This window comes from Vicia villosa, linkage group LG6 (assembly GCF_029867415.1).
Source record: "Vicia villosa cultivar HV-30 ecotype Madison, WI linkage group LG6, Vvil1.0, whole genome shotgun sequence".
In the NCBI taxonomy this organism is placed as follows: Eukaryota; Viridiplantae; Streptophyta; class Magnoliopsida; order Fabales; family Fabaceae; genus Vicia; species Vicia villosa.
Genome location: NC_081185.1, coordinates 53191639 through 53263727, shown reverse-complemented (window position 1 = coordinate 53263727; position 72089 = coordinate 53191639). Strand labels below are relative to the sequence as shown.

The following is a 72089-nucleotide window of genomic DNA, read 5'->3' as shown; positions in this document are numbered from 1 at the left end:
AAACTATTAAAATTTTGTTAGATTTTTAGGTAATAGTGGACATATAAAAAAAAATGCAATAAAAAATATATTAGCTTCTTAATTAGGTTTTAGGCTAGTTTAATTTTGACCTTTGATTGTTTTCCTTCATTAAAAAAGCTCATAAAAATAGTAGATCTTTTAGGTTAATTTTGACATTTGAGTTCTTTCATAAAAACCCATAAAAGTAATAGTATTTCTTAGTTTAATTTTGCACTAACGTTTGAATTGCTTTTGTATCATTTTACATGTTGATTTCTATATAATTTTTGGTGTGACTTTGTTGCTTGACTTTGGCCTTATTTTAGGCCTATTTCGTTAGTATCATTTTAGATTCCTTTTGTACATAAATAAGAATTAGAACAACTATTAGGCTAGTATTATAGGATAGTTCCCTATTGCATTCTTTTCAACTCTCTTAAAATGCTTAATAAAAGGAAGATGCGAATCACATTAAGAAAGTGATAGAGAAATGAATGGGATTCATTCCCTAATCTGTTTCTCAATCACTTAGTGGCATAGAAACGAGTGGGATTCATTCCCTAATCTGTTTCTCAGTCACTACTTAATGAGAGAGAAACGAGTGGGATTCATTCCCTAATCTGTTTCTCAAACATTAATTAATGGGAGAGAAATGAGTGAGATTCATTCTCTAATCTGCTTCTCGATCATTATACATTTTATGTGATTCGAATCGTGAAGTAAATTCCCCTAAAAAATACACAACCAAAAACACTTTAAAACAACTAACAATGGTTCAGACTAAAGCAAAGTAGAGAAAGTGGTGAGTGGCCCGGTATTGGGAACTGTTCATCACTCATCTATCCTAAAAGACACAAACCAATCATTTCTTTTTCTTTTGCCTCGTTGGCACCTAAGGGCAATGTCATTTCCGTTCGTACGCATCGTAGGTCGTCCCTTATGCAAGAACGTGAACGTTGACTCCGCCCAATTAAAAAACACAAAACAAACAGAAAATCGTGAGCCGAGCTACGGTAACTCTGATTCCTGAAAAGGATACGTAGGCAGCGGGGTAGGGCCCGTGCGAGTACAATTCTTTATTTTCCCTACATTCTGCATTCATTTCGCATTTAGACATAGACATAGTTATACACCCTTTAGATAGAAACAAACATAGGTGGATACCATCGAGTACGATGGGCGTGAGGGGTGCTAGCACCTTCCCCTTGCGTAACCGACTCCCGTACCTTGATTCTCTGGTCGCGAGACCCTGTTCCTTCCTTTGTTAGGTTTCCTGGTATTCCTTTCCCTTATGGGATAAATATATTGGTGGCGACTCTGTTCATTTTTCGCGAGCGTGCGACACCTTGCTCTGGCTAAAACTTTTTCACATTCTTTCTCATAAACCTTCAAAATGGCTACGCTCATTTACGAGCTAAAGTCCGTATTCACTTCTTCTACATTTCTAAAATCAAAGAGCAAAGCAATTAAGAGCCCATGGATATCCATGGATGCAAAGGGTGCCTTACACCTTCCCTTTGCATAAATTACCCCCCGAACCCGTTTTCTTTTAAAAAGGTTTTTTCCTGTTCTTTTAGCCTTTCTATTTAATTTGGATAAAATAAAAGTCGGTGGCGACTCATGCTTAACCGCGACATTTTCGATTATAAAAGTCAATTCACCGTATTACAAAACTGGCGACTCTGCTGGGGAATTAAATATTCGATAAAAGAGGGGTTACCTTAAAGTTTAGGATTCACCTTAAATGTTTTCTATTGTTTGCTTTGTTTGCTTTATTTTTGCAGGGCTGTTTTAGGTATTTTGTTGTGTGAAAGATCCTAACTCGGATCTGAGTACCTTAGGTAAATGGCATGAGATCAATGAGACTGCACAGCGTATATTGATGTGGTTGATCTGATGGCCATCGTTAGTGTGACACATTGGTTTGTCCTGGTGTTCCTTGGGATCCGACCTGAGGAAATGCTTAGCTGCCGCATGGTGTCATTAAGCACTAATTTGCCCTTAGAACCTTAGTCGAACTTGACTTTGGCCTATTAGAAAGTAGCGAGATGGCTGGCTTTGGTTTCGACCGAAGTTGGTTGATACTCGAAGCTGCACTCATATGGACTGGACTTTCAGGACCTTTTCGGTTGGCGATTCGATTGCCGAACTGAGATAAGCGCCTTCGAGAAAGGTCAATGATATGAGCTCCCTAGAACCCGATCTTTATATAGGACAAGTTTAAACTCACTAAACTTCAGGGGGAGGGTATGCACCTTTGGACCACATGCAAGCCTAACCTTAAGGAAAAACTGCGTGACTTGTTTGTGTTTGTTATCTACTTGGCATCATGACATCATAAGCATCATAACATCATGACTAACCGTTTGAGGACCAAAGAATTCATTTTTGTTCTATTTTGCAGGTCATGTAGACTAGAAACACTATTCGAGTTAACTTTGTGAAGATACCTTCCGAACTGAAAGAGTTGGTATTAGAGATTCCTGGAGGTTCCCGATTCACTGAAAGACATGGTCTCTTGCCCAGTTTAGTTACTTCAGGTTTTGACGAAGAGATGATGAGTGTATTGTTTCAATTCTTCGATCCTGAGCATCATTGTTTCACTTTCCCATATTATTAGTTGGTACCTACCATGGAGGAGTTCTCCGACATACTTGGACTCTCTATCCGAGATCAGATTCCATTCACTGGTTTGGAGGAAATTCCAAAATTGGAAGTTATCGCTTCTGCTTTACATCTTAGGAAGTCTGATATTGAAGGTCATTGGGAGACTAGAAGTGGAGTCAAAGCTCGCATGTTATTGAAGTCCATGAGTTATCAAGCCTTCGAAGACATATTAGCTTTACACATTTATGGTTTAGTGCTATTTCCTAATCCCGATCAGTTTGTAGATGTACATGCTATAAAGATATTTCTGACACGCAATTTGGTGCCTACTTTGCTTGGAGACATCCTACACTCTCTTTACACTCGTACTATGAAGAAAAGAGGAACTCTCATGTGTTGTTGCATGCCTTTGATGTCTAAGTGGTTTATTTCGCACATCCCTCACTCAGTAATGTGGAATGACCAAGGGCTGAAATGGCATAAGAGGATAATGTCACTTTCTCACTCTGATATCTGTTGGCTTTCCTTATCCAAAGAGGATGTTACTATCATCGACCGTTGTGGACAATATCCTAATGTGCCTTTACTTGGCATACGAGGGAGTATTACTTATAATCCTTGCTTAGATTTACGTCAGTTTGGATATGCTCGAAGAGATGGTCCTCATCAGATGCTTATACAAGGGGTTGTGTTCGATTATGAAGATGATGTTCAGAATCACCGCCGGAAATTTATACGAGCATGGGATATGGTAAAGAGAACTGATAGCAAGAGCTTGGGGCAAAATAACTCCATTCCTTTAGGACCTTACCTCAAATGGGTCCGCACTCGTGCTCAAAGACTCCTCATGCCTTATCCGTATGTCCGACCTGTGATTGTGGAACCCGATTGTGAAGAAAAGGTCCCTCAATTTATTGCGCATCCAGACATGTCGACCGACATCGAAGAATTAAAGAGATCCTGGATTCAACTTAAGGAAGAAAGAGATACCTTTGAAGCTCAATTTCGCGCTAAAGAGAAGAAAGTATTGGAGCTCACAAAACTACTTCATGCGGAGCAAGGCATCAACAACTTCATTGGTTCAAAGAGGAAGCGTCCATGGGAGACTTGAAGACTTTTTATCTTTATTATTTTATTTTTTTCCTAGTTTTATGACTTTATTTTATTTCAGATTTTATGTTTTATTGTAAAAAAGAATAATAAAACAATTTACCATTTTTTTCTTAAAGCGTTACTAATAAAGTTTCTTTTGTTTGATTTTAAACAAATTTGAATTCCAAGGTCCTCGAAAATATTGCATATGCATAATCATATCATTCATAAACATCACATCATAAGTTTCATGAAAACAAATGCCTCATCTTTCCGCAGTTTATTTCAGTAAGAAAGATGGATCTTGAACAATCTGTCAAGAATCTCCAAGCTCAGAACGCTGAATTTCAAGCCTTGATCCTGAACTTGTCCAAGGGGCAAGATGAACTGAAAGCTCTCCTGACTAAGAAGACAAAGGCTAAGAAACCCAAAGGAGTGATCAACATGGGAAGAAGGTCCAAAGGTTGTCCTAAGAAGGTTGAAGAAGCTGAAATTCCTAAGGATGAGGAAGAAGAAGAACATGATGGCGACGCTGGAAGTAATGTGGGCTCTGATGGTCAAGGTGAAGAAGAAGAAGAAGAGTATCTTTAAGACGAGGATGAATCTGATGAGAAGTATAGGCTGCTGGAAGAGCGTCTGAGAAGCGTGGAAATTCAGAAGGTACCTGGGCTGGATTTTGAGGAGCTGGGACTCATTCTTGGGGCCGTTATTCCTCCAAAATTCAAAACTCCCGCCTTTGCTAAGTATGATGGAGTCTCCTGTCCCAAGATGCACTTGAGGTCTTATGTAAGGAAGATTCAGCCTCACACTACTGATAAGAAGCTATGGATCCACTTTTTCCAAGAGAGTTTATCTGGAACTCAACTCGAATGGTACTATCAACTGGAAAGTACTAACATCCGTACCTGGGAAGATTTGGTTGTTTCCTTTTACCAACAATATCAATACAATTCCGATCTTGCACCAACTCGCATGCAACTACAAAACCTGTCTATGGGACCTAAGGAAAGTTTCAAGGAATATGCGCAAAAGTGGAGAGATCTAGCTGGAAGAGTCCAACCTTCTTTGACTAATAGAGAATTGGTGGACATGTTCATGGGCACGCTAACTGGGCCGTTCTATAGTCACTTGCTGGGTAGTTCCTCGTCTGGTTTCACTGATCTTATACTGACTGGAGAACGTGTTGAGAATGGTATTTGAAGTGGGAAGACTCAAGTGGGTGCATCTTCTGGTACTGTAAAGAAGCCCTACCATAGAAGAAATGAGTCTAATGCTGTTCATAGTCAGAGGGTCCGTGGTAAGAATGATCAGAATCAGTTTGTTGGCGCCGTCCTCATCTCTACTCTAACATCTCAACAAGCTCCTAGACAAGGGTATCAGCGTAGGCCAGACACACCTAAAAGGCAATTCACCAAGATCAACATGCCTTTATCTCAAGCCCTGCAATATCTATTGAAGGCCAATCTGATCACCATAAGAGACCCTCTTAAGAATGTCACCACCACTTCTCCAAACTATGATCCTAATGCTAAATGTGTGTATCACTCTAATAGCCCTAGACACACTGCTGATAATTGCTGGGCATTGAAAAATAAGATCCAAGACATGATAGATGCTGGGGAAATCAAATTCGACGCTCCAGAGACTCCTAATGTCATTACTGCTCCCATGCCAAAACATGACAAGATTGTTAACGCTATCATGGACACTGTCTATATCCGTGATGTGAGAGATCTGTCGACTCCGCTCCTTGAAGTCAAAAGAAAGCTAATACAAGCTGGTTTATTTCCAGGTTGTGATCCTGATTATCATTATTGCGCACGCCTACCCAATGGTTGTGAAAACCTGAAGAGAGGAATTCAAAAATGGATGGATCGTCGTACCATTATGTTTGAGAGGATCCCTTCTATAGACAATTTGTGTGAGGGTTTCTCAAATGGGATGAAAATGGAGGACGTCTCAGTGATTTCTGAAGTACCATTGAAAATCCCTACCAAGGCTCCTTTCAGGATTTCTGCTGATAAAGTTATCCCTTGGAACTATGGTACCGAGGTCTATGTTCAAGGAGTTAAGCAAGAGTTCAAATCTGATAAAGTTTCTGAAGATGCCAATCCTGATGTGGGTAATATTGCTGGAACTAGTAAAGTAACAAGAAGTGGAAGGGTGTTTTCTCCAGAGATCTCTCTGAGCACTACTTCACCTGCCGTTATTATTACTCCAAATGCTGATGCTCGTGGTAAGAGGTCGTTGCATGAACCTGAGACTGTCACTGAAAGTCCACCATCTGAAGAAACGGATGAGTTCTTGAAGATCATCCGCAAGAGTGATTATGACATTGTTGAACAAATGGGGCATACTCCTTCTAAGATCTCTATGTTGTCACTCCTGAGTTGTTCTAAGACTCACGCCAAAGCTATGATGAAGTTTCTAGAGGCCGCACATGTGCCACAAGAGATTTCTGTCACACAACTCGAGAATTGCATTGCAAACCTGACGACAGAGAATTACCTTGGGTTTTCTGATGCTGATCTGAGTCCTAGTGGAAAGAACCATAACAAAGCGCTACACATCTCCATTGAATGTGGGGGCACCACTCTGGCCCATGTACTGGTGGACAATGGTTTGTCTTTGAATGTACTACCCAAGCTGGTATTAGACAAACTCCGACCAGAAGGAGCTACGTTGAAATCTAGTGATGTGATTGTAAAAGCTTTTGATGGATCAATGAGTACTATACATGGTGAAATCGAGCTCCCGATCAGAGTAGGTTCCCAAACTTTCAACATTTTGTTCTATGTGATAGACATTCATCCTGCTTATTCCTGTCTACTTGGGCGTCCTTGGATACATGGGGAAAATGTTGTGACATCAACTCTCCATCAGAAATTGAAATATCCAGCAAAAGGCAAGATTGTTACTGTTCATGGTGAGGAAGAGTATGTGGTAAGCTTCGTAGATGAAACCAAGTATGTTGAGCTCACTATAGAAGGTGTTGAGACTCCCCGTCAAGCATTCGAGTTGGTCCCTCAAGTAATTTTGAGACTAAGCCTGCCAAGACTAATCCTAAGGTTACTAGAATTCCTCCGACAGTGGCTTCTCTAAAAGACGCTAGGGCTGTGGTAGAAGAAGGTGGCTGCACTATCTAGGGGCAACTTCCTGATATTCCTTACAAGTCCAACAAATGGGGTCTAGGCTGCACTGCTAAGGATCAGAGTGGAGAAAAACATCCTCGTCCTGAAGGTTTGAAGTATCATTTCATCAACAAAGGAGTCAACGCCATTAGTGAAGATGAATACAACTACAACCTGGACAAATGGGTCTTCTGTAACACCCTTCTAAACCCCCGCGGAAATATAATATAATCAGAGTAATAAAACAGCAAGGATGCTACAATTATTAAAATAAATAAAAATACCAAGTCGATTGTCATGCTTTATTAGAATTTAACCAATATCAAAACATGTGTTTAGCACAGCAGAACTTAATTTAACAATATTAGGAAACATATCCAAACAAATAATCAATACATAATCCATAACCAAAATGACAACAATGTATATCAAGTAACGCTAAGACTATTGATCCTAGTGTTACATTCAGAGCATGACTCGACACGAACTACGGGCTAGCCTACAAGCTATCTTCACCCAATCAAGATGCCGCTACATCCTTAATCTGAAATCATCAAAGTAAGGGTGAGTTTCATTCGAATTACTAAGCATTATGCAGTCATAAGCAATAAAATTTCATAGCAATTATCATTCACTCAATCATATGTAATCGGAAATTATTACAACAAGCAAGCATATGTACATAAGCATCGTATAGCACACCACATAAACATTCAATTATATCAGGCTATAGTGCAATGAATGGACTGACACTAATGCATGTGGTACCAAAATTCGTGAATCACATTCACAGGACTTGTCTCTTCGATACTGCCCTCTAGTCGCTCACACCCCACATGGGCACACGACTATTGCCTCATCTCTCACACCCCACATGGGCACACGATGACTGCCTGTTAATCTCCGCACAATGGGAATTAGCCTTCCAATGCAAATGATTTATGAATGAATGCACACATGTCACATACTTATATCATCATATGTCTTCATCAATCCGATGCTTAACATCGCTTATCACATCTTACCAATATCGTCATGACAAGTATGTACATGTATAAGCATCATTCAATCATTTATATACGTACACCACATCAACACAATAACATATACATCATGTTAATGTTAATCGCTACCATAATCCAATTCATCAATAATTTAATCGAATAAATAAAATAAAGTCGGCCACAGCCTGTATTATTACTTTATCAGATAAAGCATCTCATTAGCTTCGCAACGCCCAAAACGGCACGTAAATCGGATACTCGGATCAAAAGTTATGGGTTTTTAAAAATAAAACATTTTTAGAAAATATGCTGCAGAACCCGGTTCGTCACACATGGGAACCGGTTCCTGACTGCTTCCAAAAACACGCCTCAGGTTTTTACTATGGGGAACCGGGTTGTCCCTACCTAGGAACCGGTTCCCAGCAACCCAGAATCCATACGCCTCTGTTTTTATAAGGTGGAACCGGTTCGTCCCACATGGGAACCGGTTCCTACGTACCTGCACAGCCAAATTCACAATTTTGACAGCATTTACCCTATCCCATTTCCCCAATTTCAGGTACATACGAACATAGCACACAAATACCAACAATTTTCACATCATCACATATTTCAAACAAGTTTTATACAAGTATTAACAGCATATATCATGAGTATTAACAGAATCATGTAATTCATACAGATTCATCAAAACCTAACAATATTCCCAAACCCGACACTTACGATTGAACTAAACAACAATCCTAATCAATCCCCCGCTAAAAGAGTTTTTGTCCTCGAAAACATACCTCAAACGGAGAGTTCGGGATAGGAGTCCTTCATCTGACTCTCCAGTTCCATCTTAACATTTCCACCTGCAGCTCCTCCCCAAGCTACTCGGACTAAAGCTATCTCTTTACCACGTAGTTGCTTTAACTTCCGATCTTCAATTCTCATAGGCAACGCCTCAACTGTCATATTATCCCTCACTTGCACATCATCCACTTGGATTACATGAGACGGATCCGCAATATATTTCCTCAATTGAGATACATGGAATACGTCATGTAGGTTTGCAAGTGTTGTTGGTAAAGCAATACGATAAGCCACCTCTCCTACTCTTTCTGTAATTCTGAAACGGACCAATAAAACGCGGCGTCAACTTCTTTGACTTTAGTGCTCGACCAACACCCGTCGTAGGAGTTACTCTAAGAAACACATGATCTCCCTCTTGAAATTCAAGTGTTCTCCGCCTCTTATCATGATAGCTCTTCTGACGACTTTGAGAAGCCTTCATCTTCTCCTGAATCACCTTAATCTTTTCCGTCGTCTCTTGAACAATTTCTGGTCCAATCACTGCACTTTCACCAGATTCATACCAACACAGTGGTGTCCTACACCTCCTACCATACAAAGCTTCAAATGGAGCCATACCAATACTCGAATGGTAGCTATTGTTGTAAGTAAATTCAATCAACGACAAGTAACTATCCCATGTACCACCTTTCTCCAATACACAAGCACGCAATAGATCTTCCAATGACTGAATCGTCCTTTCAGTCTGACCATCAGTCTGCGGATGATAAGCAGAACTCAACCTCAATTTAGTACCCAAAGCCTTCTGCAACCCTTCCCAAAATCTGGATGTAAATCTTGGATCTCTATCTGACACTATGCTCGAAGGAATACCATGTAAACTTACTATTTTCTCGATGTACAACTGTGCCAACCTTTCCATAGAATAATCCATTCTCATCGGTATGAAGTGAGAAAATTTCGTCAATCTATCCACAATAACCCAAATGGCTTCATAGTTCTTAGCTGTCCTTGGTAACCCAGATACAAAGTCCATGGATATGCTATCCCACTTCCATTCAGGAATAAATAAAGGCTGCATAGTTCCATACGGCTTATGATGTTCAACCTTTGACTTCTGGCAAGTCAAACAAGAATAAACAAATTCAGCTATTTCCTTTTTCATTCCAGGCCACCAGAATAACTTCTTCAAATCATGGTACATCTTAGTAGCACCAGGGTGAATACTCAATCCACTACGATGTCCATTTTCCAAGATACTCTTCTTCAGTTTAGTAACGTCAGGAACACAAACACAGTCGCCAAATCTCATTATGCCATTCTCATCAATTCTGAACTCGCCTCCTTTTCCTTGGTTAATCAAAGTCAATCTGTCAACTAGTCTCACATCATCCTTCTGCCTTTCTCTGATTTCATCAAGAATTCCACTTGTCAGCTTTAGCATACCTAACTTGATGCTATCCTAAGTGCCTTCACATACCAAACTTAAATCCCAGAATTGCTCAATCAAATCTAGTTCTCGTACCATCAACATAGACATATGCAAGGACTTCCTACACAAAGTGTCAGCAACGACATTCGCCTTACCCGGATGGTAATTCAGCTCAAAATCATAATCTTTAAGGAACTCTAACCACCTCCTCTGTCTCATATTAAGCTCCTTATGGTCGAGTAGGTACTTCAGACTCTTATGATCACTAAACACCTCGAACCGTGAACCATAAAGGTAATGTCTCCATAATTTCAACACAAACACCACTGCTGCCAACTCTAAGTCGTGAGTCGGGTAATTCTTCTCATGCACTTTAAGTTGTCTCGACGCATAAGCGACTACCGGTTGGTTCTGCATTAGTACACCTCCAAGTCCCATCAATGAAGCGTTACAATACACAATAAAATATTCTGCCGGATTCGGCAAAATTAAAATAGGAGCACTAGTCAGCCTCTTCTTTAATTCTTGGAATCCTTCTTCGCATTTCGAGTCCTACACAAACGCTTGACCCTTCCTAGTCAACTTCGTTAATGGTAGAGCTAACTTTGAAAATCTTTCTATAAACTTCCGATAGTAACCTGCAAGACCCAGAAAGCTACGAATTTCAGTAACGGACTTCGGAGCTTCCCACTGAGACCCGGCTTCTACCTTTGTCCGATCTACGACAATACCGTTCTTGGAAATTACATGGCCAAGGAAACTCACTTCACTTAACCAGAAATCACATTTCGCCAGTTTGGCATAAAGCTTATTCTCTTTAAACACTCCCAGCACAATTCTGAGATGTTCTGCATGTTCTTCTTCACTTTTGGAATATATCAGAATGTCGTCAATGAACACCACAACGAACTTATCAAGATAAGGATGAAAAATTCTATTCATATATTCCATGAAAACGCCAGGTGCGTTAGTAACTCCAAACGGCATCACAGTGTATTCATAATGACCATACCTCGTTCTGAACGCAGTCTTTTGAATATCGTCCGTCTTCACACGAATCTGATGATACCCAGACCTTAAATCAATTTTACTGAATATACTAGCTCCGACCAACTGATCCATCAAATCATCAATCCTAGGCAATGGATACCGATTCTTGATAGTAACTTTATTCAGTTGTCTGTAGTCTACACACAACCTCATAGATCCTTCCTTCTTCTTTACCAATAACACTGGTGCACCCCACGGTGATACACTTGGACGGATGAACTCTTTATCCAACAATTCTTCTAATTGACTCTTCAATTCAGTCAATTCAGATGCCGACATTCTATAAGGTGCCATCGATACAGGACTGGTTCCAGGAACTAACTCAATGGTAAACTCTACTTCCCTTTCAGGTGGTAGTTCTCTAACATCTTCTGAAAAAACTTTTTGAAATTCTCGTACCACTGGTAATTCATTACTCACTACTCTTCTTTCATTTCCATCGACGCAATTAGCATAAACACGGTTGCCCCGTCTTGAATTGCTTCACCCACTTGTCTTGCAGTCATCGCTAACTCCTCGACACTAACCTCTTCAGGAAAGATGACCGTCTTCGTAAAACAATTGATATGAACTCGGTTAAATTGCAACCAGTTCATCCCCAAAATAATGTCAAGTTGTTTAAGTGGAAGGCACACTAAGTCCATTCCAAACTTCCTACCAAATATATCAACAGGACAGTTCAAACATGCAGATGAAGTGGTCACTGAACCCGACGCAGGAGTGTCAATAACCATACTTCCACTAATCTTTGATATCTCTAAATTTAGCCTCTTAACACAATCCAATGAAATAAACGAGTGAGTCGCACCAGTATCAATAATCGCAATTAAAGGTGTGTTATGTATGAAACACGTACCTTTAATCAGTCTATCCTCCGGAGTAGTTTCTGATCCGTACAAAGCAAAGAATTTCCCTCCAGCCTGGTCCTTCTTTGGCTTGGTGCACTATGGACTGATATGACCCTCTTCGCCACAGTTATAGCAAGTTACGATTCTCATTTTGCAGTCAGCAGTAATATGACCCATTCTGTTACACTTGAAGCATTTCCTATCCTCACGCTTGCATTCGTGCCTCTTATGCCCTGTTTCACCACAGCCATAACACCTAACGGGAGCGCTAGAATCTCCCCCACTAGGCCTTTTCTAATCACCAGCTCTTGGGTTTCCTCTGCCATATGGTTTACCTCTGTCCATAGGCTTCTTGCCCTTCTTATCAACTAACTCGCGAGAGTGAGATGATTTCAGCTTAAGACTGTCTTCCTCAAAGATTCTGCTACAGTCCACTAAATCAGCAAATTGGCGAATTCTTTGATACCTGATACCCTGTTTGATCTCATCACGAAGACCATTCTCAAACTTGATACACTTAGAGAATTCTCCAGCTGCATCGTTGGTGTAGTGTATGTAGTACTTAGCCAATTCCACAAATTTGGAAGCATATTCCGGCACTGTCATACTACCCTGTTTCAGCTCCAAGAACTCAATTTCCTTCCTTCCCCGCACATCTTCAGGAAAGTAGTTCTTCAGAAATTATCTCTTGAATATGGCCCAAGTGATTGCGATTCCATCTGAATCCAACTCAGTCCTAGTAGTAACCCACCAATCATCAGCTTCTTCTGATAGCATGTGAGTACCGTACCTCACCTTCAGATTTTCTGCACAATCATCAGCCTCTTCTGATAGCATGGGTTCCTTTGAACAGTTTAGGGTTGTTCCTCTGAAAGCTATTCAGCTGCCTGTCAGCACCAATCTCAGCTCCATTAGCATTCCCTCCCAGTACACCAGCAATCATGCCTAGAGCCTCTGCAATAGCGTCATCGTTCCTTCCACCTCTTCCAGCCATTGTTCTGCTAAACCACAAAACAATGTCATCAGAATAAAAGTATCGACAGTGTTTACCTTACACTAGTCGCATACAAGGGAACACTGACACTAAGACTCTGAATCTAACGACCGACTATGCTCTGATACCACTATTGTAACACCCTTCTAAACCCCGGCGGAAATATAATATAATCAGAGTAATAAAACAGCAAGGATGCTACAATTATTAAAATAAATAAAAATACCAAGTCGATTGTCATGCTTTATTAGAATTTAACCAATATCCAAACATGTGTTTAGCACAGCGGAACTTAATTTAACAATATTAGGAAACATATCCAAACAAATAATCAATACATAATCCATAACCAAAATGACAACAATGTATATCAAGTAACGCTAAGACTATCGATCCCAGTGTTACAATCAGAGCATGACTCGACACGAACTACGGGCTAGCCTACAAGCTATCTTCACCCAATCAAGATGCCGCTACATCCTTAATTTGAAATCATCAAAGTAAGGGTGAGTTTCATTCAAATTACTAAGCATTATGCAGTCATAAGCAATAAAATCTCATAGAAATTATCATTCACTCAATCATACATGTAATCGAAAATTATTACAACAAGCAAGCATATGTACATAAGCATCGTATAGCACACCACACAAACATTCAATTATATCAGGCTATAGTGCAATGAATGTACTGACACTAATGCATGTGGTACCAAAATTCGTGAATCACATTCACAAGACTTCTCTCTTTGATACTGCCCTCTAGTCGCTCACAACCCACATGGGCACACGACTATTGCCTCATCGCTCACACCCCACATGGGCACACGATGACTGCCTGCTAATCTCCGCACAATGGGAATTAGCCTTCCAATGCAAATGATTTAAGAATGAATGCACACATGTCACATACTAATATCATCATATGTCATCATCAATCCGATGCTTAACATCGCTTATCACATCTTACCAATAACGTCACGACAAGTATGTACATGTATAAGCATCATTCAATCACTTATATACGTACACCACATCAACACAATAACATATACATCATGTTAATGTTAATCGCTACCATAATCCAATTCATCAATAATTTAATCGAATAAATAAAATAAAGTCGGCCACTGCTCGTATTATTACTTTATCAGATAAAGCATCTCATTAGGTTCGCAACGCCCAAAACGGCATATAATTCGGATACTCGGATCAAAAGTTATGGATTTTTAAAAATAAAACATTTTTAGAAAATATGCTGCAAAACCGGTTCGTCCCACATGGGAACCGGTTCCTGACTGCTTCCAAAAACACGCCTCAGGTTTTTACTATGGTGAACCGGGTTGTCCCTACCTGGGAACCGGTTCCCAGCAACCCAGAGTCCATACGCCTCTGTTTTTAGAAGGGGGAACCGGTTCGTCCCACATGGGAACCGGTTCCTACGTACCTGCACAGCCAAATTCACCATTTTGACAGCATTTACCCTATCCCATTTCCCCAATTTCAGGTACATACAAACATAGCACTTAAATACCAACAATTTTCACATCATCACATATTTCAGACAAGTTTTATACAAGTATTAACAGCATATATCATGAGTATTAACAGAATCATGTAATTCATACAAATTCATCAAAACCTAACAAAATTCCCAAACCCGACACTTACGATTGAACTAAACAACAATCCTAATCAATCCTACTAACCCGAAGAATCCCCCCTTACCTCAGAGTCGAATCTTCGAAGGTCTTCTCCTCCTTTGCCTCTTCTCTCTTTCACGTGTTCTTCAGTTCTCAGACTCTGTCTCTTTTGCTTCTACCTCCTCTTTTCCCAATTCCCTTTATTTTATGAAAAATAAAATAAAATATTATAATGGGCTTGCTTAGTTAACACCCCCCTTCTGCTAACCACCACTCAAAGCCCAATGCCAATATTTCATCATTTTCCAAATAATTCCCAAAAATTATTAATTCTAATAATTTAATTAAAAAATAATTAAATTAATAAACAAGAATTAACGGGGTGTTACATCTTCCCTACATCAAACAAAGGGCTGGACAACTGGAAGACTGAAGACATTGTTTCTATCTCCTATATGTCGCGGGGAAAAATCGTATCTTTTTCGGGATGAGACACCTGATGCCTTCTTTGGGCTCGAGTGCTCATAAAAATGATTTTTCTTTTGTTCCGACCAAACTTTTTATTGTTTCCAAAGTAGGAAAAGGAAAAAAGTTGCAATAACCTAAAAAGTGGGGGAGAGATCTTGGGTAAGAGGGTTGGTTATACGAAGGGAAGGTATTAGCACCCAACGTATCTATAGTACTCTATAGGCTTCTTTGCTATGTTTTTCATTCTGTCTTATGGTGGAGGTTCTTTTGTGAGATAGGTGGGACCTAAGGTGTTTGTTTGATTATGCTCGCAAAGATCATCGCGATCCTCTGCATACATATCCCTTAGAAGGAATCAGAGCATCTGTAGCTCGGGGTCTACGGGTGCTAAGGTTTGAGTGGTTTGAGGGAGAAGTTTTGCTCGCCAAGGATACGACCTTGTGCCTACGTATTCTCAAAGGGATGTTGAGAAAGTCAGAGCAATCGTAGTTCCCACTTATGCTAGTGGAAGCAAAGGATAAGAGACAAATGTAATCTTAATGTTCGATGTATCTAATCTATATCATCACATACATCTGTTTGATTTTTGTTTGAAATCTTTTCATTATAAGCCCTGGGCTGTGCCACTTATGGTGCTTAGAATGATAAAGATGTTTTTGTTTAGCCAGCCTTGTGGCAAAAACTTTCAATGAAGTCAGCCTTGTGACAAAAAGTTTTGATTAATCATCCAGCCTTGTGGCAAAAGTTTCAATGAAGTCAGCCTTGTGACAAAAACTTTGATTAATCAGCCAGCCTGGTGGCAAAACGGTTTGATTGATTAGCCAGCCTTGTGGCAAAAAGAAGTTTGATTGATTAGCCAGCCTTGTGGCAAAAAAGTTTGATTGATTAATTGTTTATGATGATATAGAAGAGATACTCCTATCATAGAGATGATAAATGTCTAATCTCCTAGGGTATTTGATTTTGGATATTGGGGATGCTTATAAGAAGCCCGTGGGTCCTTGTACGAAGCCCAAGAGGAGGCTATCCGAGGGTCCTTGCATTGTAAGCCCAAGAGGAGGCTATGGGAGGGACAATCGAGGGTCCTTGCATTGTAAGCCCAAGAGGAGGCTATGGGAGGGACAAGTCGTTTGTACAAAGCCCAAGAGGAGGCATGGTATAGTTGGTTTGAGCTCTTAGAGCGATTTCACCGGGAAACCATACTCTATGTCCTAACCTAAACTAGGGAGATTCTTTGCACGAAGCCCAATAGGAGGCTATGGGGAACCTAGTGTTGTACTAAGTTGAACAAGTATATATAACACAAACACAAATACATGAACAAGTATGAACAAACATGGACAAACATGAACAAATATGAACAATTACATATATATGTCAAAGTGTGTGTATATAATGGAGTTTATGAAGGAAATATACCTGTAAGCATGATCCATTTGTATACACGGGGGCTCGGGACTTATACTCGGGGAGAGGCCCACTTGAGTTTATTCAAAAGCTATGTAAACAAGTATTTACAAAAGAGGTTGGGACTTATACCTACATGGAGGCCCATGGTATTTTTGGGAAAATTTAAAAAAAACCTTCATTTTTGATTTGTTATTCGAGGTTAAAAATCAAATTGATCGAGGTATGTACAAAAAAGGGTGTATGATGAAATACCTAATTTCATGTACGGGAATGGGACTTATACCTATGTGGAGGCCCATGTTTTATTTTATAAAACATGGTTGATTGTTTTATTATAAAAAACGCGAGGTTTCGTCGTTTGAAAATAGTTTGACAGTTTTGTTTTGAAAGAAATTTTTTTTTGTTTAAAGAAAAACTGTACAAAGAAAAAGGAAAGGGACTTACACTCTCTAATATTCGAGAGGCCCATGATTTTGAAAATCAATTGATCAATCCAAAAAGATTTAATCAATAGTTTCTTTTGAAAAGAAAACCAAAAAGAAATGGTTTATCGTTTTGAAAAACCGTGATCGTTTGTTTTAAAACGGTTTGAATTTTGACAAAAGTCAACTTAATTAAGATAAAAAAAACAAATTTCTGGCTTAATTAAGACCTAAGTAATTAGGGTTTGATCACAAAATATTTACAAGTGATTAAGTTTGAAAATCAAATGAAAAAAACAATATTTAAAGTATTAAAAAAACATTTAAAACATGTCATTTTAAACTTAATAAAAATACATCAAATAAATATTTTTTTGTGATTTTTTTGAATATTCATAAAATATATGTGTTACATAAAAAGTGTGCAAAAAATGAAGCAAAAATGAATTGATTTGGTTAGTTAATTAATTAGTTAAAGTTGTTAAGAAAATTGAAGAAAATAAGTGTTAAAAAAAATAAGGTTTGGTCCTGCCAGGGTTTGAACCCACGCCCTCACTCTCACCAGCCAAAACACTTACCAACTGAGCCACGCTTGTGGCTTGTAATACACACGTGTTCCATTGATTATATTTAAAAAAAAAACCTTTGAATTTTCTAAATCAAAAAAATGGCGCCAAGAACACACCTTCAACTGAAATTCGAAAATCTTCAAAACTGTGTTGTTTTGATCAAGTAAAGGGTCTATCTCACTCGGTTTTGCACGAGGAACATGATGGTGTCCTCATAATTCATTTATTTTTGCTCTAAGGTGATCAATTTTGTGATGAACACGAAGAACCCTAATTCTGAATTTGAACATGAAATCGTGTATGATTGATGAATTGTGAAATTGATTGAGGGCTATTGATCAGTGATAGTGCAGAAACAAGATGGCAACTAAATTTTTCATTTATGATGCATGTATGTATGAGTTTGAAGTTCATGAGGCTTACCTTAAAAAACGGCCAAACTGGAGATTGAATTTTGAGTTGGAGGTGTTGCAGATGCTTTGTAATGATCTGGATAGCTTCAATGATGATTATAGAACATGTCTGGATGCTTGGAGTGGACTGAATTCATCTGAGCATAGCCATGGGACCCGATCTGCAGTTGCTTGGAGTGAGGATAGAATTTGATGATGGAGGTGTTTCAGATCATGAATGATGGTTGGGATAGTTCACATATGATATATGGAATGTGTTTGGATGATTAGCTTGGACAGAATTGGCCTGGAATTGATTTTGGCATGATAAGGCTAGTGTTATGCATATTTGGAGGTTGAAGAGTGATTCTGAGATTTGAGGTGTTTTGGGGTGTGTGAGTGGATCAAACACATCCCATATGATGTTTATGAGATGTTAGAACCATCACTTTGGCCATAACTCAAGGATTTGGAGGTTGAGTTTTCTACCTTTTTGAAACTCATGAAACTTGCAACTTAAGAAAGAAGAGAGAAAACCTATGATTGTGAGGTTTTGGTGTGTTTTGAAGAGTGATTTGAACCTCTATTTATAGGCCAAGGATTCTGAACGCAGAGCTTTGCAAGTTGATCAAAGAATGGTGATTTGGCATTTGGAGATAAAATGGAATATTTACATTAAATGCAAATGGTTAAAAGTGACTTAACCATGGTTAATCTTCCAAGCTTCTTATCCTCTTCCATTCTGATCTTCAAATCATAAAATATCTCTCAATTATTGCATTGATGCATCATTACTTGCATTATAGGTCATATAGTATTGAAACTTAGTGAAAATGGTTTGAAATTTCAAGTGAAAATGATCACTAAATGCATAATTCAAAGCCATAGCTATGCTCCATATTTTTTCATGCTCTTGGACATTTTGGAAAGCTTATGTTACACACTTCAAAACCCTAGTTGAAAGTTTCTTCAAGACCTTTAAGGAATTGGGTGAAAAAGATCCATGAACTTTGAAGAAAATGAGATTTTAAGTGAAATTTTCAAAAGATACCAACTTTGAAGCTCCATATCTCTAAAATGGTTGATCTTTTGGAAAATCATTTTATGTGACAAAGTGGTTCATTGGATCAAAATCTACAACTTTCATGCTGGAAGTTTTTTTCAGTTTGTAGGTGAAATTTTGAGTTATTCCCTTCCAAAGTTTGGAGGACATTGAGCCATAGTTTAAGTTGTGGCATCATGTTCTGATTAAAAAGTCAGTTGTTCAAGTGAATTAGGTCAAAAACCCTAATTATCGACCTGATGAAATTGATGGCTGTGGGTCTTGAATTGAGATGTAATTTCCATTGGATATTGTCATAGGGATCATTTGAAGATGATTGAAACCTTTGAGTGATCCCCTGGAGCTTTTTAGGGTTTCCCAAATGTGATCCCTGATTTCAGTCCCTGATAGTTCAAAAACCCTAATTTGATGATTTGAAGTTTCACTATTGATCAATCCTTGTGTAGGGGATGTCTTGAACCAATAGATTAGGTCAAAATGATATACTTGGGGTCTTGGGGTCATGTCCCAAGTCATTAGGTCAAACCCTGAGCAAAAGTCAAGGGTATGCTATCTTCAGTCAAAACCCTGATCTGGTTAATTCAAAGTCTCTGAGCTTGTTGAAATGAATCTTTGAGGACCAAATGTTGACTGTTGATGAAGATGGTTCTTTTGAGATGAAGGGAGAACAAAACCCTAGTTGTTACTTGTAATGATGAGTGATTTCTTGTTTAAACCCTGCTGAGTCACAAGTAGCAAACACAAACTATGCAATTTGTTAGAGATGCGAATGATGCATATGCAATTGATATGAGGTGGTATCTTATGTCAAAAATTGGGGTATGACAGATGCCCCTATTTAAGTTTCTTCAACCTGAGACATGAAGATTGAAAATCTTCGTTTTTATAGGGTGGAAGAGACTTAAATATCAGAAGACGCGAATTTTGGACCTAAGATACCAAAATTGCGAATGATGCAAGGATATCTTTACCGAGGGATATCAAAACTGACTCCACTGGGAACAAGAGATCGGGAAGGATGTCTCAATCCGTTTTAGGAAAAGAATCCGTTTTTTTCTTTTCGGGAAAGCAAGTGTATGCTTCACCGGGGAATGATAGCTTTGTAAGAAAAGCTTACCTATCGACATTACCGACTATCAGCACAGGGATAGACTTGTTAATAATGCGAAGGTGAAAGGTATGAAACCGTGTTACCGACTATCAGCAAGGTGATAGACTTGACATGGTAAAAGAGTTTCAAAGGTTCGGTTAATATTACCGACTATCAGCATGGTGATAGACATGTTAAATAATATAACCAGAACAAAAGGTTACTGACTATCAGCCTTGTGATAGCGGTTTTGAAGACATGATCAATTATCAGCCAAGTGATAAAATGATCCTGGCGACTTTGTTAGGGAAATTACTGGTTATTCAGCCTTGTGAACAGTAATAAGGCCCTGATTGTCAAATGGTCTTCATGATTGATTTCCTTGAGAGGAAAAAATCTTTTGGAAGAGACATAAGCTGCTCAGATGATGAGGCTATTGCTTATTGTCTGTTTTTCACGACTCTGTTTGGGGAATCGGAATTTGAATCTCTGGTAAAGACAAGGTTCTATCCATGAATGAATTGGAAAGAAACAGTCAAACAAGACTTTGTACCCAATGAGGGATGAACTCAAATGGGGATTTTCTCCTTTGTTTTGAGAGGAGAAGACTGAAACAACCTTCTTTCACGAGGAATGATCTCAGTGGGGAACAGGAGAAAGAAGATGTTCTTTCTGCTTATGGGTGACAACCTACTGGAGAGATGACACGCCCATACCTGTTTCGTTTTTCTTTTTCTTTTTTTCTTCTTTTTTTTTTCTTTTTTTTTTTGGGATAGATATATCCTAAACAAGTGATTTCGAAGCAAACATTGAAAAATGCAAGAATGCATAAATGATGCAAATATGTATGAATGATGAATGTCATGAATGTTGCATGCATGCTGACGAAATTGACAGACAAAGAAGTGTATACTGGAGACGGACCGACTTCGCAATACAACCAGATACTTGGCAAATGTTCTTCAACAAGGTGTAGATAACACGGGTGAAGAATGGTACTTCATGCTTTCAACTTCTCTGGGGAAGATAAACATCTTTTCTTATTGAGATGGAAGAACTTCTTCACTGGGGATGGAAAATCTTCTTCACTGGGGATAAAAGACCTTCTTCACTGGGGATAGAAGAGCTTTTCCTATCATAATCTTTGATTCATCCTATGGAGATAGTTGTTGATGTTCCTTCTGTTGTTCACAACTCAAAGGAAAGTTTCTCTTTTATTTTGAAAAAGAAAAGTAAATTCATTTAAAACTTTTTTTCTTTTTCTTTCAAAAGTGAATAACACAATTAAAGCGTCATTTTGTAAGCTAAAAGAAATTAGAGATTACAAACAAATGGGCACAAGGCTCAAATTTATTTAATAGGATGGTAATCAGCTAAAGGCGTGATCCCATGGAGTATTTACAAAAGTTGGAAATGGTAAATATGTGGAAAAGGCTACATTGAAAGCAATAACCACTATTTTCCCTAACAACTTTGAGTTTCAATTGTGCTTGTCGCTTCAGATTGGCGATGATTTGATTGAAGATCCTTTGATGAAAAAGACTCCTCAGGTGACGAAGTATGGACTGATGCAGTTATTTGTCATAAATCCTTAATTTTTGCCTAGATTTCCCTTTCAGGTTTTCAATCTACCAGGATGAATTTTTCTGTTTATTGTCTCTAATTTTTGCCTGGACCGCCCTTTCGGGTTTTCAGTCCACCGAGACGCTCATTTTTGCCTAAGTCGCCCTTTGCGGGTTTTCAACTTACCGAGCTGTTCTTTTGTCTTTTTTAGACAAAGTATTTCTTGACTGCATCAGCATTCACAGGATGTGGGAGTTCATCACCATCCATGGTTGCGAGAGTCATGGCGCCGCCAGAAAATGTTCTTTTGACAACATACGGGCCTTCGTAATTAGGAGACCATTTGCCCCTAGAATCTGGTTGAAAAGACAAGATCTTTTTAAGCACGAGGTCCCCTTCTTGAAATTCACGAGGTCGAACCTTTTTGTTGAAGGCTTGTTTCATCCTGGCTTGGTATAACTATCCATGGCATAGAGCAGTCATACGTTTTTCTTCGATTAAGTTCAACTGATCGTATCTGCTTTGACACGATTTAGCCTCTGATAACTTAGTTTCCATGAGGACTCTCATTGATGGGATTCAACTTCTACGGGGAGCACAGCTTCCATGCCGTATACTAGAGAAAAGGGAGTTGCACCTGTTGAAGTACGCACTGAAGTACGGTACCCATGTAAAGCAAATGGCAACATTTCATGCCAGTCTTTGTAAGTGACGACCATTTTCTGAACGATCTTCTTAATGTTCTTGTTGGCGGCTTCGACGGTGCCGTTCATTTTTGGTCTGTAAGGAGAAGAGTTATGATGCTCAATCTTGAATTCCTCACATAATTCTTTCAACATCTTGTTGTTCAAGTTTGAACCATTGTCAGTAATGATCTTGCTGGGAACACCATATCGGCAAATGATGTTATTCTTGATAAACCTCACAACCACTTGTCTTGTAACATTGGCGTAAGATGCTGCTTCGACCTATTTGGTGAAGTAATCAATAGCTACCAAGATGAAACGATGACCGTTTGAAGCTTTCGGCTCGATCATTCCAATCATGTCGATACCCCACATGGAGAAAGGCCATGGAGATGAGAGAACGTTGAGTAGAGTCGGTGGCACATGGATCTTATCTGCGTAGATCTCGCACTTGTGACATCTCTTCACGTGTTTGTAACAGTCAGATTCCATTGTCAACCAATAATATCCTGCTCTTAAGATCTTTTTGGACATTGCATGCCCATTTGAAGGAGTTCCAAAGGACCCTTCATGCACTTCATGCATTAACATGTCTGCTTCGTGTCTATCCACGCATCTGAGCAAAATCATGTCGAAGTTTCTTTTGTATAACACATCTCCGTTCAGGAAGAAACTGCCAGAAAGCCTCCTTATAGTTTTCTTATCTTTGTTTGATGCCCCAAGCGGGTACTCTTGAGTTTGAAGGAAGCGTTTGATGTCGTGGAACCACGGCTTATCATCGATGACTGCTTCGGTTGCAAACACATAGGCAGGCCTTTCAAGGCGCGTAATTCTGACTTTAGGCATATCGTTCCAATGACTGACTTTGATCATGGAAGATAGAGTAACCAAGGCATCGACCATTCGATTCTGATCTCGAGGTATATGATGCAATTCCACCTTGTTGAAGAAAGTCAACAAACGTCTTGCATAATCTCTGTAAGGAATCAAGCCAGGGTGGTAAGTTTCCCATTTATCTTTGATCTGGTTGATCACGAGGGTTGAATCTCCATATATGTCGAGGATCTTGATCCTTAAGTCAATGGCTTCTTCGAGACCCATGATACAAGCTTCATATTCTGCGATATTGTTGGTGCAATCAAATAGCAATCTGGCGGAGAATGGGATATGAGTACCCTTGGGAGTGATGATGACTGCCCCAACTCCATTGCCAAAAGCGTTTACTGCTCCATCAAAAATTAGGCCCCATTTTGAACCACGATCAGGACCTTCTTCTGGTAACGGTTCGTCACAATCTTTCATCTTCAAGTACAAGACATCTTCATTAGGAAAGTCAAACTTGAGAGATTGATATTCATTAATTGGTTGATGCGCCAGGTGATCGGCGAGAATGCTTCCTTTGACCGCTTTTTGAGCACGGTATTCAATGTCATATTCGGATAACAGCATTTGCCATCGGGCAATCCTTCCTGTTAAGGCAGGCTTTTCAAAGACATACTTGATCGGATCCATTTTGGAGATTAACCAAGTAGTATTGTTGATCATGTATTGGCGGAGACGTTTTGAAGCCCAAGCCAAAGCACAACATGTTTTTTCGAGCATGGAGTAACGAGACTCACTGTCTGTGAATTTCTTACTCAAGTAATAGATGACATGCTCCTTCTTACCGGTTTCATCTTGTTGTCCAAGCATACAACCCATGGATTCTTCCAACACGGTAAGGTACATGATTAGTGGTCTTCCTTCAACTGGAGGAATCAATATTGGTGGTTCTAACAGGTATTCCTTGATACTGTCGAACGCTTTCTGGAAATCTTCAGTCCATACAACCCCTTGATCTTTGCGGAGAAGCTTGAAAATTGGCCCACAAGTAGCAGTCATTTGAGAGATAAATCTGGAGATGTAGTTCAATCGTCCGAGAAATCCTCTTACTTGCTTTTCAGTTTTTGGTGCAGGCATCTCTTGAATAGCTCTGACTTTGTCGGGATCTACTTCAATACCTCTTTGGCTGACAATGAAACCCAAGAGTTTTCCAGATCTAACCCCAAAAGTACATTTGTTAGGATTCAAGCGAAGCTGATATTTCCTTAGTCGTTGAAACAACTTCAAAAGGTATTCAATATGTTCTTCTTCTGTGCTGGACTTGGCTATCATGTCGTCCACATAAACCTCAATTTCTTTATGCATCATGTCATGAAAGAGAGTAGTCATTGCCCTTTGGTAAGTTGCGCCTGCATTCTTTAATCCAAACGGCATCACTTTGTAGCAAAATGTACCCCATGGGGTGATGAAAGATGTGTTCTCCATGTCTTCAGGAGCCATCTTGATCTGATTATAACCGGAGAACCCGTCCATGAAGGAAAAGACGTTGAACATAGCTGTGTTATCAACCAGCATGTCAATATGTGGTAATGGAAAGTCATCTTTTGGACTAGCCTTGTTCAAGTCACGGTAGTCAACACACATTCTGACCTTTCCATCTTTCTTCGGAACTGGCACTATGTTGGCCAACCATTGAGGATACTCAGAGGTGACTAGAAAACCTGCGTCGAGTTGCTTTTGAACTTCTGTTTTGATCTTGTTAGCCATATCAGGGTGAGTCCTTCGCAATTTCTGCTTAACTGGCGGACATTCTGGCTTCAATGGCAAGTAATGCTGAACAATATTGGTATCCAACCCAGGCATGTCTTGGTAGAACCAGGCAAACACGTCAACATATTCTTTGAGAAGGTCTATCAACTTACTCTTGATATCAGCATCAAGCAGCGATCCAATGGTCACTTCTTTTTTGTCTTCTTCAGAACCCAAGTTGATCTTTTCTAAAGGCTCTTTGTGAGGCAGAATGGCTCTTTCCTCGTGCTTAAGTAATCGAAAGATCTCGTCTGGGATCTCCTCTTGTTCCTCTTCTTCGGCTTCGAACACAGGAAACTCAAAGTTGGGAGAGGGCATAGGGTTATTGCATTCAATGGGTTTATCAATAGTAAATCTGCACATATGATTTATATTTATTTCAGAAAATTTATGAATGCAAGAGTGTATGCAGATTTTTTTTGAAAAAGTTTTTTTTTTTTTTGGTTTTTTAGGATTACCATTTCCAGAAAAAGCAAAAAATAAAACATATAATGTAGAGAATTCAAAATGACACTTTATTTATGATTCATTTTTGAAACAAAGCCCTAAACACAAACTCATTTGTCTTGGGCAGGACAAAGAGGGAAACTTTTAAAACAAAGCCCTATACACAAAGTTATTTGGGCGGAACATTTAAAAGCAAAGCCCTATAAAACATCTCTCTGCTTTGGGCAAGGAAGGAGGTCAAAATAACAGCGAGGTGATTACTTTGAGCGGCGAACAACATTCGGGACGTCAACAGCTTTCCAGTAGCAACGAACTCCTCTGTGTATTATGTATTCAGGAAAATTCTCCTCAGAATTATCTTCAGTATTGACATTGACCGCTGGTCGAGCAGGATTTGAAGGTCCTGGTTTGTCACCCTTGTTCTTTGTAGAGTTGAAACGGTCTTCTTCTACTTCTTGAAGAGCATAAGACGAGTCACAATCTTCAGAATTTTCAGGATGTATTTCCCAGTCTTCAGGAAGAAGAGACTCATTGTCAGAGACACTTTCTGAGTCAACTGCGGGGCCATCTTCCCCTTCATCTTCAAAAATTGCGTTTATGTGATAATAACCATCTTCAGGATTATAAATCTTGGTAGATGTGTTGAAGCCGAAATCTTCAGTAATTTCAGGCTGCTGGGAAAATTGAGAGGACTGATAAACCTCTTCTGGTTGATTATTATATTCAAAGGAATCTCCCCATCCAGTTGGTTGGATATCTTCAATCGTAATCTTTGAACTTTCAGGTGTAGTATATTTCACCATATAATCATATTTGCCACTTGGTTGTCCCAAGGTATCCCAGACCTCTGCAGGAATAGGCGGAGTTTTATTAGCACTTGTTTTGACTTTGCCTCTGGGTTTCTCTGAAGGAGGATAGAACGGTGCATACGGTTCTTCCTGAGATATGTATCCCGAGTCATTGAGATAACATTTCCATTCTTCTTCAGTATCGGGTGGACCTTCTTCGATACATTCTTCCATAAGGACATTAACCTCTTGAGGAATCGGGTTAAGGAACCCTCCACTAATGAATGTTTCTTTAATCGGACGAAGGGTTTCATCCTTCTTGGTGCAGTTTGAGAATGTTGGTGAACATCCGAGTCCTGCTCTGGTTTCATTTTTGGTAGGGATCACAACTTGCCCCTAGCCAGTGGTAGTTCCATCTTTCACCACTTTCACTGCCTCTTTGTAAGAAGAGATTGATGCTTTCTTCTTGGAAGATTCGTCTTCTAAAGAGAGACCTTGGAATTGCGTTCCTTCCACATTATCAGCACTGATGAAAGAGAAAGTGGATAAGTGGCTCACCATCAAGGCTTGTTCTCCACTTATTTACCAATTTTCCATTTGTTACAAATTTTAACTTTTGATGGAGCGTAGAAGTTACTGCCCCTGCTTCATGGATCCATGGTCGTCCTAACAGACAGCTATAAGCAGCTTGAATGTTCATGACCTGGAAGGTGATTTGAAATGTATGTGGACCAATTGTCATGGGAAGGTTAACTTCGCCAATAATAGATTTTCGCGATCCATCAAATGCTTTGACTACTACACCACTGAACTTCATAGGCATTCCTTGGTAAGATAAACGAGCAAGAGTCGTCTTCGGCATCACATTTAAGGAAGATCCGGTGTCTACCAGCACGTTGGACAAAGAGTCTGACTGACAGTTCATAGAAATGTGCAAAGCAAGATTGTGATTTCTTCCCTCCTCGGGGAGTTCTTCATCACAGAAGCTTAAATTGTTGCAAGCTGTTATGTTAGCTATTATCCCATCAAAGTGATCAACAGTCACATCATGATCTACAAAAGCTTGATCCAAGACCTTCATCAGGGCTTCCCTGTGGGCTTCTGAGTTTAAAAACAATGAAAGTATTGAGATCTTTGAAGGAGTCTGCATAAGCTGATCCACAATCTTGTATTCACTTCTTTTGATAAGCTTCAAAATTTCATCAAAATCTGGAGTGACATTGGTTCCACTGGATTGGCCAACATCAGTGTTTGTATTACTGATAGGAGTTTCTTCAGGATTCCCTACTGGTGTATTTGCAGGAGCAACAGGCTGCTTTGGAGGTAGTGAAGTATACACACGTCCACTTCTTGTTACTCGACTCACATCAGCGATGTTTACGACAGATGAAAGAGTAGGTAAAGGAACTTCTTGTCCATTCTTTATCATTGTTACATTGTAGTTTTAGGGAACTGCCTTATCAGAGTCATAAGGAACAGGTCCAGGTAGACAAATGATCAAAGGAGCAACAGGAACCCTTGGTTTGTTGTAAGTAACTTCTATGCGCTCAGGCATGTTGAAATGAGGAACGATGACGTTAAATTTAGGCATTTCCGAGTTGATATCTGAGACTAAAAGCTCATGCGGATAACATCCTATCATGTTAACTTCATCTTCATTCCTATTTCTGTAGATCTGAATAGTACCATTATATAGCAAAACTTGAAGATCTCTTCTCACAATCGAACATCCATGAGGATCTACACAATATATGCTACAGGAACCGTATTGATGCTGGCAAAAATTCTGCCCTTGACAGAGAGTGGCGTGCATTTGTACCAAATTTGGTCTTGAGAAATTGATATTATAGACTCGGTATGGACCAGGACATCCGTACACCATGTTTACAACATACCCTCCATGATTGGGCAGCGGATTTGCTTGCACATTTGGATTCAGATTTCTGAAAGAGAGGAGATTAGATCTAACCAACCTCTGAACTTCATATTTCAAAGCTATGCAATGCTCAAGATCATGGCCAGGTGCTCCTTGATGATAAGGGCATGAGACCTCAGCTTTGTACCACCATGGTAGTTTCTCAGGTACTGGTGGTGGTGCTTTAGTTTGAACGAGACCCCTTTCAATCAAGGCAGGGTACAATTCTGTGTAGGTCATTGGAATCGGATCGAACTGTGGAGCTCTTTGCACACGATTCTGATTGTTGTTAAACTACTGAGTCTGTTGTCGAAGCTGTTGTTGTTGAAACTGCGGGGTAAATCCCGGATTTGGTGATGTGTTAACGACTGGCGCGATAGCAGCAATATGTTGTTGACAATTGACGTTTCCTCTTGGCTTTCCTTGGGATACCATGTCAACACTTTGTTCTTGCTTCTTTTGGAAACCACTTCCGAACTTTTTGGTTCCGCTTGAAGATCCACCTTCTTTAGTTAAACGTCCGGTTCGGACTCCTTCTTCTAGACGCATCCCCATGTTTACCATTTCGGTGAAATCACTTGGAGCACTAGCAATCATGCGTTCATAATAAAACGGGCCAAGAGTATTCAAGAAGATCTTTGTCATCTCTTTCTCTTTTAACGGTGGATTAATCTGAGCAGAAATTTTTCTCCATCGTTGGGCATATTCTTTGAAAGCTTCATGATCTTTCTGAGCCATGGACCGGAGCTGATCTTTGTCTGGAGCCATATCCGAGTTGTATTTGTATTGTCGGACAAAGGCCTCACCTAGGTCGTTGAAATTTTGAATGTTAGTGCTATCCAAACCTGTGTACAACTTCAGTGTGGCACCAGTCAAACTGTCTTGAAAGTAATGGATGAGCAACTGATGATTATCTGCATAGGTAGACATCTTTCTGGCATACATTACGAGATGGCTTTGTGGACAAGAACTACCTCTGTACTTCTCAAAGTCAGGGACCTTGAATTTAGCTGGTATCTGTACACTGGGAACCAAACATAGCTCCTGGGAGTTCTTTCCAAACAAATCTTTGCCACGAATAGCTTTGACTTCCAGTTGAATCTTGTTTAACTGTTCTTGGAGATCTTCCACAAGGTTACGTTGATTTGTGCTATCATCTTGATCGTGATAAATCTCATTGCCACCATAAGGAACTATGTGAACCGAAGGGGTCGGAACCGTCATAGTGGGCTGAGAGAGTGCCATAGTGATTTGGGAAAAAGTTACCCCTGAATGTGGAGTGAACACTGAACCTTGTGTAGCAGGTGCTTCAGTTGTGGTTGTTTGAACCCCAAAGAAATTATGGCGGAAACCGGCACCAAAGCTGAAAGGCGTGCCCCAACCTTCTGGCATGGAGAAAGATGGAATGCTGAATGCAACTGTAGAAACTGGAGTAGTGACTTCAGATGTCATTGTTGCTTGACTGTTGGGTGGCGGCGGCTGATTCTGTGCGGCCATTAAGAAGTCAACCAGAGTAGTGAGACTTTCCAATTTTTCTTGAAGGGTGGTCACTGTACCATGGAGTTCAATATTCTCTTGTTCAGAGTGTTCCATTACTCTTCTTCTATTTGAACGACTATTGTATCTGTGATCTGATTGCGAGCGGGGTCGAGAAACTTTGAGACGCGACAGCTTGACGATCTATTGGAGAAAGATCCAAAAGATGAGACTCTATACAACGGACTCAATATGCAGAATGATGTATGTAAAAAGAAATTTATGATTTTTCCAAACATTTTAAAGATTATTTTCTTGCAAACATTGGAACACAAACTGTGATTTTATTGAAATAATGGGAAAATGTTACAACATTGGAGCGTAGCTCCTTACAAAAGCAAATGATAAGTAAAAAGCTAAACAATCCTAAGCATCTTCATCAGACGAAGAACCAAATGCGTTGTGCAACTTGAGCTTCAGGATTTCTTTCCCATAGTGAGTTTTTAATTCGGCCTTTTCGGTCCTTAGCTTGTCAACAACATTCTTCCAATTGTCAGGCATTGGAGCGTTGCTTGTTGAGCCTTCAAGCTTTTTCTTGCTTTATTTGATGTACCTCTTGATTGCAGCGTCTTTCTGACGGATCTTCTCATCTTTACTCATGAGCCATCCATCTTTATAATAGAGAGTTTCTTCGTGATCTTTCACTCTTTTCTTCAACTTTCTATTTTCCACATCAGTTCTACGAAACTTTTCTTCCCAAGTGTAACTCAGTTTTTTGAGGCGAATTGACTCCTTGCTCTTTCTTTTTTTCGATTTTTTTATATTTTTGCAAGAGTCACCACCGACTTTTATTTTATCCAACATTTAGGAAAGGCATAAAAGAACAGGAAAGACCTTTTGACAGATTTTGGGTTCGGGGGATTGGTTATACAAAGGGAAGGTTTTAAGCACCCTTTGTATCCATGGTTATCCATGGGCTCTTAATTTTGCTTAGATCACTTTTTCTCTTGTTTGATTTTTAAAATAAGCTCGGCAAGACATTAAGCCTTGTGCCTACATACCTCCTCGGTGCAATGGAGAAGTCAGAGCTAATGTAGTTCCGCTTAAAAGGGAAAACGGTTTTCTTAAAAGGAATAAACACTTTATCGTCGTCGGAGAGAAATACTCAGCCATTGATCTTGATCATGAGAACAAATAGATTCTTTGCATCACAAATGAAAGAAGAGCTCCAACTCGGATGAAAATCAACGAGTATGACACTATCTCTCTCACGTGGAAAAGATTTCATTATATCAATCAATCTCAAAATCGTGGGGTATCACAACTCACTACAACATTTAATCGTGTCTAAATTTTGAAAGAAAAGCCACTAAGGGCAAAAGGTATTTTATAAGAAAATATTTTTAAAAGAGGTTTTACAAACATAAGAAGATTTTGGAAAAAGGGAGAAGATTTTGAAAATTTAAGAAGTGGGAGGAGATGAAGAGGCTAACCTAGTGCTTAAAATAAAAGTTTAAGGAGAGAATGATCTGACCAAAATAAGAAACCAACAGTTGACCGACGCATTACCACTTGGGGATCCAGATGAACTTATTATCTTTAGCACCACTTTGCATTAAGCACATTAAAATTCTGACGAAAATCGGGCAGAGTAACAACTGCTTTCGGGTAAAATCCTTATCTCAATGCCTTGGAATTAACCATCAAGGACTTTCAAGGAAATACCTGCATACACAAACAAACAATAATCCAATGCCAGACAGACAGAATAACCACAGAGTAATAACAGAATAAGGGTCCAGAGGCACTAAGTCCATAAGTCCGAATCTCCAAAATGCTAGGGATAGTAACCAGTAGTCCAAGAGAGAACCTTAAGCGTTTTTTTTAGATTTTTGTTGTTTATTAGTGTTTTAGCATAAAAGTAAAGTATGGTCCAAGTGGACAAAAAGAAAATAGCGGAAACATAAACATAGCGTCCAAATGGACAAAGAAAAAATAGCGGAAGCATAAATAATATGTCCAAATGGACAAAGAAAAAATAGCAGAAATATAAATAATATGTCCAAATGGACAAAGGAAAAATAGCAGAAATATAAATAATATGTCCAAATGGACAAAGGAAAAATAGCAGAAATATAAATAATATGTCCAAATGGACAAAGAAAAAAAATGACAGAAACATAAATAATATGTCCAAATGGACAAAGAAAATATAACAGACACATAAATAATATGTCCAAATGGACAAAGAAAAAAATAACAGAAACATAAATAATATGTCCAAATGGACAAAGAAAAAATAACAGAAACATAAATAATATGTCCAAATAGACAAAGAAAAAATAACAGAAGCATAAATAATATGTCCAAATGGACAAAGAAAAAATAACAGAAACATAAATAATATGTCCAAATGGACAAAGAAAAAATAACAGAAACATAAATAATATGAATGATAAAATAAAGTATAAAGCAAGAAATATAAAGAACAATATAATAAAATGCGGAATTTAAAGTTAATTGTTAGTATGTTAGCACGCGAATCATCTTGAAGCTAGTCAAGTATATCCACGATGTTAGTAAAGATCGATGGTGAGTGAATGATGATCTCGGATTTAAAGTTAATGAAAATTTATCAAAAGCTTGATAGAATAATAGCGACTACACGATAAATTTCCAAAAGTCTTAAATCAACTACACACAATCTCTGTCATATTTGATCTTTTATTCCAATTCGGGACAAAGAAAAAAAAGATAAGAAATAATATCAAATAATATACAAAAATAAATATAAAACAAATTAAACTCAATTCATTTTTTTTTTGTGATTTTTTTGGAATTGATTTTAAGTTGATTAACAAGCTAATTAAACAAATAATTATACAAATAATTAAACTTAACAAGAAAAATATTCTTTTTTATGTTAAAACTTAGATTATAAAAATATAAACCTAAATCTAAAAGGAAAATATTTTTGGAGTTTTTTGATTGGTTGAAAATAATTAAAAAGCAATATTTATATAATTACTAATTAATTAAGAAAAATAAATTAATTATAAATAAAAATAAAATATTTTTATGCTATAAATTAAAATTATATTTTATAAACTTAAAACTAAAATTAAAACTTTTATTTTTGAGAAATTGAAAATATGCATAAATATGGAGTTTTTAATTCATGAACTCCTAACACTACTACATATTAAAAATTACATTGTACTTACTCTATGATGTCCCAAGAGTGGAATAGAGTGATTGAAATTGATTGAAAGTCGCTATTTGAATGAGCCTTGATTTTTACAAGTTTCTTGAAACTTTTGAAAAATATAAACTTAAACTATGACTTTGTGGTGATTGTTGTTGTTCTTTGTGTTCCTCCCCCTTTTTTTTTCCTCTTGAATGAAGAAAATGAAGTTCTATTTATAGACAAATGATTTGATATGGAAGCCTTGCAAGTTGGAATTGTCATGATTAATTTTGTGGAAAAAGAATGGAATATTCTTTCAATGAGTGCATTTCTTTAACCATGGTTAAAACACTCAAGTGTTATTCTCTTCAATCTTGCAATAATACCTTTAAGCATCTTGAATTGGTCTTGATTGGCAACCATAATCATCTTTGATAATATCTTTGAATTATCTCACTTTAATTAAACTTTAAATGAATAAAATTTAATTAAAATGAAATAAAAGTGTCATGAATCATGGATAGGTCGTGGATGCCCTTTAGACATATGGGAATCAAGATTGAATCACAAAAGAATTGGCCTTTTTGAAAAAAAATCAAATTTTGGTCATTACTTGTTTCATGCAATTTTCCAAAAAAGGTCAACTTCATCAAGGCATATCTCCCTCAATTTTGATCCTATGAAAGTGTTCTTTTACTTTTTAGAAAGCCCAAGATGTCCTATACAAGCCACTTTGGAAGCGTTTTTGCATTTGGAGAAGTTATCTTGGTGATATGGGCTTTGACAAAAAACTGCTTTTCGTTGACTTTGAAAATGACCTGTAATGTTTTGGCTTATATCTCTTAGGCGGAAGCATTTCTTGACCTCGGGCCCAACATCAAAGTTGTAGAGAATTTAATTTCCTTGAGAATGAGCTTTGGTTGGAATTTTTCTGATAAATTATGAGAGAGTTATGGTCGGTCAAAGTTCAGTTGACTTTTATGTCAAAAACCTTAATTTTTCAATTTTAAGTTTTGTTGATTTCTGAACTTTTCTTGATGAATTATGATCAATCCTTGATCAAATGATGAATATTACTTCAAATAATTGATGTTGACCAAAAATCTTGATTTTTTACTGCAGTTGACTTTTTTCAGGTGAACCGCAATTTTGCGATCTTTTAATGAATCAAGGTCTTCTCCTCAGTTGAATGACATGAATGGACTATAATGTTGATTTGAAGGCCTTTGAATCATATTTTGAGTCTTGGAATCATCTCCTGATTAAAAGTTAATCCTCTGGGGAAATTAGGTCAAAACCCTAATTTGGCGCTTCAGGCGATCTGGAGAGTTGTTTGCCTTAAACTGAGCCATCATTGGACTTGAATATTGATTGGAGGAACCTTTGAGTCTTAAGATAATGTTGAACCTCTTGTGGGCCTCAAAACCCTAATTTCTCCAGCTTTCTCTTGATCATTCTCCTGTTTTTAACACACAAGCAACAAACTCTTTTTTTCTTTTTATTTTTTTGTTAGGAAATAAAAATATGCATGATGATAAATGATAATGATAATGATCATGATACTTAAAAAAATGATGGGATCTCAGAGGTCAAAAATTGGGGTGCAACAGATGCCCCTATTTAAGTTTCTTCTATCCGGAGATGTGAAGATTGTAAATCTTCGTTTCGACGTGATTGAAGAGACTTAAATATATATATATAAAAACACAATTTTTGAACCTGAGATGCAATGTAATGCTTATGATTATGAATGAATATGATTTCCACGAGATGGAAACAGGACACCACTGGGGAGAAGTAAACAGACTCCGTTGGGGAAAAAATATAAGTCATCCAGGAATAGAATCGGACTTTACAAAAGAAAGAAGCAGTCGACAGAAGCTTTCAGGAATAAAACGTGAAAGGAACTTTGGACAGGAGATCAACAGAGATGTTCAGAAAGAAAAATCTCTAGAACCCACATCAGAAATAATTCAAGAGTAAAACATGAATGAATTTGGAAAGGAGTATAAATTGACAGAGGCATTCAAGAGTAAAACATGATTGAACATCACCATAGGCAATCAAGACTAAAACATGATTGAATAATCATCAACGGACAATCAAGAGTAAACCATGATTGGATAACATCATAGGCAATCAAGACTAAAACATGATTGAATAGTATCAAAAGCAATCAAGAGTAAACCATGATTGGATAACATCATAGGCAATCAAGACTAAAACATGATTGAACATCATCAAAGACAATCAAGAATAAAACATGATTGGACAATATCAAAGGTCATCAAGAGTAAAACATGATTGAACAACATCAAAGACAATCAAGAGTAAAACATGATTGAGACACCAACCAAGAGTAAACCACGATCAAATAACATCAAGAGTAAAACATGATTGAATATAAATAAAGATCAATCAAGAGTAAAGCGTTATTGAATAATATTAAAGGTTAATGCCAAGTGAGTTGGACTTTGATCTCAAGGTAAGATGTTGATAACAACAAGACTTGGAAAAATATAAATGAGCATGAATTTGTTTCTATGCATGATGTTAAATTTTTCTATGCATGATGAATGATCAATGCAATGTAGTTATTTATGACAACTGGGATTGACTCTTTTGTGAGGCAAGATTGGAGCTTTGATTCCTCAACACGGGAACTCTGAAAAATCTGCCTGGAAAGAAGATGCTTGAACAAACTTCTTGTCACACTGATAACTGTATTAAACAAATGATCCTTTGAGAAGGATTGATAAACTGTGCTTGGGGATTGCTGAAGAAGATTGCCCCTAACAGGATAATTGATCAAGTTTCTCAACTGTTCGAACTTCCTAGAAGATGAGTGCTTACTTGCAAATAAAATGTTCATTCAAGAATGGTAATTTTAATGCAATGCTCAAAACATATTTTTGAAATCAAAGTCACTTTGTAAAGAAAATGGAATCACTGCTCAAAACATAAAGGTGAAAACAATCAACGTGAAAGATAAAGCAAAGATATGGTATCAACATAAATGATTGGTAAATCTCTTAGGAGTCAGCTTACGCAAACTTGTTGTAGTATGCTTTCAAAATAAACCTTGCTTCAATTAGGGCTTTTGAAGGTTGTAACGTGGTCAGGTTCACGGTTTAAAAAAATAAAAGGTATAAGGCTCAAATTTTTTGTAACCCACCCCATCTTCGTGATGATCTTCATTCCTAAACCCAGTTAATTCAAAATATGAATTCAGGTACCAAGAGACTTTTGAATTTTACCTGTTGTAATGATGATAGTTCACAAGCCAAGAAAACTTGGAGATGCCAGTCACTTCTTCCTTTTGATAGTCACAACATTTTGTGGTTCAAGAATTTATTGACTTATCTCTCCTTTTTTCCTTTTGATATCCCTAACTTTTGCCTGAGCTGTTTATTTTGAACTTACAGTCAGCGGGATGCCTTAATTTTTGCCTAAGTCATTTTTTGAATTTGACTTAGCAGGCTTTTCTTTGATTTTCTTTTTTTGATACTTTTTTTGAAAGATAGTGACTATCCTGCTTAATGATTATAATGACCCATCATTGGCTTTTGCTTGGCGTCTCCAACATTTCTTTGATGTATGCGGAGGAAAGCTTGTGATTAAAACACTTCTTGAAAGGTGTATTGAATGATTCTCTTAAAATAGAATGCACAACCAAATTAACTGGGAACTACCATGTCCCGGGTTAAAATGTGGGTTATTTCGTATAGAAAAAAAAAACACCAACTTCTAGGCTCAAAGGGGTTAACAAGGGATTAACTTCCTTATTTCTCTAATGTCTGGGAATTGAAACAATGCCTGTACATCGTCAGCAAAGTTTTAATTGAAAGCATACAGTTCGACAACTTGGATATTTCGTTGTCATCATCCTCCCTCCAATCTTTGCATAAAACACAAGTTTGACAGAGAAAACAAATTTTTTTTCTTTTTTTGTAAAAGAAGCATAAACATAGACATAGTAGATGAAAATGAATTCAAACATACGATGCTCATTTCATTAAAACTAAACATTCAGGAATAAACAAAGTTTAAAAGCAAACAAAACAACTGAGGAAATGCAAACAGTAGGGAAACATCTTTCTAAATCATGGCCCGCTGCCCCTTGATGGAAAGGACAATGAAAATCAGACCTAAAACCTTCTGGAAGCGGATTCCGAGGTGGAAGAATCAGCTCGATGGTAGACAGACAACTCTGAGGATGGAGACAGACAATGATAAGTTTCATGGATAACCTGGATGTATGTATGCAAATGATGCAATTGTTGTTTATATTTTTTGAGTTTCAAAGAACTTAAGATATTAATTTGCAAACATTCAAGCATTGGATTAAAGCATTGATCAAGTTATCATCAAAATCAATCATCCATTTTGGTGGATTAGAGTTTTCACCCCATCAACACCCAAGATCCATTGAGTTTGATGAAACTTACGATGTTTACAAAAAAAGACCTCTGAGTTCATTGGAAATCAAAGGAAAAGATTTTTATGAATGTATGAATGCATGAATGCCACATATACAGAAATTGTAACACAAACATGGTGCACATAAGGTAGGTTCCAAAGTTCAACGTCACGAGCATGAGGTCAAAGAACCAAATATGGGATAGTACTAGGGTTAGTCACCTGCATAACATGTTCTACTGATACGTCAGAGTCTACATTTTTCTTTCGGATATTACCGGCTTGCACAACTGAACTTGTGAGCTAGCAATATTCTCAAGAAAAACTCGTCTGAGTGTGGCTCTCCGCATGACAACTAATCCAAGTCTTCACCTGAATAGTTTCTGCGCCACAACCTAATAAGGCCAGGATGGGTTGGGGTTCTACGGCCAACTCAGCTTCTACAGTTCAATGAAAGCAATAATGTCTTCGCTACGAAACATGCTAAACATATATTACCAACAAGGAACCTCCACTGAGCGGAAGGATTCTCACGTACGCCTGTACATGACTATACCCTCCACCTAATTCTTATGTGTACTTAATCCGGGTTAGGATTTGTCCATAATGTATCTCAAGTGACGGAACCACACATATATCCAGAATAGCAAAAAATAATAAAATAAACAAGTATAAGCAAATATTAAAGTGATCAAACACTCTAAGGTAACCCCTCTTTTAAAAAGATTTTTCAAATCCCCAGCAGAGTCGCCAGTTCTGTAACTCGGTTTTTTGAGGCGAATTGACTCCTTGCTCTTTCTTTTTTTCGATTTTTTTATATTTTTGCAAGAGTCGCCACCGACTTTTATTTTATCCAACATTTAGGAAAGGCATAAAAGAACATGAAAGACCTTTTGACAGATTTTGGGTTCGGGGGGTTGGTTATACAAAGGGAAGGTTTTAAGCACCCTTTGTATCCATGGTTATCCATGGGCTCTTAATTTTGCTTAGATCACTTTTTCTCTTGTTTGATTTTTAAAATAAGCTCGGCAAGACATTAAGCCTTGTGCCTACATACCTCCTCGGTGCAATGGAGAAGTCAGAGCTAATGTAGTTCCGCTTAAAAGGGAAAACGGTTTTCTTAAAAGTAATAAACACTTTATCGTCGTCGGAGAGAAATACTCAGCCATTGATCTTGATCATGAGAACAAATAGATTCTTTGCATCACAAATGAAAGAAGAGCTCCAACTCGGATGAAAATCAACGAGTATGACACTATCTCTCTCACGTGGAAAAGATTCCATTATATCAATCAATCTCAAAATCGTGGGGTATCACAACTCACTACAACATTTAATCGTGTCTAAATTTTGAAAGAAAAGCCACTAAGGGCAAAAGGTATTTTATAAGAAAATATTTTTAAAAGAGGTTTTACAAACATAAGAAGATTTTGGAAAAAGGGAGAAGATTTTGAAAATTTAAGAAGTGGGAGGAGATGAAGAGGCTACCCTAGTGCTTAAAATAAAAGTTTAAGGAGAGAATGATCTGACCAAAATAAGAAACCAACAGTTGACCGACGCATTACCACTTGGGGATCCAGATGAACTTATTATCTTTAGCACCACTTTGCATTAATCACATTAAAATTCTGACGAAAATCGGGCAGAGTAACAACTGCTTTCAGGTAAAATCCTTATCTCAATGCCTTGGAATTAACCATCAAGGACTTTCAAGGAAATACCTGCATACACAAACAAACAATAATCCAATGCCAGACAGACAGAATAACCACAGAGTAATAACAGAATAAGGGTCCAGAGGCACTAAGTCCATAAGTCCGAATCTCCAAAATGCTAGGGATAGTAACCAGTAGTCCAAGAGAGAACCTTAAGCGTTTTTTTTAGATTTTTGTTGTTCATTAGTGTTTTAGCATAAAAGTAAAGTATGGTCCAAGTGGACAAAAAGAAAATAGCGGAAACATAAACATAGCGTCCAAATGGACAAAGAAAAAATAGCGGAAGCATAAATAATATGTCCAAATGGACAAAGAAAAAATAGCAGAAATATAAATAATATGTCCAAATGGACAAAGGAAAAATAGCAGAAATATAAATAATATGTCCAAATGGACAAAGGAAAAATAGCAGAAATATAAATAATATGTCCAAATGGACAAAGAAAAAAAAATGACAGAAACATAAATAATATGTCCAAATGGACAAAGAAAATATAACAGAAACATAAATAATATGTCCAAATGGACAAAGAAAAAAATAACAGAAACATAAATAATATGTCCAAATGGACAAAGAAAAAATAACAGAAACATAAATAATATGTCCAAATAGACAAAGAAAAAAAAACAGAAGCATAAATAATATGTCCAAATGGACAAAGAAAAAATAACAGAAACATAAATAATATGTCCAAATGGACAAAGAAAAAATAACAGAAACATAAATAATATGAATGATAAAATAAAGTATAAAGCAAGAAATATAAAGAACAATATAATAAAATGCGGAATTTAAAGTTAATTGTTAGTATGTTAGCACGCGAATCATCTTGAAGCTAGTCAAGTATATCCACGATGTTAGTAAAGATCGATGGTGAGTGAATGATGATCTCGGATTTAAATTGTTAATGAAAATTTATCAAAAGCTTGATAGAATAATAGCGACTACACGATAAATTTCCAAAAGTCTTAAATCAACTACACACAATCTCTGTCATATTTGATCTTTTATTCCAATTCGGGACAAAGAAAAAAAAGATAAGAAATAATATCAAATAATATACAAAAATAAATATAAAACAAATTAAACTCAATTCATTTTTTTTTGTGATTTTTTTGGAATTGATTTTAAGTTGATTAACAAGCTAATTAAACAAATAATTATACAAATAATTAAACTTAACAAGAAAAATATTCTTTTTTATGTTAAAACTTAGATTATAAAAATATAAACCTAAATCTAAAAGGAAAATATTTTTGGAGTTTTTTGATTGGTTGAAAATAATTAAAAAGCAATATTTATATAATTACTAATTAATTAAGAAAAATAAATTAATTATAAATAAAAATAAAATATTTTTATGCTATAAATTAAAATTATATTTTATAAACTTAAAACTAAAATTAAAACTTTTATTTTTGAGAAATTGAAAATATGCATAAATATGGAGTTTTTAATTCATGAACTCCTAACACTACTACATATTAAAAATTACATTGTACTTACTCTATGATGTCCCAAGAGTGGAATAGAGTGATTGAAATTGATTGAAAGTGGCTATTTGAATGAGCCTTGATTTTTACAAGTTTCTTGAAACTTTTGAAAAATATAAACTTAAACTATGACTTTGTGGTGATTGTTGTTGTTCTTTGTGTTCCCCCCCCTTTTTTTTCCTCTTGAATGAAGAAAATGAAGTTCTATTTATAGACAAATGATTTGATATGGAAGCCTTGCAAGTTGGAATTGTCATGATTAATTTTGTGGAAAAAGAATGGAATATTCTTTCAATGAGTGCATTTCTTTAACCATGGTTAAAACACTCAAGTGTTATTCTCTTCAATCTTGCAATAATACCTTTAAGCATCTTGAATTGGTCTTGATTGGCAACCATAATCATCTTTGATAATATCTTTGAATTATCTCACTTTAATTAAACTTTAAATGAATAAAATTTAATTAAAATGAAATAAAAGTGTCATGAATCATGGATAGGTCGTGGATGCCCTTTAGACATATGGGAATCAAGATTGAATCACAAAAGAATTGGCCTTTTTGAAAAAAAATCAAATTTTGGTCATTACTTGTTTCATGCAATTTTCCAAAAAAGGTCAACTTCATCAAGGCATATCTCCCTCAATTTTGATCCTATGAAAGTGTTCTTTTACTTTTTAGAAAGCCCAAGATGTCCTATACAAGCCACTTTGGAAGCGTTTTTGCATTTGGAGAAGTTATCTTGGTGATATGGGCTTTGACAAAAAACTGCTTTTCGTTGACTTTGAAAATGACCTGTAATGTTTTGGCTTATATCTCTTAGGCAGAAGCATTTCTTGACCTCGGGCACAACATCAAAGTTGTAGAGAATTTAATTTCCTTGAGAATGAGCTTTAGTTGGAATTTTTCTGATAAATTATGAGAGAGTTATGGTCGGTCAAAGTTCAGTTGACTTTTATGTCAAAAACCTTAATTTTTCAATTTTGAGTTTTGTTGATTTCTGAACTTTTCTTGATGAATTATAATCATTCCTTGATCAAATGATGAATATTACTTCAAATAATTGATGTTGACCAAAAATCTTGATTTTTTACTGGAGTTGACTTTTTTCAGGTGAACCGCAATTTTGCGATCTTTTAATGAATCAAGGTCTTCTCCTCAGTTGAATGACATGAATGGACTATAATGTTGATTTGAAGGCCTTTGAATCATATTTTGAGTCTTGGAATCATCTCCTGATTAAAAGTTAATCCTCTGGGGAAATTAGGTCAAAACCCTAATTTGGCGCTTCAGGCGATCTGGAGAGTTGTCTGCCTTAAACTGAGCCATCATTGGACTTGAATATTGATTGGAGGAACCTTTGAGTCTTGAGATAATGTTGAACCTCTTGTGGGCCTCAGAACTCTAATTTCTCCAGCTTTCTCTTGATCATTCTCCTGTTTTTAACACACAAGCAACAAACTCTTTTTTTCTTTTTATTTTTTTGTTAGTAAATAAAAATATGCATGATGATAAATGATAATGATAATGATCATGATACTTAAAAAAATGATGGGATCTCAGAGGTCAAAAATTGGGGTGCAACACCAAGCATCTTTTTCTAACCTCATCTTAGCCAAAGTGTCTTGGTATTCCTCCATAGTGGGAATGTTGGGCAGTTGAGATACCACGGGAAACTTGGGTTTTTCATAAGCATAAGGCATTTGGAACTCCTTTTGTCTTTTCTTTACCTAACAGGTGTAGGCGTCCATGGCAATGCAATTTCTTGCCTCACCTTTTTATTTCCATCGGACGTCGTACCAAGCTCTCACCATTCTTGTTTTCAACCTTTGAGGATCATCCCCTTCTTGATAGAAGTAGCTTTCCACTGTAGGACCAATGGGTTTAGTTGAATTTGCATACCCGAGTTGTCGTTGGGCTAAAACTGGATTGTAGTTAATTCCTCCTTGTGTACCAATGAGGGGTATGTTGGTGAATTCTCCACAACTGTCAATGGTTTCTGTACCACAGCGAGCCAAGGTATACCAATGAATATCATTATTAGTAAGAGACATAAGTCTTCCAGGCCAACGTAAGCCTTCTCGGTTTTCCGTGAAAATAGGAGACTCAGGTAAGTGTGAAACAATCCATTTGAACAACAGAGGTGCACAACATACAATGATTCCACCGCCTTGCCGATTCCTATGATGGACAGAGAAATACATGTCACCAAGCAAAGTCGGAACGGGATTTCGAATCAGAAGGATCTTTATGGCGTTGATATCGACAAAATCGTTGACGTTGGGAAACAGAACCAACCCATAGATGAGCAAGGCTAGTATAGCTTCAAAAGCTATCATGCTACCAGTTTCGATGAAATCAAAGGCTTTCTTTATTAGGAAGTGTGAAGTTAAACCCGAGAGGTTTCCTTTGGTAGTCCAATTACTCTCTACTTCAGACTTCTTCAAGTGGATACTTGCTGCAATGACGTGTGACTTAGGAATGGCTTCCAAACCATTGAAGGGTATTTTGTCAGACACAGGAATACCCAAAAGATTGGCATATTCTTCCAAGGTCGGTACCAACTGGTAGTCTGGAAAGGTGAAACATCGGTAGACGGGATCATAGAACTGAACCAGAGTTCTGAGAAGTCCTTATCAACATGAGTGTTAAAGATAGGCAAAAGCTTTCCATAACTTTTCCTAAAATCGAGAGGATCTTGTACAAAAGATGATAACTCTCTCAGTTTTTCCACATCAGGCGCTTTGAAACCGTACTTTTTGGTATGCCTTTTTACCCCTTCAATAACTTAATCCTATAATGTTTGCAAAGAAAATTCTCTAAATTTTTGGAAAAATCATGTTTTTATGGAAAAAGATGGGTTTTTTAATGAATGTATGAATGCATGGATGCATGGATGCCACATATTCAAACATGGTAAAGAAAACATGGTAATGCAAACATGGTAACGCTAACATGGTAATTGCAAACATGGTAATTCAAACATGGTACACATAGGTTCAAAGGTCCAGCGTCACGAGCATGAGGTCAGAGAACCAAACATGGGATAGTACTAGGGGTTAATCACCTGCACAACATGTTCTACTGATACGTCAGAGTCTACATTTTTCTTTCAGATATTACCGGCTTGCACAACTGAACTTGTGAGCTAGCAATATTCTCAAGAAAAACTCGTCTGAGTGTGGCTCTCCGCATGACAACTAATCCAAGTCTACACCTGAATAGTTTCTGCGCCACAACCTAATAAGGCCAGGATGGGTTGGGGTTCTACGGCCAACTCAGCTTCTACAGTTCAATGAAAGCAATAATGTCTTCGCTACGAAACATGCTAAACATATATTACCAACAAGGAACCTCCACTGAGCGGAAGGATTCTCACGTACGCGTGTACATGACTATACCCTCCACCTAATTCTTACGTGTACTTAATCCGGGTTAGGATTTGTCCATAATGTATCCCTTGTAACAGAACCACACATGTAACAGAATCAAAACCACACATGTAACACAAATAAAAACATAACAATTAGAATTAACCCTTCCTTTGGAAACAATAAAAAGATGGTCCCCAGTGAAGTCGCCATTTTTCTGTCGCGGGGAAAAATCTTATCTTTTTCGGGATGAGACACCTGATGCCTTCTTTGGGCTCGAGTGCTCATAAAAATGATTTTTCTTTTGTTCCGACCAAACTTTTTATTGTTTCCAAGGTAGGAAAAGGAAAAACGTTGCAATAACCTAAAAAGTGGGGGATAGATCTTGGGTAAGAGGGTTGGTTATACGAAGGGAAGGTATTAGCACCCAACGTATCTATAGTACCCTATAGGCTTCTTTGCTATGTTTTTCATTCTGTGTTATGGTGGAGGTTCTGTTGTGAGATAGGTGGGACCTAAGGTGTTTGTTTGATTATGCTCGCAAAGATCATCGCGATCCTCTGCATACATATCCCTTAGAGGGAATCAGAGCATCTATAGCTCGGGGTCTACGCGTGCTAAGGTTTGAGTGGTTCGAGGTAGAAGTTTTGCTCTCCAAGGATACGACCTTGTGCCTACGTATTCTCAAAGGGATGTTGAGAAAGTCAGAGCAATCGTAGTTCCCACTTATGCTAGTGGAAGCAAAGGATAAGAGACAAATGTAATCTTAATGTTCGATGTATCTAATCTATATCATCACATACATCTGTTTGATTTTTGTTTGAAATCTTTTCATTATAAGCCCTGGGCTGTGCCACTTATGGTGCTTAGAATGATAAAGATGTTTTTGTTTAGCCAGCCTTGTGGCAAAAACTTTCAATGAAGTCAGCCTTGTGACAAAAAGTTTTGATTAATCAGCCAGCCTTGTGGCAAAAGTTTCAATGAAGTCAGCCTTGTGACAAAAACTTTGATTAATCAGCCAGCCTGGTGGCAAAACGGTTTGATTGATTAGCCAGCCTTGTGGCAAAAAGAAGTTTGATTGATTAGCCAGCCTTGTGGCAAAAAAGTTTGATTGATTAATTGTTTGTGATGATATAGAAGAGATACTCCTATCATAGAGATGATAAATGTCTAATCTCCAAGGGTATTTGATTTTGGATATTGGGGATGCTTATAAGAAGCCCGTGGGTCCTTGTACGAAGCCCAAGAGGAGGCTATCCGAGGGTCCTTGCATTGTAAGCCCAAGAGGAGGCTATGGGAGGGACAGTCGAGGGTCCTTGCATTGTAAGCCCAAGAGGAGGCTATGGTAGGGACAAGTCGTTTGTACAAAGCCCAAGAGGAGGCATGGTATAGTTGGTTTGAGCTCTTAGAGCGATTTCACCGGGAAACCATACTCTATGTTCTAACCTAAACTAGGGAGATTCTTTGCACGAAGCCCAATAGGAGGCTATGGGGAACCTAGTGTTGTACTAAGTTGAACAAGTATATATAACAAAAACACAAATACATCAACAAGTATGAACAAACATGGACAAACATGAACAAATATGAACAATTACATATATATGTCAAAGTGTGTGTATATAATGGAGTTTATGAAGGAAATATACCTGTAAGCATGATCCATTTGTATACACGGGGGCTCGGGACTTATACTCGGGGAGAGGCCCACTTGAGTTTATTCAAAAGCTATGTAAACAAGTATTTACAAAAGAGGTTGGGACTTATACCTACATGGAGGCCCATCGTATTTTTGGGAAGATTTAAAGAAAACCTTCATTTTTGATTTGTTATTCGAGGTTAAAAATCAAATTGATCGAGGTATGTACAAAAAAGGGTGTATGATGAAATACCTAATTTCATGTACGGGAATGGGACTTATACCTATGTGGAGGCCCATGTTTTATTTTATAAAACATGGCTGATTGTTTTATTATAAAAAACGCGAGGTTTCGTCGTTTGAAAATAGTTTGACAGTTTTGTTTTGAAAGAAGTTTTTTTTTGTTTAAAGAAAAACTGTACAAAGAAAAAGGAAAGGGACTTACACTCTCTAATATTCGAGAGGCCCATGATTTTGAAAATCAATTGATCAATCCAAAAAGATTTAATCAATAGTTTCTTTTGAAAAGAAAACCAAAAAGAAATGGTTTATTGTTTTGAAAAACCGTGATCGTTTGTTTTAAAACGGTTTGAATTTTGACAAAAGTTAACTTAATTAAGATAAAAAAACAAATTTCTTGCTTAATTAAGACCTAAGTAATTAGGGTTTGATCACAAAATATTTACAAGTGATTAAGTTTGAAAATCAAATGAAAAAAACAATATTTTAAGTATTAAAAAAACATTTAAAACATGTCATTTTAAACTTAATAAAAATACATCAAATAAATATTTTTTTTTGTGATTTTTTTGAATATTCGTAAAATATATGTGTTAAATAAAAAGTGTGCAAAAAATGAAGCAAAAATGAATTGATTTGGTTAGTTAATTAATTAGTTAAAGTTGTTAAGAAAATTGAAGAAAACAAGTGTTCAAAAAATAAGGTTTGGTCCTGCCAGGGTTTGAACCCACGCCCTCACTCTCACCAACCAAAACACTTACCAACTGAGCCACACTTGTGGCTTGTAATACACACACGTTCCATTGATTATATTTAAAAACAAACCTTTGAATTTTCTGAATCAAAAAAATGGCGCCATGAACACACCTTCAACTGAAATTCGAAAATCTTCAAAACTGTGTTGTTTTGATCAAGTAAAGGGTCTATCTCACTCGGTTTTGCACGAGGAACATGATGGTGTCCTCATAATTCATTTATTTTTGCTCTAAGGTGATCAATTTTGTGATGAACACGAAGAACCCTAATTCTGAATTTGAACATAAAATCGTGTATGATTGATGAATTGTGAAATTGATTGAGGGCTATTGATTAGTGATAGTGCAGAAACAAGATGGCAACTCAATTTTTCATTTATGATGCATGTATGTATGAGTTTGAAGTTCATGAGGCTTACCTTAAAAAACGGCCAAACTGGAGATTGAATTTTGAGTTGGAGGTGTTGCAGATGCTTTGTAATGATCTGGATAGCTTCAATGATGATTATAGAACATGTCTGGATGCTTGGAGTGGACTGAATTCATCTGAGCATAGCCATGGGACCCGATCTGCAATTGCTTGGAGTGAGGATCGAATCTGATGATGGAGGTGTTTCAGATCATGAATGATGGTTGGGATAGTTCACATATGATATATGGAATGTGTTTGGATGATTAGCTTGGACAGAATTGGCCTGGATTTTATTTTGGCATGATAAGGCTAGTGTTATGCATATTTGGAGGTTGAAGAGTGATTCTGAGATTTGAGGTGTTTTGGGGTGTGTGTGAGTGGATCAAACACATCCCATATGATGTTTATGAGATGTTAGAACCATCACTTTGGCCATAACTTCAAGGATTTGGATGTTGAGTTTTCTACCTCTTTGAAACTCATGAAACTTGCAACTTAAGAAAGAAGAGAGAAAACCTATGATTGTGAGGTTTTGGTGTGTTTTGAAGAGTGATTTGAACCTCTATTTATAGGCCAAGGATTCTGAATGCAGAGCTTTGCAAGTTGATCAAAGAATGGTGATTTGGCATTTGGAGATAAAATGGAATCTTTACATTAAATGCAAATGGTTAAAAGTGACTTAACCATGGTTAATCTTCCAAGCTTCTTATCCTCTTCCATTCTGATCTTCAAATCAGAAAATATCTCTCAATTATTGCATTGATGCATCATTACTTGCATTATAGGTCATATAGTATTGAAACTTAGTGAAAATGGTTTGAAATTTCAAGTGAAAATGATCACTAAATGCATAATTCAAAGCCATAGCTATGCTCCATATTTTTTCATGCTCTTGGACATTTTGGAAAGCTTATGTTACACACTTCAAAACCCTAGTTGAAAGTTTCTTCAATACCTTTAAGGAATTGGGTGAAAAAGATCCATGAACTTTGAAGAAAATGAGATTTTAAGTGAAATTTTCAAAAGATACCAACTTTGAAGCTCCATATCTCTTAAATGGTTGATCTTTTGGAAAATCATTTTGTGTGACAAAGTTGTTCATTGGATCAAAATCTACAACTTTCATGTTGGAAGTTTTTTTCAGTTTGTAGGTGAAATTTTGAGTTATTCCCTTCCAAAGTTTGGAAAAAACCATTGAAAAGTCATGGTTGACCAGATTGAAACTTTGAAGATCCATGACTTTTGACTTTTTGATTCTTGATTGATTTTCTTGATTTTTCTTAATCAAATGACTTCATATATCATATATTGATGATTCAAAACTTCAAAAGTCATGGTTGACCAAAGTTCCCCAAAAGTCAATGGTGATCTTGTACAGTTGACTTTTTCAAACGAATCGCGTTTCTGGAGATTTCAAATGAACCAGGTTATCCTCACCAAATGAGTGGTATGAATGGATCACATTGAGTTATTGGAGGACCTTGAGCCATAGTTTAAGTTGTGGCATCATGTTCTGATTAAAAAGTCAGTTGTTCAAGTGAATTAGGTCAAAAACCCTAATTGTCGACTTGATGAAATTGATGACTGTGGGTCTTGAATTGAGATGTAATTTCCATTGGATATTGTCATAGGGATCATTTGAAGATGATTGAAACCTTTTAGTGATCCCCTGGATCTTTTTAGGGTTTCCCAAATGTGATCCCTGATTTCAGTCCCTGATAGTTCAAAAACCCTAATCTGATGATTTGAAGTTTCACTATTGATCAATCCTTGTGTAGGGGATGTCTTGAGCCAATAGATTAGGTCAAAATTATATACTTGGGGTCTTGGGGTCATGTCCCAAGTCATTAGGTCAAACCCTGAGCAAAAGTCAGGGGTATGCTATCTTTAGTCAAAACCCTAATCTGGTTAATTCAAAGTCTCTGAGCTTGTTGAAATGAATATTTGAGGACCAAATGTTGACTGTTGATGAAGATGGTTCTTTTGAGATGAAGGGAAAACAAAACCCTAGTTGTTACTTGTACTGATGAGTGATTTCTTGTTTAAACCCTGCTGAGTCACAAGTAGCAAACACAAACTATGCAATTTGTTAGAGATGCGAATGATGCATATGCAATTGATATGAGGTGGTATCTTAAGTCAAAAATTGGGGTATGACACTATAGTCAAGAGTAATTGTCGTTCTTAGTTCTATTTTCTACTTTCCTTTATTTTTCCAATTTTAAATTTTGTATTTCAATAAACAATAAACTCTAAAGCCGTGTGTCCCGCCCGAGGCACAATGGTCCCTTGTTAGGGCTTGTCATTTCATAAGCATATTTTCATTCAATAAAGCATTGGACGTTTCGTATTCAAATTGTGTGTTTGTATTTTATTTTTCCTTCTTTTTATAGCTATGTTTTCTTACACACACCCACATACTGCACTGCAGATTCACATCCACTCTGGATCCCATTGATAACGACTCTGCTATTGCTAAATATGACTTTGAAAATCCGATCTACCAAGCTGAGGACGAGGGTGAGGAAGATTGTGAAGTACCTAGAGAACTTACCAGATTACTAGAGCAAGAAGAGAAGACTATACAGCCGCACGAAGAGCCAATCGAGATTGTGAACATAGGTACCGACGAAGAAAAGAAAGAGATCAAGATAGGGGCTGAATTAGAGGATGTTGTCAAACAGAGATTGATCCAGATGTTACAAGACAATGTTGATATCTTTGCTTGGTCCTATAAAGATATGCTTGGGCTCGATACTGATATTGTGGTCCACCGTCTACCGATCAAAGAAAATAGTCCCCCGGTTAAACAGAAGTTACGAAGAAGTAGACCTGACATGGCTCAAAAGATCAAAGAAGAGGTTGAAAAGCAATTCAATGCTGGTTTCCTAAAAGTGGTGAGTTATCCGCCATGGATCGCCAATATAGTACCCGTGCCTAAGAAAGATGGAAAAGTCAGAATGTGTGTAGACTATAGAGATTTGAATCGAGCAAGTCCTAAAGATGATTTTCCCTTACCACATATTGACATTATAGTTGATAGTACCGCACAATGCAAGGTGTTCTCCTTCATGGATGGTTTCTCAGGTTATAATCAGATCAAGATGGCACCCGAAGACATGGAAAAGACAACTTTCACTACGCCTTAGGGCACCTTCTGTTACAAGGTCATGCCATTTGGGTTGAAGAACGCTGGGGCAATGTATCAACGCGCAATGGTGGCTCTATTCCATGATATGATCCACAAAGAGATAGAGGTTTATGTCGATGATATGATTGCAAAATCCAATATTGAAGAAGAACATCTAAACCACCTGCAGAAATTGTTTGATAGGTTGAAGAAGTACAAGCTGAGACTGAACCCGAACAAATGCACCTTTGGCGTAAGGTCTGGTAAGCTGTTAGGTTTCGTTGTTAGTAGTAAAGGTATTGAAGTCGATCCTGCAAAGGTAAAAGCTACACAAGAGATACCTACTCCACGAAACGAGAAAGAAGTTAGGGGATTCTTGGGACGTCTGAACTACATTGCTAGATTTATTTCCCATCTGACCGCTACCTGTGAACCAATCTTCAAACTACTGATGAAAGATCAAGTAGTAAAGTGGAACCACCAATGTCAAGAAGCTTTTGACAAAATCAAGAAGTACCTGCAAGAACCTCCGATCATGATACCACGTGTTGAAGGAAGACCTCTAATTTTGTACTTAACAGTTTTGGAGAATTCAATGGGGTGTGTATTGGGGAAACATGACGAGTCTGGTCGAATAGAGCATGCAATATACTACCTTAGCAAAAAGTTTACCGACTGTGAAACAAGATACTCACTACTCGAGAAAACTTGTTGTGCTTTGGCATGGGCTGCTCGCCGACTGAGACAGTATATGTTGAACCATACCACTTTGTTGATTTCTAGAATGGATCCTATCAAGTACGTGTTCGAAAAGCCTGCTCTCTCGGGACAAATAGCAAGATGGCAAATGATATTAACTGAGTACGACATCCAATATACAACTCAAAAAGCAATCAAAGGAAGCGTAGTGGTGGATCATTTGGCACAACAAGCTGTGGACGACTATCAATCCATGAGTTTTGAATTTCTAGATGAAGATGTTATGTTTGTTACGGATTGTGAAGAGCCTGGTCCGGATGAAGGACCTGAACCTGGATCCCGATGGACTATGGTTTTTGATGGAGCTTCAAATGCACTTGGTAATGGTATTGGCGCAGTGATTATCTCTCCTGAAGGTGGACACACTCCATTCACCGCAAGGTTATGTTTTGATTGTACCAACAATATGGCCGAGTATGAAGCATGTATTTTAGGACTCCGAGCTGCTATCGACTTAAGAATTAAGTTCCTAGAAGTATATGAGGACTCCGCCTTAGTCATCAGTCAAGTCAAAGGAGAATGGGACACAAAGCATCCTAATCTCATGCCTTATAAAGAGTTGGTGCTGTCTTTAACTACATATTTCAAAGAGATTACTTTTGAACATATTCCCCGAGAAGAGAATCAATTAGTTGATGCATTGGATACTATGTCATCCATGTTCAAGGTCAGATGGGATAATGAGGCTCCTATAGTTATTATAAGAAGACATGACGAACCTGCGCACTGTTACGAGATAGTTACTGATGAGGTCGAAGAAAAGCCATGGTTTCATGAAGTAAAAAGATACCTCGAGGCTCAAGAGTACCCTGAAGGGGCATCTATCAATGACAATAAATTATTAAGAAGGTTCGCATCCAAGTTCTTTCTGAGCAATGGAACCTTATACAAGCGAAACCATGATTCAACTTTGCTTCGCTGTGTGAACAAGAAAGAGGCAAAGAGATCATGGAAGATATGCATGATGGTACCTTTGGAACTCATTCTAGTGGACACACTATGGCTAAAAAGATTCTAAGAGCCGGATACTATTGGTCCACTATGGAAACTGATTGTCACCAACATTCAAGAACTTGCCACAAGTGTCAGATATACGCCGACAAAGTACACGTACCTCCTGTTCCTCTAAATGCTCTGACTGCTCCTTAGCCTTTTGCAATGTGTGGCATTGATATGATCGGAGAAATTAAACCTACCGCTTCCAATGGACATCGTTTCATTCTTGTGGCCATCGATCATTTCACCAAATGGGTAGAGGCTGCTCCATTTGCCTCCGTGACCAAGAATGTGGTGGCTCGATTCATTAAACACAATCTCATTTGTCGGTATGGCATCCCCAAAAGGATTATCACTGATAATGGTACCAACTTGAATAACAAGATGATTACTAAACTCTGCACACAGTTCAATATTAAGCATCACAATTCTTCTCCATATAGACCAAAGATGAATGGCGTTGTGGAGGCCGCCAACAAAAATATAAAGAAGATTGTACAGAAAACGACTGTGACCTACAAAGATTGGCATGAGATGTTACCATTTGCTCTTCATGGTTACAGTACCTCCGCACGTACATCAACTAGGGCAACCCCGTTCTCGTTAGTCTATGGTATGGAAGCTGTGTTGCCGATTGAAGTTCAGATTCCATCCTTGAGGATCATGAAAGAGGCAGAGTTAGACGAAGACGAATGGATCCAAACTCGACTGGATATGATAAACCTGATTGACGAAAAGAGGCTTGCGGCTTTCTGTCATGGACAATTATATTAGAAGCGTATAATCAAGGCATTTAACAAAAGAGTCAAACAACAAGTTTATCAGACTGGTGACTTGGTTATAAAGAGGATTATTCTGCCACAAGGTGATCCTAGGGGCAAGTGGACGCCCACATATGAAGGACCATTCGTGATCAAGAAAATATTCTCTGGAGGAGCAATGATACTCACTACTATGGATGGCAAAGACTTTCCGCATCCTGTGAACGCTGACATAGTCAAAAAATACTATGCCTAAATAAGACCCGCTAGGTCGACGCACCTAGGCAAAAGTAAGGGCATCCCGGCAAACCAAAAAGGTTAGGGAAAAAATTAGGGATATATATATATATAAAAAATGTACACCCGTCAAGTTGAAAACCCGAAAGGGCGACTTGGGAAAAAAAGGGTATCCTGGTAGACTGAAAACCTGAAAAGGCGGCCTAGGCAAAAGTTAAGGATTAAGCGTACGACTATGTCTCGTTCACATTATTCATCAGTCAGTTATACTTACAACGTCAAGTTCAAAGGGCTCAAATCGATTCAATCATCTTTCTCCAACAAGCAAGGGATGAGATGCTCGAAGACATAATAGCAATAGCAGAATTGAAACTCAATAGGATTGTTTCCACATAGCTATTTTTTCTTTGGTTCTGTACCATTTTTATTAAAAAACACACAATATATTCTTTATTTCGCCTATTTCAAGGCTTTTTTAATACAAGTTATTTTCTCTGTAACACCCCAAATCTACCCGATAGTTTATACAGAAAATCAGAGTATTTTAAAAAAATTCATACGATGAAATAGGATGTCACATTCGTCATTTAATTCACTTACGGCAATTACGCCCCCACATAGATACATAGCACTTAAACGAAAGCGGACAAATCATAACATTAATTTAATCCTCAAAAACAACTCATCAAATAATTTACTTCGCAGCGGAACCATCAAACTTCATAAATATTTAAATCAAGTCGTAGCATCTTTGCACTGTAACTTTAAGTTACAATTTAAATCAAACTAAATAAAATTCAGCAATTAAAACAATAATAAAAACAATCATTTTATCCCCCCGAGTGCTACGTATCAGAGCGACAACCGACTCAACTCGCGACAGCTAATCCTTCACTCACTAGCATCACCTGCACGTTACCAGTATAAAGGAAACGGCGAAAACAAGCAAAGGGTGAGATATCAAACAATATAAATAAAGTCATGATAAAGAGTATATTACGGTTCAAGTCATAATATATATATCTCACGCCTCAATTTCAATCACAAACAATTCAAAAATCAAAATCACATAATCACGCACAACATCGCAATAAAGCAAATGGGTGAGACACGACTAATGCATCATGCATGTGGTACCCAGGGCTTCAGCCCCCATCGCCAATTGCCAGATAAAAGAGGCATCAAAAACAGGCATAGGCCTTCGTCGCTATTTTGCCAATCCAGGCCGTCGCTACAACATGCAATTTATGAGACACTATGAAATGCAACAACCACAATCAATCACAATACAACGTCGCATAAGGCATTTGCCTACATCGCCAAAATATATCAATAATGATTGATAATTAAACGTCACATTATTTTGATGCAATTCACAAAATTATAATATAGCATAATATTCATTTCGCCATAACCTCGCCAAATTCATGGATACCAACTCAATTCCGAACTCGCCTAAATTATACTACTCGGTTAGTTAATACTACACGACTATTGACAACTCTATCAACTCTATCGGCAACTCTAACAACCCTATTCAAAATAACTTACGTTAACCATGTAATATAAACATTTATCTCTAACTCAACTTATAAAAATATCATACTAATAATATTTATTATTCAATATTTAATTATTATTAATAAAATATCATATATTGGTATACTTGAAACAAATCTCTTAATCTAAAACATATGATACCAATCTTTAAAATATCATAGAAACATGGGTCTATCAAATTATCATACTTTATTTTTTATCAAAAAAAATAATTTATCATACTTTATTTGGTCCCTAAAATATAAACGATACAGTGTATACATAGTAGTGATAAATTCTATTATAGAAACTAGTTCCTAAATTGAAGTTGGGGTACTAGTTGAATTTTATATACTTAATATAAAAGACTATATATTTTATATAACACTACACAGCATATAAAAAGTGACGCTACAGTACTAATTCTACTAATTCCCATGAATTAACCTTAACTTACCAATTCATATTCTAATGAATAAACAGTATTGAAAACAGTACCAAAATTATACCAACTAATTGACATCCAACGACAAGTGACACTATATTTATATTTATATTTGGGACCCCCGTTCCTGGTATATGTCCACCGTCCCCAAAAGGGACCTCTTCCTAGCATGAAGGGCGCCTGCCCCAACACCAAGGGCCGTCCGTCCCTTTGAATTTCTTCTTTTCCCAGACTTAATTTCTTTCCGGTATCGGTATTCGTTTAACACAACAATTTCCAGTTTCGGAAAATTTTATCATTGCAACATCATAATTCATTAACATCACAGAAAATCTCCACCGATCAAAATTCCAAATTCATCCCAATCATCACAGACATCACATAATCAATTATTAATCACATACAGCAACATGATTGTCATACAAATTCCAGAAAATCAATTTAACAATTTCACAGAACAATTAATCGAACACAAAGAGATAAGTAAATTCCCTAAACCCCACATACGGTCCATCATATCCCCGTTTATAGAGCAAGAACCCCACCCTTACCTTGTATTCGGAGTTCGCTCTACAATTCGTTCTTCCGATTGAAATTTCGGTCGAATCCAAGCTTCCAGCATCGCAAAATTCTTCCGACTTCATTCTTCCTGACACAACTCTCGTATCTCTTTTCTTTTCCTCTTCTCTGCACAAGCACTTCCCCGTTCACTTCTTTTCTCTAGAAACCCTTATTTTGTTTTACTGATGCCAAAACCTAATATTTTCCTTTTACTTCACAATATTATTATTATTATTCTCACAAACTCCTTAATGGACCTATATTCACACCTCCAAATTACTAATGTCACCAACCAAGTTAATTAAACAAATACTCCAATAAATTAATAATATCCCTAATATTATTTCTCCGATTAACCGACGAATTTAATCCGACTTTCCATTCAACCGCTCGAACAATATAATAATTCACTTACATTCCTTAGATTAATTCCGGTAAATTCCTAACTTCGACAATTTCAATTAATTAAATCCTTGATTAATGTAATTAACCAATTAATTAAATTCGGGGCGTTACATTCTCTATTTTCAAGTTTTCCTTTTCGAATACGCAAACGTCCAATGATAATTTTGAATGAACATATGCATATGAACATGATTATCATTTATCTTTTCTTTTCTTTCGTAAAAATATCTATTAGTTCATTAGATAGGAAAGGCAAAGAGACAATGTCTAAAGTAATCCAGAAGTCCTACTTCAAAGACAACAATCTGAATAAATCCCCACAGAGTAGTCATTAAGAAGATGTCTTCAATACTATCAACAAAACATAGCTCTCCGACAGAGTTTACATCTTCAACATGGCCGGTTCCCCGACACCTCGCTCTCCTCCAACACGGTTTATCAATACCTCTTATCCCTAGTCTGGGCATGTCAAGACACTATTCATCCCCAAGCAGAAATCATAAATCCCCTGCCGTATATCTTCCAGACAAGATAAAAACATCAGGGTCCCGATCAAAATACTTCATATGATATGAATTATGACCACACATCGCATACATACTCATACATTGCATATAGTATCTCATAATAAACTCATGCATAACATACGACGTTTCTCATTTATTTTGAGGGACTCATTACATAACGCATGCATCATGACATTATACGAATTGCTACACCTATTGCAGAATACGGGTACATACAAATGAATGAAATCTCCAACTTTCCAAGATCTAATTCATCTACTACGAATGGTACTAACACGGTAAACGCTCGAAGATCTAATTTATTTACCACGAACGGTGGTGACACGATCATTTTCAAAGATCTAATTCAGTTACCACGTACGGTACTGACACAGTCAGAGATCTAATTCTGTCATCACAAACGGTGTGGACACGATCAATTATTTTTCAAAAATCTAATACAGTCACTACGAAAGGTGCTGACACGACAAGAGAATCTAATTCTATCATCACGAACGGTGTAGACAGGATCATCTTTCTAAGATCTAATTCAGGTATTACGAACGGTACTGACACGATCAACTTTCAAGGATTTAATCTCATCATCACGAATGGTGTGGACACGATCAACTATTTCCTAAATCTAATTCAGTTACTACGAACGGTGCTGACACGACCAATTCTCAAAGATTTAATTCATCTACTACGAACAGTAATGACACGATCAATATTCAAACAATTACTGATTCAAGTTCAGATACATAACTTATCTTAATGCTCATCTGGATGGCATCTAAAGCCATCCCCCGATGGTACAAATTTCTAGGTATTCTAGTGTTCAATCCCCTTCGACCTTCAGATACCGACTGGTCTATAAACCACTCTACATCTTCAGGTTTAAGAAAATTGAACAGGGGCAGCTGTCATACCCCAAAATTTTCCCATACTATTTCTCCTATTCAAGTTCAAATCAATACACAAAGCTCCAAGACACACTCTCCTAAACAGGGCTCAGAAACAAGGGTTTGGTTTGTTCAAAGGAAAATCAATGAATCAATGGCTCCAAGGCATCCCATATGGCTCAAAACATCTCACATTACCTCTATGACAAGTATCAAGTCTCAGCTTAAAGGATTGATCACTCAAATGTCCAAAAAGTCAATAGTCTACTAGGTTGACCTAAAAGTCAACTATGGTAAAGTACAGTCAAAACTTTTGATTCTTTGTCAAAATCCTCATATTGAAGTATAATTAACCATTTGATCAAGAATTTATCATGGTTCATCAAGGAAAGATCAAAAATCAACAAATCAAAAAGTTTCTAAATTAGGGTTTGTATGGGAGAAAGTCAACTGAACTTTGACCAGCCATAACTCTCACATGGAACATCAGAAATTTTGCATTCAAAGCTCATTTTGAAGGAAATTGGATTCCCTAAAATTTTGTCTCTCACATGCCAAGGCTAAAAATGCTTCATTTGAGAGATATGGACCAAAGTATTATAGGTCATTTTCAAAAGTCAACAAAAAGTCACTTTTTTCAAAAGAACACACAAGGAGCATGGAAAATAATTTTAATATGAGACCAAAGACACTGGTTAGAGGACTCTCTAAGGTTTCTAAAAAGTCCTAGAACTCCTCCATACCTCAAAAATTTCTAATAGGCCAAAGTCAAGTTCGACTAAGGTTCTAAGGGCAAATTAGTGCTTAATGACACCACTCGGCAGCCAAGCATTTCCTCAGGTCGGATCCCAAGGAACACTAGGACAAACCAATGTGTCACACTAACGATGGCCATCAGATCAACCACATCAGTATACACTGTGCAGTCTCATTGATCTCATGCCATTTACCTAAGGTACTCAGATCCGGGTTAGGATCTTTCACACAACAAAATACCCAAAACAGCCCTGCAAAAATAAGGCAAACAAAGTAAACAATATAAAACATTTAAGGTGAATCCTAAACTTTAAGGTAACCCCTCTTTTATCGAATATTTAATTCCCCAGCAGAGTCGCCAGTTCTGTAATACGGTGAACTGACTTTTATAATCGAAAATGTCGCGGTTAAGCATGAGTCGCCACCGACTTTTATTTTATCCAAATTAAATAGAAAGGCTAAAAGAACAGGAAAAAACCTTTTTAAAAGAAAACGGATTCGGGGGGTAATTTATGCAAAGGAAATGCGTAAGGCACCCTTTGCATCCATGGTTATCCATGGGCTCTTAATTGCTTTGCTCTTTGATTTCAGAAATGTAGAAGAAGTGAATACAGACTTTAGCTCGTAAATGAGCGTAGCCATTTTGAAGGTTTATAAGAAAGAATATGAAAAAGTTTTAGCCAGAGCAAGGCAATTAGGAGAAATTACCTTAGTATTTGTAAAAAAATATGTTCTTTTAGCCTTTCAGGGTGAAAGGATCTATCCTTGCCATAAGAGGGCAGGAAGCCTTTCATTTGGAGGTTGAAGGGTCGTCGCAATGTCGTTCGCCATAAGACTGTCTCATGCCATAGAGAGGCAGGTAGTCTAAGGGAAGAACTAGAATAGCCTTTCGTAGGCAACCAGAGGATACCTCAGCCTTTTTGTAGGCAACTTCCGAGGGTCGAGGTCATATTGGTGTATCGAAGGCAGCATCATTAGGGTCTTATGACCTTTGCATAATCGAGGCAGCACGGCTGAGGTATCCTCGTATTCGAGGGACAATGGCTATTCTTCAAAAAATCAAGGCAACAGGCAACAAAAGGGGTTACCAAAAAGTGTGCGTGGGTGCAACAATCACGTGATTAAATTCAATTATTTATCTTGTAATTAATTATTCTAAATTGATTCAAGGCTTACACTCCCTAAGATTACGAACCACAACAATTAATATTAACAGTAATAATAGCAATATGGGGAAGGGGAAAAGGAAACCAGCGGAGGAAAGGGGGAATGAAGCTAGCGGGTTTGATATACAGAATAAATAAAATCAGAAGAATAAAGGAGATTAAAGTTTAGGGTTACCGACTATTCGAGCTTTGACAGTTGGCAAACCCTGAGAAGGTGGGAAAAATAGCAAGCAAAAGTAGGGTGAGTGCATTATCAGTTCAGAGGCAGACATAGCTAACCCTAATCAAAAATAAAAGATAAAAGACATTAAAATAAATAGATAAACAATTAGCTTTGAATTTGATTTGGTATGGTTCGTAGTCGGGGGTTGACCCTGAAAATATCTGGCAAAGGCAAAGGCAAAAAAAGAAGGAAGAAAGTGAATGTAGGCAAGATTTTATTTAAAGGCAAACCCTAATTAAAAGGAAACAAAATAGATTTTAAAATAATAATTAGATTGAATACTTAGCTTCGGATCTTGATCAGGCACATAAACGGAAGGCATTTGAAAAGTCAACCCTGAAAAGGACACAGAAAGAGCAATATTTTAGTGTAGGGCAAATTCTCATAAACCCTAATTTGGGCGTAAATTAAATAAAGTAGCGCAATCGATTTAATTAATTATTGGTCTCGCGACCTAATTAATTAAATCGGAGGAAGAAAATAAAATCAGACACAAAGGCATTTTTTATGGATTTTCTAGAGTTAAAATAAAATATATATGGATTTTTGAATAAATATGAATAAATAAATATAATTAAAATAAATAAGAAAATAATTTGAATAAAAGGAATTACTAATTATAAATAAATAAATAAATAAAAGAGAATAAAAGAAAATAAATATGTATAAGAAAATAATTTAAGTAATATAAATGTAATTAAAGAAAATAAATAAATTAAAACCAAATATTATTATTAGTAAAAAAAAGGGTTTTTGAAAATAATATATAGTTTTTATAAATAAAACAAATAGAAAACATATATATATATATATATATATATATATATATATATATATATATATATATATATATATATATATATATATATATATATAAATAAAGAAACATTATGTAATAAAAAGAAAAAAATTTGGAAAACTTAGCGGGTGATTCTGTGTGAGGCGCCTCTGAGGGACCATGGTGAGCCTGCATGCTTTAGTGTGTGGGATTGATCCAAGAATGCATCCAACGGCTGAGACAGTGAGGGAATACGATAGCATATACGTCTTAATACGCTGGATCTGGCATCACCCTATACCTCTGCGCGTCAACATTTTTTTGAATTGAGCCAATAGGACTGCGCCACGCAGTCGTCTTCTACCTTGGGAATATTCAGATGCGTTTTTACAACGCTTTTTATTACAACGCTATAAAAGCCTATACTTTCCATACCTGCAAAACAACGAATGGCCCCAAACCAACAAGAAAATTTTTCGCGAGTACACGAAACAAATCGTCTAGGCCTTGCGAACCTGACCCTAGCCTTGATTAACCCTAATTTTACCTATGCTAAAAAACCCCAATTTGGAGCTTCAAACCCTAGCATGGCAAGTCATTCATAACAACATAACAGTGTCCATAAATCTCCAGAATCGATCAATACACGATATTAAATACAAATACATGAATTAAAATTTATAATGATGCATGAGTAAGGCTAATCGACCAAGTTTCGGGTAGTGCAAACCGTGGAGAATTTGGCACGATTCTGAGTGCGTTTCTTGCGTGTGAAGACTGGAATGGCTTCAATGAACACCAGGGAACGTTTTGCAATCAACAAAAACACTTGAATCGTCCTGCAATTAGGAGTTGGAACTTTGATTTTCTTTGAGTTTTTTAGCTTCGGGTTAGGGTTCTCTTGCAGAAAATTTTTTGTAACCCTGGCGTGTGGCTTTGATCTGTATATATATGAGATGAAATAGGTCAATAAAATTTGATCAAATATCTTTTGGATCAATGATTGAATGTGATGAAAATTTGATTGAAATTTTCTCCATATCCTTTCTAAATTTGGCTTAATTTCAATCTTTATGGGGCCAATCTCTTTTGCACGAATTTGAATTGAATTTTTGGTTTAAATGATGATTGGCATTGGTTAAAAATAAAATAAAATAAAATTTCTTTCAATTATATGATTTATTTTAATTTTAATCACTTTTAATATGACTAAAAAATTCATAATAAATCAAATAATTTAAGTAAATTCGTGGAAATTGATTTTTAGGCTTTGGATAACTTGTGGATCAAGATTGAATCAAAATAACTTGGGCCCATTTGCAAAAATATTCAAATTCCTTCAATTTTTCCCTCAAAAATAGTCCAACTTTGACAAGGCCTATCTCTCTCAATTTTTGAGGTATGGAGGAGTTCTAGGACTTTTTAGAAACCTAAGAGAGTCCTCTAACCAATGTCTTTGGTCTCATATTAAAATTATTTTCCATGCTCCTTATGTGTTCTTTTGAAAAAAGTGACTTTTTGTTGACTTTTGAAAAGGACCTATAATGTTTTGGTCCATATCTCTCAAATGAAGCATTTTTAGCCTTGGCATGTGAGAGACAAAATTGTAGGGAATCCAATTTACTTCAAAATGAGCTTTGGATGGAAAATTTCTGATGTTCCATGTGAAAGTTATGGCTGGTCAAAGTTCCGTTGACTTTCTCCTATACAAACCCTAATTTAGAAACTTTTTGATGTGTTGATTTTTGATCTTTCATTGGTGAACCATGATCAATTCTTGATGAAATGGTGAATGATACTTCAATATGAGGATTTTGGCAAAAAATCAGAAGTTTTGACTGTACTTTACCACAGTTGACTTTTAGGTCAACCTAGTAGACTGTTGACTTTCTGGACATTTGAGTGATCAATCCTTTAAGCTGAGACTTGATACTTGTCATAGAGGTAATGTGAGATGTTTTGAGCCATATGGGATGCCTTGGAGCCATTGATTCATTGATTTTCCTTTGAACAAACCAAACCCTAGTTTCTGAGCCCTGTTTAGGAGAGTGTGTCTTGGAGCTTTGTGTATTGGTATGAACTTGAATAGAAGAAATAGTATGGGCAAATTTTGGGGTATGACAGTTAGCCTCCAAAAATTAAACTTTCAAAAGATAAATTCTCCAGCAAAACAATCACCCCTGGAAAGGGTCAGCCTCCAATCACGCCTTCATTTTAACAATCATCCTTGGAAAGGGTTAGCTTCCAAAAATTCATTCTTTCAAAAGACAATCTCACCAGTCTTAGTCAGTAAAAGACATATTCCTCAATAAAGAGTCAGCCACAATTCTGGGCTTTGTACAGAACACCAAATAAAAATCCATCAAATAAACACTCTCCAATTAGAGTCAGCCTCAATTCTGGGCTTTGTACAGAACACAAAACTCCTCAGTTTAAATTAATCCCCAGTGGAGTCATGTCCTAAAGTCAATCAAAAGCAATAAAAAAGCCTCAAGCTTGGGCCTCATACAAGCCAACTCAAAATCAAACCTTTCAAACAGTAGATAGACATAGCTCATCTTTATAGGAAGATATTTCTCCTATCTCACCACAAACAATCACTTAAAACAAAATAATCATTTCAAACAAATAATCATTTCAAACATTCTCCCATTTAGGACTCATGAAAGACATGATCTGGCACACAACCCAGACTTGTACAACTTTTCCTAATTTGGTCGAGAATCTTTCATTCAAGAGGCATGTGGTCGTCATACTTGATCAACCAAGTAGGCTCCCTCTCTTAATGAAACAGTTTTAGCTTTTATGTCACTTTAAAAATGTTTGTGGTGGAATAGTAGAAACACCTCTCTATAACGATGATTTCGTGTCTCTTTACTGTAAACAGATATTTAATTCAAGCTTCAACCTTGAGCTTCAAGCAAGGCACCAAAAAATCATTAATTTCCCTAATTAGTTCTCTGAACTACAAAAAGCTCTGACTTCCATTAGGGATATGTAGGCATGAGGTTCACAAGGAACCTCAGCGAGCTAATAAAAAACCAAAAATAGTATGTCTGTCTTTTCAAATCAATTCAATTCCTTCTCCTAACACAAAGGAGAAACTTTCCCAATCATTCAGCAACAAACACAAACACATAGACACAGAGAAGGTTCCCGTAGAGTACTACAGATATGTAGGGTGCTTAAACTCTTCCCTATGTATAACCGACCCCCTGGACTCCAGAATTTCTAGTCTAGGTGAATCCCCACACTTAGCAAACTCCTAGGGTTTATTTGAGATCTTTTTCCCATTTCCTACTCGTTAGGATAATTAAAAAGTTCGTGTGATATCGTAGGAAGAACTGAAACAAAATTCATCCCTCCCCGGGCGCATTCTCCTTCCAAATTTCGCGTGAAGGGTCTAGCGTGCCATCCTCCCAAGTGAAACGGGGAGGTAAAAAAACGACACCACAGGAGACAATTTAGGAAACTTATGATTTAAAGACCTTTATTTTAGCTGATTTGTAATAGCAGATAAAGTTGTGATTGAAGGTCCAAGTCCAGTTGGGAATAAGTTATAAATAGGAAGCTTTGTAATCTAGTTTGTTAAGCAAGCCGAATATTGAAAAGATGTAAACATTAGGGTTTTTTAAGGTATATCATCCGAACTATGGGATGGCTGCCATGTTCTTCTCTAAACCTGTAGGGAAGAGAAGTATTGTTCTCACTCTAAACTTGTAGGTAAGAGTTGAGTTATATGTGTCTTTTGATCGAAGCTGGTAAGCAAGATCAAGGTGTGTTTCAAGTGTGACTTCACTTTGTTCTTATTGTCGTCTGTTTGTTATCAATGGTCGTGATTGAAGGGATTTGAGGGGGGCCTCATATCTAGGTGAGTCTTAGATAGAAATCTAACTTGGGTAATGATTAAGTGAGAAGTTGTAAACGGGGGAGTTTAGCTTTGAATTGATACTATCATAGTGGATTTATCTCTGACTTGGTAGCCCCTAGAGTAGGTTGGTTGAACCGAACTGGGTTAACAATTCTTTGTGTTATCTATGTTCTGCACTAGTTTATTGATCTGGTATAAGATGTTATAACATTGGTTATGACATCAGGGAATTCTTTCAAAGCATGTGCTTTCAGCAAATCAACCCAGATCAAAAACTGATTGTAATCTCTGTGCTATCGTTATAAATGATTCCAGTATCCTTAGGATCTTCTATCATGCTAGTGTTAAAATTGAAGATCATATTATATATCCTACTTTTGTAGTTTTATAACAGACCAGATGTCACGACATCATAGATGACATCCGGGTTCTGTCATACCAAAATTTCAAAATATTTTTTTGGAAGAAATGGACAAGCAAATAATATGTAAATTGGATATACTTCATTTTGAAGAACAATAATGTCAACTCAAATATTAGATGGGATACCTAAACTAGTATAACAGTTTTATTAACCTATTGTGACAAAATTTTAGATGATATCAAAAAATTAAACCCCAAAACCCAGCAATAACTAATTGCCACAAGTTCAATTAATTTTACATCACACCGACTTTGTCAACTAAATGCTCTCGAGCTTAATTTATAGTTGAATACGCAAGATATGAACTCAATTAACTAGCAATCTCCCCTCAGCGGACTAATAAATAAAGTTCAATTAGATTGATTTATTTGTTGAATTTGTAATTGTGTCTAAAACAACACACCTCACTTGTATTAATAATGTAATTACAATAAACCTATTGAATGCTAAATTGATTGAATGCTTAATATTTTCTCAATCAGTGACATAGTACAGCTAAGGATATAAATATGTGACTAATTCTAACAATTAGCGAATGGAAAGTTAACTCACACAAGGAATCTTGTCCATAGCATCAACTTCCAAAGCATTATGATTCCCTAACTTTGACAATGAGACGGAGAGTTTCCTATATTATCACACCATGAAAAGAATTACCGAGAGAATATGAATTTTAAGCCAAAAATAAACCGAAATCATAAGTGGAAGATCAGTAATCACAAGACCTGTCTGATTTTTCATAATCTAGCATTAAAATAAAAGGATATTTGGCTTAATTATTTTCTTTTTTCAATTACTCCATTAAATTCCAAACATATACCTGCATAGATGAAATGAAATTAACCGCATCGAAGAACTCTTCTGTTTCCGTTGCTTACCCGACAATGATAAATGACAAGTTTGCTAACAAAATGGCTGCCTGAAAATACCATAGAGAAAAGAAATGTGGTTAGTGTGATACTTAAAAGCTTCAAAATTAGGGTTCTCCAACCAACAACAAATCATGTTTAGTACCTGTATATGTTTTACATGTAGTGTAAATACCTTATTAACTGGACCAAGACAGATATAGTTAGTATTTTGATCCTCGTAGTGAATATGTTTCATAACATGATTCAGCAATATTGAGTAGGGCCAATGCATGATAAGAGGTTCAACAAGATTGTCAAGAAAAGGCCATAAAGTATTTTGTATGATTGGAGATGGATGATACAAATTTTCTTTAGCACATAGGTATTTAACATGGTGCCAATCAAGTAAATGATAAGGAAGGGTATAAAGTTCTTTTCTAAGAGATAAAACACAAAATAAAATCAAATCAACATTCTAACAAGCACAAAATAAGATCAAATCAACATGTTTTAGAAACTCTCAAATAACCAAATAAATAGCTAAAACTCAAGATTATCCTAAAATACACTCTAGCACGAAACAAAATCAAATTAGCATGTTTACCAAACACTCAAATAACCAAACTAAATAAGCTAAACTCAAGATCATGCTGCAAAAACATTTATAGTTGCTACAATACAGATATGAATCAAAATCTGAAATGAGAAAAAAAAACATAAAAACAGAAAATCTTACATAGATTTGTGCTTATCTTCAACAAGAATGGCATTGTTCAAATGAATATCAAACCTTAAAAACCAAATTCAAAATCAAAAGCATGAGGGGCTCTCCTCTGAGAATATTCTATAGAAAAGGAATAGACAATATTTTAACAACTAGAAAATTAAAGAAAATCGAAAGTGAAATGTATAAGAACCCGAGGAAAACCCTCACTTGGACCGGTAATGCCGTGAATGGAGTCCATTATGGATCCGATCCAATTAAAGGACCTCACAATAGTAAACTCCTATCTGTTTCAGCACCCTCACCTGTCAGTGATCACATGTTAGTGAGATAAGCTAAAAAATATAAACACCGACACTGACACGAATACAACTTTTTAAAAGTGAGTAAATTAAATGTAAAGAACGCAGCGATACCGAAAAAACACCATGAAGGTGGAATATGTTGTGTCAAAACCAACAAAAATGAAGAATCTATTAAGTATGGACGATAAGTGTTGAAGTTTATTAAATGCGCTAAATGTACCAAATCAAGAATGAGAGGACTACCATGGCCATCGTAAACACTGATTTTTGTTTGAAGGAAGCCGTGAATGGGTGAATCTTGTATTTGTTTCATAAGAGATATCTTGTTTTTCCTTATACAGGATAAACCATCGTCTTGCTTTCGTTTCAGCGTAGGGTTTATATATTTGATTTTGATTTATCTAAAAAACCCTAACAGATCCCTGAGAGCTTTCAAAAGCAAGATCTAAAACAATACGAATTCAGAAGAGCAGAAGAACGAAGGTTGAAAGAGAGCAAAAGATAAAAGCTGCATACCTTGTTTTTTCTATATGTATTTGGCGTCTACAAATTTAATTACCTTGTAATTTGTAATCACTCTCAATAATGAATTAGGGATCGGGGACCAAAAGGGTCTGAGGGTTTGTGTGGTTGTGCTTTTGCATTTTGATTGATGTTCTTAAGCCATGGCTGTGAGGATAGCAGAGAGGTGAGAAAGAAATAGAGAGTGTGATTCTTTTGTGTTGGTTTGTAAGTTGCAGATTCAGCTTAGGTGGGAATGAACTAGGGTTTCTGGTGAGAAAGAAGGGACGAAGGTTTTGAAGAGAGAGAAAGAAGGGAAATCCTTTTGTGAGGAACAGGAGAGGAAAAATTAGGTTAGAATGAGGCACCTTATTGTATTTACATTTCAATGTTTTTTTTCTTTTCTCTAATCTAAAAAAAATAAAAAATAAATAATTAACGAGAGAGAAACTAAAAAAAAGAGGGAAATTCTGGCGGGGTATCTTTTTTTCATCTTAGGCCATAGTTTTAAGTGTAAATTATAATTCCGCGATTTTTATTTGCGGCTAAAAATATCTACAGTTTGTTAACTGTGACAAATGAAGAAAAGGCCACACTTTCACACTCCGGTTTCAAAGTTTTAAAACATATGTCTACGATTTGAGACTTCTGGCTAAAGCTTGTATGTTGCCACAGTTTTTTAGTTGTGAAAAAATTTAGTGTGGTCGTAGGCCAAAAATGTCGTAGTGCTTATTGTTAGAACAAGATTGAGAATCTATGTTCAAAATCTGGTTTTGATGGTAACGAACATATATTTTGTGAGTAACAATTTTATTACTAATGGTTTCATTTAGTGTGCAGAAGTTAAACTTAAAGCATTATACAAGATACATCAGAAACAGACTCAAATGTGAAAGAATAAGGATCCAACAGTACAAGAGTACAATGACTACATCAGGAACTAGCTCAGATAAGAAAGAATATACGAGGAACCAAACATCCAGAAGATTGACAAAGCCAAAACATCATTCATCAGATGTTCTGATTAAGAACACCTCAAACAAGCCAAAGTCAGCAGATCAGAAGCAAAAGAAGCAACAATAAAAAACAAGACCACTCAGAAGAACAAACAATATCAACGCTCACATACAACAAGCACAAAATCAAAAAGTCCAGATGGAATCACTGAACGGTTCAGTCATCTAGAAGTTAGTCACTCGCGGGTAGCTTGTGCAGGGTTAGTCACGACAGTTAGCTGTGCAGGTTGTCAGTCACAACGGAGGATCGTGCAGATGTAATCAATTTTGGTTATAGTGGATTAAGACCTCTGTTGAGAGGCAGATCACCTGAGGAAGGTGGACTGGAGGTAGCCTTATTCAGAAGGTGAACCAGGATAAAAATGAACATGTCTTTTACTTTCTGTTCAATTCATTTAACTTAGAACATTTACGCAGAATGTCTTCAAAACTGTACTTAGACAAGTAAGAAGTTCTTTGCATGAACTTTGCATTAGAACTGCACATCCTTTCAAAAATTTCTTTTTTAAACATCAAGACAAACATGAACTTTGCATTAGAATTATATTTCTCATAATAAACATTCTTTGCATATGAACAAGTACTTGAAACCAGGAAAGTTTCCATCATGAGTTGCAGATGAAAAGTTTAATCCTCTCAAGGGACAACTTGTGTTCAGAACTCCATTGAGTTCGAGCGAGGATATCTCAAATTCTGATCACCCTCAGGGGCACAAGAGCAGTTGAATACTCTGTTGAGTAAGAGTTCATATATCTGGGGCAATCAGGTCAAGATTCAAAGAATCTTTCAAGACTATTGAATAATCAGGGACATTCACCCAAGCACGGTTGAAACTACCTCCAACCCCGATCAATAAGGGGCATTATTCCTAAGTTCATGATACTAGGGCATGCTGCTTACGATAGCACAAAATCTCAGAAAGTCCTCTCGACAGACAATTGCTTCAGAAATACATCAAAAAGCACAAATATCTCCTGCGCCTAACTCAGTTGGCTAAAGGCTAATGTATACAAGGGACATAACATGCTATTGTCCAATTCATCTGGGGAAATCAAGTCAAGGTTCAGAGAATCTCTCAAAGGCACTAAACAGTCAGAGAAGCAAGCCTATCACTTGAGGCATGTTGCATTAGTCACAAATCTCAGCAAAAGCTATTTAGCTACTAGCAGCAGGATCAGTATCTCCTTCGAAGTTCTAATTCCAGTAGTCTCAAGAATCAAGTATACCAAGTTACCGACTCTAGGGATAAATAGACTCCCATAGGCAAGGGACCACATATGGTTAAAAAGTGTTTTCCAACAAGTACTTGCCGACATGGGGCAATGAAAAATTGAAATCTCAGGGAATCTTCCCCACAGAGTAGTTTTCACAAAATATCTCTCCTAGGTAATCCTCGAGGAGTTATCTTCAAATATCCTCTTCCCAGCAGAGACTTGGCTCCCCAACACTACGGGCTCTCCGATACAATCTTCTTCTCCAACAGGGTTTATTCAAACTCACTGTTCCCAATAATGTTGGCACTCACAGTGGAAATTTGGTCAGGTATCCATCTTATTCAAACTCACTGTCCCAATGAAACTTGAAAAATGGCCACACAATATAATGTCAATACCTAGGAAAAGATTGGATACTGAAGTGGCTATGAGTGGGCATTGGTTACCTACGTGGGCTATGGAAGAAAAATTTCAAGTCACACACTCCTATAACAAACAACATTTTATTGTAGATATATCTAGAAAGTCTTGTACTTGTAACTTCTGGGAGTTAGTATGCATACCTTGTAGGCATGCTGTTGCAGCACTAAGCTTTAGACAACAGAATCTAGAATTGTTTGTAGATGAATGCTACTCTAGGGATAAATATGCTCAATGTTATGGGTTTGCTGTGAGCCCTATTAATGGACAGGAAATGTGGCCTTAAGGTTGATACTGGGGATCTTTTACCCCCAAACTACAAGAAAGGTCCAGGCAGACCTAGGGAGCTGAGGAAGGGGCTAGAAGAAGATCGTCTGGTGTATCTTATAGATGCACTAAATGTGATAAGGTTGGACACAATGTGAAATCTTGCAAGAGCAAGAAACAACATCCTAATGGTTTGAAGAGAAAGGTAATGTAAATGATGTCTGGTGATTATTATATTTCTGGTGAGTTTAAATTGTTTCAAATGCTTAGTGTTTTCATTGCATGTAGTATAAGAAGGTTAAGTCTGGTGTAAGTTCAACTAAAACAAGTGCAAGTGTTGATGTCCCAAGTCAAACTGAAGCTGAAACTGGTGTAAACGAAGCTGAAACAGGTGCAAGTGTTGATGTCCCAACACTAGTACAAAAAGATTAATATAATTTTAAAATTTACACCCAATATACTAAAAACGGGTGTAAATCAGAAATACAGTGGCAGTTTTGTAAATAACATATCATTATAAATATTATCAGGTGACAATATACACCCTATTTTCTAAAAACGGGTTTAAATTAAAAATATTATTATAATTAAAGTTCAATTACTCCCTTTAAACAAAAAACGGGTGTAAATTTTATATGAACAAAAAAATTTGTTTAATTTTATAACTCAAAATATATAATCCATGTGACATATTAATAAATAATTTAAACATTATTAATAAATTAATAACTCAAAATATATAATCCATGTGACATATTAATAAATAATTTAAACATTATTAATAAATTAATGAATAAATATTAATAAATCTAAATTTATTAGGTGAATAAAAATACTTTAAACATTATACTAAAACTCTCTGTTAAATGAAACATTATACTTTAAACATTTAAACATAATATTCTAAATTTATTAATATAATAAAATACTTTTCTATTGAATAGTAATGGCAGAACTTATTTCAACGTTTTGATAAGAATTTCGACTCTTTCAGAAAACTTATTTCACGAAACTCATTTTCAACGCAATGGCAATGGTGATTTTGGGTTTCAGCGAAATTTGATTGGAAAAAGAGGTTGATTTCGGGTTTCTACAAAGTTTGATTTTGGACTTCACGAAATCCTTTCTCTAAACCACACTGTGTCGAACGATACCCTTCAACTTGCTGTGACGACACCATTCTCTCCCTGAAAACGAAGCTCTCTTCTTCGCTCACTCGCTCACTCTCATTTCACCGAAATAGTTACGACAACGAAGCTGAGAGGAAACTATCGCAGTGACGACAACGAAGACACTGGTAAGGAATACTTAGGCTTTTATACTTTGAACGACATTTGTAGCTTAAGAATTAGGGTTTGGAACAAAGGAGATTATGGCCTCCGTTTCGATCACGATGTGAGACAGTGCAAGTCAAAGGCTCGTCAAGCTCACAAGCACTCTGAAAAGGCCCAGAAGGTTTAATTCAAATTACTTTTATTCAAACAAGTTATGCATTTGTAACTGTATGTTGCATAAATCTAATTGTGTTTTTGTTTAATTTGAATGCAACATAGTTTGGGTATTAAGGGTAAGATGATTGCCAAGAAAAATTATGCGCAAAAAGCACAGATGAAGAGGACGTGAGTTTCATTGTTGTTATGTTCATTGTGTTGGTCACATTGTCGAAGTTAGATAATAATTAGTGCACTAGGTTTTCATTGATATGGTTTTGTTGGTGAAATGTAAGAGAGATTGATTTCAATCTTGTATGTGAGCAGTTTGGCCATGCACGAGGAATCAACAACTAGGCGTAAGGCTGGTGATAATGTCCAGGATGGAGCTGTTCCTGCGTATCTTCTGGATCGTGAAAGAGTAAGTATTACATTTATTGTTTCCGGTAACATGATCTTGTTGCCACATGATTGTCACGGCGTTTTGATTTTGTCGAATGATGGGTTTGTAAAGGCGTCATGCTGTTTTTGCTTCTATAGTCTTTTAGTTTATTGTTATTATGTTAAGGGGTATTAGACAAACAGAATGTATATTACTCATTTTCAGAAGCAGGTCTTATGGTATATGGTTTGCTATTTTGCAGCCAAACAATGGAAGAGGAGTGTCTTTCTTCCTCAACCTTTCTCTGCAAAAACCCAATCAACCTCCTTCCCTCGCACATGGACATTTCCCTCTTCACAACACTTCCATTTCTTTCCCCAACAACCACCAAATTCATTTCATCCCAATCCACTCTATCCTCACTTCTCTCAAATCTAGGTTGTCAATAGCGCGCTATAGCGGCGCTATAGCGGTATAGCGTAGCGGTTGAGGCCCTCGCCGCGACGCTATTGGGCTGTTTACCGCTATCTGAAATAGCGGAAATAGCGGCCGCGATTTCATGTGCCGTAGCGGTGGAATAGCGGCGCAATAGCGGTTCTGTAGCGCTATTCAGACCGCTATTGTGAAGATACGGTCAAGAACTGTAAGTTTGAATTTTTTTAAGGGCAAATTTGTATTTTTCCCTTTTATTTAACTACTATAAAAGCTAAAAGTGAGCACTAGGTCATAAATATTCTCTTTCTTCACTGAAAAACAGCAGCCAGCAGCCGTTCCA

At 36.9% G+C, this 72089-nt stretch overlaps 1 long non-coding RNA gene across 11 annotated transcripts; it reads right to left on the bottom strand.

Annotated features, from left to right (window-relative positions):
• Window positions 1-53304: 53304 nt before the first annotated feature.
• On the bottom strand, window positions 53305-66937 carry LOC131609158 (uncharacterized). Of its 11 annotated transcripts, XR_009285979.1 has the most exons (5): window positions 66328-66937; window positions 65990-66084; window positions 65792-65899; window positions 65025-65256; window positions 60869-64832 (listed from the first exon to the last, which is right to left on the bottom strand). It is a non-coding gene; the product is annotated as an uncharacterized LOC131609158 (long non-coding RNA). The 11 variants fall into 11 exon arrangements; XR_009285978.1 differs by adding an exon at window positions 53305-59467 and having other exon boundaries at window positions 64757-64832; window positions 65792-66937; XR_009285975.1 differs by adding an exon at window positions 60033-60850 and having other exon boundaries at window positions 64757-64832; window positions 65792-66937.
• Window positions 66938-72089: the final 5152 nt, after the last annotated feature.